Raw genomic sequence first — 70,915 nt, 5'->3', positions numbered from 1 at the left:
GGTGAGAAAACAGGCTTGCAAGAGTTGGCTGCGGGTTCAAACCAAGACCCACATGCCTTGGCTTGTCCAAAGTATTTACAGCAGGCAATCTGTCAGCATTTACCCTTGATCATGGACTCCTTGTTCTCCCCTTGCCAGAACCCAAGTTTCTATCAGAAAGAACACCTGGCATTCATTACCAGGGAACTGCAAATCAAAGCCACAATGAGATAGCACCTCACACCTGTTGGAAAGGTTATGCTCAGAAAAGACGAGAGATAACGAGTGTTGGCCCGGATGTGGAGAAAAGGGAGCCCTTGTGCGCTGTTGGTGGGAACATAAATCGGTGCAGCCACCGTGGGAAGCAGAACGAATGTTTCTCAAAAAATTAAAAGAATTACTACATGACCCATCAATTCCCCTTCTGGGTATTCATCTAAAGGAAACAAAAATACTAATTCAAAAAGATCAGCACCACCATGTTCATGGCAGCATTGTTTATAGTAGCCAAGACATGGAGAGAGCTTAGAGCCTAGGTGTCCATCGATGGATGAATGGATGGAGAAAATGCAGGTGTATATATGATGGAATATTCCTCAGCCACAAAAAAAGAACAGTATCTTGCCTTTGCAACAACATGGATGGACTTTGGGGACATTATGCTAGATGAAATAAGTCAAACAGAAAGACAAATACCATATGATCCCATTTATATATGGAATCCAAACAGATAAGCCAACAAACAAATGAAAACAATAAACTCATAGAGGCAGAGGACAGATTGATGGTTGCCAGAGGCGGGAAGTGGGCAGAATGGCTCGCAGGGGTCAAAAGATACTAATGTCCAGTTATAAAATAAGTTCTGGGGATGTCATGTGCCGCTTGGCCACTAGACTTAAGAATACAGGATCGTGGAGCACCTGGGTGGCTCAGTGCCTTCGGTTCGGGTCATGATCTCAGGGTCCTGGGATCAAGCCCTGCATCAGGCTGTCTGCTCAGCAGGGAGCCTGCTTCCCTCTCTCTCTGCCCGCCTCTCTGCCTACTTGTGATCTCTGTCTGTCAAATAAATAAATAAATAAAATCTTTAAAAAAAAAAAAAGAACACAGGATAGCATATGTGAAAGTTGCTCGGAGAGTAGGTATTTCTTTTCTTTTCTTTTTTTTTCTTTCCTTTCTTTCTTTTTGTGCGCGCGCGCGCGCGCGCGCGCGCGCGTGTGTGTGTATGTGTGTGTGTAAAGCGATAGAAGTTTATTAAGCAAGGATACAGTAAAAAGCTCTCAGGAATGAGAGGGATCCCAACAGGGTTGTCCCTGAGGGCCTTTAGGGTTGGTCTTTTCTAGAAAGCTAACCAGGGAACTTAAATCCTTTTAACCTCTCTATCACCGTTGAGCAGGACTAATGACTAGCCATGGACTAGCCATACCTTCGATGGCTTACTTGTTTATTAAGGTCTGGTTATTTTTGTTGGTCACAAGTGATTATCTTAAAAAAAGACACCCACCCCACATGCTCAGGGCAGGGTGGTCTGGCTTCTTCCCTTACCTCTGGTTTCCCCACACCCCCTCATTTTGGGGATTTCTGTGAGTCTGATCACATAGCCCCCTATCTAATTTCTCCCTAACTAGCCCTGCCTGTCCCTTACTCATTCCTCCTCCTGGAATAGTAACCCTTACTGCCATCAGGGAATGGGACGATGGCCACTCTGGCTGCTTCCGGCTGAAATGAGGCGGTGGGCTGTGTGACAGTTAGAACCTATCCAGGGTTTGGTCCGGGGGCCCGCGGTATGGCTCCCAGGGGTCCTGATGGGCAGCAATTGGTACATGCATCAGCACATGAAAAAGGATGAACATAAAATAAGAATTAGGCCCAGAATTTTTATCACATCCCTTAGCTAAGATCCCCAATTACCAATTTTGTCATAAATGAGTGGATATCTTGATCTTATTTAATGGATCACAAATATCCCCTATCAATTCCTTGCAGGAATTAACTGAAATATTAAAACAACATGTGAGGAAATTCCTTGTACCCCAAATGGTGTAGCAATAGCAGGCAGTTAATAGTGGCACGGTTCTGGAAAAGTCCCTCTCTGACTTCACTTAATGCTTGGCTGAGTGTATCAGCGCCTGGCAAGTCTCACTTGGAGTCCTGGTGAGCAAGTATAATGTTTTGCTTATTTTATTTATTTTTTTTAAAGATTTTATTTATTTATTTGACAGAGAAATCACAAGTAGATGGAGAGGCAGGCAGAGAGAGAGAGAAGCAGGCTCCCTGCTGAGCAGAGAGCCCGATGTGGGACTCGATCCCAGGACCCTGAGATCATGACCTGAGCTGAAGGCAGCGGCTTAACCCACTGAGCCACCCAGGCGCCCCATGTTTTGCTTATTTTATATTGCAGTCCTATGTAAGTCCTGGAAGTCCCATAGTGAGTTTTGAGGCTCTTTTTCCCAGGAGGACTGTCGTATGTTGTATGTTTGGCTAAATAAAGCCTTCGTTTGCAATTGTATGTCAACAGAGGTGGTTTCTAGGATAAACGACTATGAGATAAAACCATCAAGAAGGGGGGCGCCTGGGTGGCTCAGTGGGTTAAAGCCTCTGCCTTCGGCTCAGGTCATGATCCCAGAGTCCTGGGATCGAGCCCCGCATCGGGCTCTCTGCTCAGCAGGTAGCCTGCTTCCTCCTCTCTCTGCCTGCCTCTCTGCCTACTTGTGATCTCTCTCTCTGTCAAATAAATAAATAAAATCTTTTAAATAAAAAAAAAAACATCAAGAAGTTCTTTTTGTTCAAGGTCTAGACTTAACTATATCCTAATTACAAGGAATCCCTGGCAAATGGGAGAAGGCTTGTCACAGGAGATAAGAGCATCCCCAAGTACATTATCCAATCAAGTCATCAAGAAAGTGGGATCACCCAGGGGTTCCTGGGTGGCTCAGTGGGTTAAGCCTCTGCCTTCAGCTCAGGTCATGATCTCAGGGTCTTGGGATCAAGTCCCGCATCAGGCTCTCTGCTAGGCAGAGAGCCAGCTTCCTCCTCTCTCTCTCTCTCTCGACTGCCTCTCCACCTAGTTGTGATCTCTCTCTGTCAAATAAATAAAAAATCTTAAAAAAAAAAGTGGCATCACCCATTGTCTCTGCAAGCCGATAGTTAACCCCATGTAGTGGGGTACACTCTGGCTTTAAAAGAGCAATTTTTGTTACCCCAGCCACGTAGAATTGGTCAACGTGCTGGCAGAGTTACATAATCACTGGGGAATCACATCCTTTTTTTTTTTTTTTTTTTTTGCTGTTTAAATAATCATATACCCATGGGGTCCTGTTATTACCCCCGCAGAATAACAAGAAAGATTGCTGATACATGAGCTATTGTGGCAATTTCTCTGAAGTTTACCAGAAGTCAGGGAGTAGATCTTAAAAGTTCTCATCACAATAACCAAGACATTGTATGTACTACGCGTGGTGACGGACGCCGATGAGACTTCTTCGGTGATCATCTCACTGTACATGCAAATACGGAATCATCACGTCATGCATCGGAAACAAAGACAATGTTATATGTCATTTACACCTCAATTTCAAAAGGCAAAAGCAATGGAATATGCTCTTGAAACTTTAGAAAAGAGACCAGATTGTGACCTGTGTTATCAGTATGTGCAACGAGATCCTGTTAACGAGCGCGTATATGCGTGTGTAGGACACGTGCACCAGCAGGAAAAGGCACAGGGGAAGCACATACAGAAGTGGGACCAGTTGTTCCTTCCTCGTGACACGAGGTAATGTTAACTTTCTTCTCGTTTCTTCAGTGGCCACAGATTATTTTTGTATTGGAAAAATGATCAAGCCTATTCTTAGAAAGACGTGTTACTCTGGAAAGGCTGTCTAGTCCTGACATTACTCAAGATTTACCTCCAGAAGACTAACGGGAGTAGATGACTTATCTAAGAGTTTTACACTCTTAATTCTGTTCATTTGGTTATTTATTTTTTTTATTTTTTTACTGAGGCGAAATTCCTATCACATTAACCTTTTCCAAGCACACAGATCAGTGGCAGTGGTCTGTGACTACCTCCTCTACTGAGTTCAAAATCATTTCATCACCCCTCAAAAAAAACCATAGCCTCTACGCCATCGTCCCCTCACGCCCCCTCCTCTCAGCCCCTAGACACCACTGGTCTGCTTTCTGTCTCTATTTCCTACTTTGGACATTCCGTATACATGGATTCCCACAACCTAAGACCTTTGACATCTGGCTTTTTTTAACTTAGAGTGATGTCCTTGAGGGCCATCCACGTGGCAGCGTGTCTTGGAGCTTCATTTCATTGTATGGCTGACCAGTGTCCCACTGTGTGGACAGAACATGTCTTGTTCATCCATTCACCTGTCACCTGGCATTTGGGTTGTTGTGACTAAAGCCACTGTCTACATTCACATGCAAAAAGAAATGACACCTGACAGGTGGTGCTGACTCATTCATTCAGTTACTTGCTCACTAAGAAACCATCGATGGAAGACCACCATAGGCTTGGCACTGGGCAACACACAAATAGCACCAGGTCCCTGTCCGTACGGGATTTGTAATAGGATTTTCAAATGTGAGGCACAGATCAGGAGTGAGGAAGACAATTCACAAGATGTCCCTCTTCCCGTCTCATCATCACCCCAACCCCAGCACACACACGTGCCCAGAGCTCTCTTCCTAGAGGAAGAAATGGAACTTCAGGGCAAGGAGGACTTAGAGAGACTTGCAGAGGGAAGGTGACATTTCCGACTTGCTCCCAAGGGAGGAAGGACCAGGACTGCCTGGGCCAGAGCGAGCCAGTGGTGGGCATCTGGTGCCTGGGGTGGGTGGCTGAGAAGCTCTGTGCTCGGCATGGTTACGATCCTCCCTAGGAATGCAATGGAAGCATAGAGAGTTACAGCTTGGGCCCCATGTCCCATACTCAGCAGGGCCCTGTGCTGGGGTGGAGATGTCCTGCCCCTAGGCCGAGCCTGTCTTGGGCTCCTCCCTGGCTGGGCTGGTGGCCGGTAAAAGGAGTGGTGGAGGTGTCCCATCCATCATGCACAAGCCCTAGAGGCCAGGAGAGGGGACACCCTCTTCAACAGCAAGCACCCATGCCTCCAAAAACACTAATTATGTGGCACCTGGGTGGCTTAGTCTTTAAGCGTCTATCTTCAGCTCAAGTCATGCTCTCAGGGTCCCGGGATCGAGCTCCACGTGGGGCTCCCTGCTTAGTGGAGAACCTGCTTCTCCCTCGTTTCCTCCCCCGCTGATTGTGCTCTCTCGTGCTCTCTCTTTCTCTCAAATAAATAAAGTCTTTAAAAAAAAAAAAGCACTAATTTTGCATCCTAGTGTCCCCCCAAAGGCCATCCCTGTCCCTTAGTGAAGACTGAAGTGAAGCTTTATGGACCAGCAATGTGGCCGGTCTTCACCGCAGCAGACGCCTCCTCCCCCTGCATTTCACCTCCCTTCATTCCGCAAGTACTCGCTGAAACTGCTACTGTGCACGAGACAGCATCCTCAGTGCCGGGGAGAGAAGCAGAACAAAATCAGATCCCTTCCTCATGGAGCTTAATCCCAACTGCAGAGAAACAGATCCTCAAAGTTAAAATGTACCACCTCGGTAATAAACCTAGGTTTATTAGATAAACCTAGGGTTTATAATAAACCCTAGGTAATAAACCTAGGGTTTATTAGATCAGAATAAGTGCCACAGAGGAAAAAGAAAGCACAGAGAGTGTCGGAAGGGGGCGTGGTGTCTTCCGAGTAGGGTGGTCAGGGACAGAGTCATGGAGAAGGTGGTCTGTGAGGAAAGCCGGGAGGAAGATGAGTGACCCGCAGGGACAGCTATGGGGAGAACAGTGAGAGGGTCCCGACTAGGTGGGAGAAGGGCTGGGGGTGGGGAGTGTGGTTAGGGATCTGCAAGGAGCCAGTGGCCAGAGTAGAAGGAGGCAAGGTCAGAGGAGTAGGCAGGGCGGAACGTCCTTGTGGGCTGCAGAGCGGTGTGTGGCTTTATTTCGAGGGAGATGCATGCCCATGGAGGGACTTTCTTGCTGAATCCTTCTGGGCAGGGATCTTGGAGATGCTAAGGAATAAGGGGACTGTTCCTGGAAATACAGCCCCCAAAACAGGGTGGGGTCTTACCGACCCTCCTTGATATGCCCGAGGCATTAGCACAGTGACCCTACTCCATTCTCCACCTCTGCTCAAGGCTTTCTTCTCTCTGGCCTATCTGGAACCCTGTGCATCAGCATCTGCAGGGAACGTGGTCATAAATGCAGACTGTGGCCCCAGCCAGACAAACTTGGGTCGGGATTCTGAGGTACTCCAAGCTCTCTAGGAAATTCTCAGACCCATTGTGGTTGAGTGTCTAGTGTGTCTGCAGTCCAGGAGCCAGACTGCAGCCTAGTCTCCTGGCCCAACTGGGTACAGTTCTCTCTCCAAGCACCGACCCGAGGCCAGGTTTGGAATGTTCATGGGGGCAGGGGGCAGGGTGGGAAGGGAAGGCATCTGCACAAAACGGAGAGAGCTCAGACACACTGGATGCTGCAGGGTCACAGGGTGACCTAGAAAAGGGCTCTCTAGGATTTAATTCAGGGCCCCTCTGAGAGCTGGAGAGAGTGGGGATTCTCTAAGATGCTGACACCTTCTTCTAAGTTTCCTTCTAGGGGGCCTTCCCCAAGCACCAGATCATTCATGTTGGGAGGAACTTTATCTGCAAAGGATGGACAGATACACAGAGATACTCACTCATCCCTTACCCTACAAACTTTGGGAATGTTATCCATTCTTTCCAGCTTAAATGCTGTTAGTTTCCTTCCTCCCCAACCAAAATGCAAACTCCTGAAAGATAAAGACCTCCGTGGATCCCACCATTGCCCTAGCCCAGCGCCGGCGGGTCCCTTGTCCTAGTTACTGGTTCACTGAAGTCTGACACCTTGCCATCAAGACCCAGATCCTCCCCTAGAGGGAAGTACGTCTTGGATAATTCCCTTAATAATCAGTACCTTTGGGAACCTCATGAGAATTCACCTGACTGGTCCAGCAGGAAGATGCACCTTGATTCTGAGAACTTAACAAAAAGCAAAGCCTTGGCTCAGTTGTCACTATGCAGTTGATATTATTCCCACTTATAGATGAGCAAACTGAGACTCGGGGACACCGGCTTGTCCCAGGCTGGGTCCCTGCTGTGGAGATGGAGCTAGCTCTGTAACCCAGATCTGTTTGATGCACAAGCCCGTGTCTTTCCCCTACCACAATGGGTGTCATTTGGCCTTTCTGCATCACAGTGTTCTCAGCCAAATAGAGTTCCTTGTGAAATGTTTGGTATGGTTAGATGAATTACTCAGGGAATGCCCGAGCACAAGGCTGGACAAAGAAATGTGAGCTCCTTCCATTTTCTCTGTAATGTACTAGGGCAAATCCTTCCGATCAGACCTGAGTCTGGGGCCACCGAACCTTCTTCTTTCCCATTCTCCATGCAGTATTAAATATATTTCACACCCTGCACAAACACCATTTAATCTGGATGAAAAACTGTTAATCCTTGGGACCGGGTTCTGGAGAGCCACAAATTCCAGGTCCCCACTATTTCCTCATTCTTGGGGTGGGAGGACTCAGAAGACTCCAGGGGAAGAGTCAGGGCAGCTGGTCGTGGAGGGAGGCACCTGGGGCTCAGAACAGCTGGTCAGTTTTCAACTGGTAAAGCAGTGTTTCAGAAAGACCAAACGTCTTAGGGAAACCCACCCCTGGGGAGGAAGAAGTCCGCCTCTGAGCCTTCCACAGCGGCACATCCAACGTTCCCGGCTGGTTACAATTCCAATGCCCACCCCTTTCCACCAGGACGAGCCCATGGCCCCAGCTCTACCTGGATCCCCCTTCTCGCCCCGGGGGCCCTCTCTCCCATCCCGTCCATCACGACCGGGCAGGCCATTCTCCATGGGGCTACACATGACCAGGGTGCAGGTGCTGGCCGCTGTTCTCTGGGAATAGGTCTTCATTTCTGCTCCCAGGGAGCTCAGGGGCCGTGTGAGCAGCATCAGCACGGAGAGAGAGAGGAGAAGCATGGCCTAGGCAGATGAACAGAAAGAGAAAGGACATGCTCTTGGTCCTAGGACATAGGTTAGGGCTTGGTCCAGCTCCTGAAAGTCAGGAGAAGCACCTTTCCGCCTCCCCCCGTCCTATGGAGCTGAGAACAACAGAGCTTCCAAAGCCATGTAAGGCCCAGGTGAGCATTTGGTCTGGCCTGGGAGAGCATGAATTACCCAGACGGAACCCAGGACATGGGTTGACTGCAGTATCCACCTATCACATGCCCCATGTTGTCCTTTCTCAGGTCTTCCCTTGGACACTGCTGTTGGCACAGGGGCTAGGATGTAGAATTCCTCACTGAAGCCATATGTCCCATAGCGAAAGATTCACTGGGTAGTTCTAGAAAGGACCTTTCCCCTTGCTGGACCTCCTTCTCCCTGCCTACTATTAAGGTGGATGACTTAGCTCTGACCAGGCAAACCCATTTCCTCTCATTCGCTTTCTTGGATGGACTAGCATTTGTGTCATCGGCAGTGCTGTTCTAAAAAGGAGTCAGAGTCCTGGATTCTTAGTGATGTCTATCCTGAGCACAGGAGTGTACGTGGTTGCTTGTTTTCCAGGTGATTTGCCATCCCTGGACTAGACACTGTCTCCGTAAGGAAATTCCCATACAGAACTTGGGTGAAAGTTCTCAGAGATACTAAATTAGCAGCTGGAGAGCCCCTGGGACAAGTTGCATTCTGCTTGGGTGACCTAAGAGAATTTGAAAGAAAGGCCTCATGGTGGAAGGGGACGTGTGAGATGGGCTCAGTCTATGGAAGGCTAGTTTGGGGATAAGAAACAGCAGATGTCCCATGGGGCATCCAGTTACCCCCTGACTGGGACCTGGGGACTAAGTGAGACCTGGGCAGGTACAGGGCCTGAGTCACCTGCAGTCCTGGGCTTTTACCTCTCTCAGACAGAAACTGTAAAGTTATGAGCAGGGAAAGAGCCTGTGGGAGTAGCAGAGGCTTGGAACAAAGCCCGAGGGACATGTGCAAAGGAGGAGGGGGTCACCAGGCCTTGTGGCAGAAGCTCAGGCATGAGCGCCCAAGGACCCAGGCTGGAACAAGGGCATCGGCCGCTGGTCTGCAGATACCTCGGCTCTGGGGCTCTGCACCCCAAATCTGGGGAAGAACAAAAAGCAACAGGCGTTCTTCCCAGCTGCTCAAGATGCCACAGAAGGCTGCACAGTCCACGGTAGCAGAAAGGGGCTTCGGAGAGAGCTAACTCACGGGTTTTCAGACATACGATTCAGAAGAGGCATTTTAGCAGGGGTGACAGGGGAAGTGAGCCGAGCCACAGGCGCCTTGACCCAGAGTGTTCATGCCAAGCTTTCAGATTCAGATTTTATTGAGAAAAATGACTCCTCTGAAAATTGGTTGGAAAATTAGTGACCTAGTCCAGTAAGTCTATTTTTTTAAGTAAACATTTGAGTCTAAGAGAGAAGCATGTATGTCCATGTCCCACAGGCAGCTGGTACGTGGATGGGCTTAGAACCTAGGCCCCGGAAGGCCTGCTCTGTTTTTCTCCTCTACCACCCTTCTTCCTGAGGAAATCAGCAATGGGGTGGAACTAAGAGAAAAGTTGAAATTGCTTTTTCCACTGGGGCTTCCAGACAGTGGTGTCTGGGGTCCAACTGGATGTCAGCCAAGTGATCCACCCTCCCCCAGCCCAGAGAACTTAGGGAGCAGTGAAGAGCAGAGGAAAACCCAACACTACCCCACTCTGCCCCCAACCCATCACACCTCCTAGACCAGAACAGCATCCAAGACCCTGCCTCCACAGCCCCAGTGGGATAAAGCAGCCATATGGGCAAGGAGATATTCACCAGGCATTGGGAAAACCAAAAGGTGGCAAAGGACAGAAACACTCACAGTTGCTTCTTCTGGGCCTCCGGGGTCTCCAGGCCAACTAGGCTTTCCTTGGCAGGCACCGGCTATTTATGCCTGTCTTGTAACCTGAGCAGCCCAGCCCCATTCTGCTAAGAGCTCTTCCCACCAAGTGGGGCAATTTCTTCCTTGTTGACTCACTCTCACCTCCACCTGGGTTCTGGAAACCTGCCACTGACATTCATAACAATACACGTGTATCTCCCTAGAGTATATAGAGCACCCTCAGGCTGTGATCTCACCAGGAACCCCCTGAAGCCCCACGTGAGTGATACAGCATCATCAGTGTCTGTATTTTACAGATGTCCAAAAATCTGAGCTCCAGAGAAGACTGGCAAGTTGCACAATGTTCTACCCTCTTGCTAGTGCGACCTGCATCCGCCGATTCCAAGGTCCAAGACCTGCTGTGCCCACTTCTCTTCCTCCTTCACCTCAACATTACTGCCCAGATATTGGGAAAGAGCGGGGAGCTCCTTGGCATATCCGGGCAGGGGCGGGGCAAGTGGAGGAACTGTAGAAGCTGCAGCCTGGGGGTGGGGGGGCAGTGGCTGGGGGAACTGCCACGTGGCCGGTCGTCTTTTACTTCCTGCTTTAGATCTCAGAGAGACCCCTTCTTGCCTTTTATGGGCTGGCCTTCCCTTAACTTCCTTGCCCTCATCTCCTACCTTTTTAGCTGAAGTTTGCCCTGTGCATTGCTCAGGTGACTGGTTTGGACCCCTGAGCAGCTGATATGCCACTGCAGTCCTCCCCAAGGGGAATCTAACTTCCAATCACTGTAAGACAGTTGCCCACCCTCTTGCCTTTGCTATCAAAGGGGCCCCTGGGTGGCTCAGTGGGTTAAAGCCTCTGCCTTCAGCTCAAGTCATAATCCCAGGGTCCTGGGATGAAGCCCCACATCGGGCTCTCTGCTCAGCGGGGACCCTGCTTCCCTTCCTCTCTCTCTGCCTGCCTCTCTGCCTACTCGTGATCTCTGTCTGTCAAATAAATAAATAAAATCTTATTTTTTTAAAAAAAAGGCAATCTCTGCTTGCTTCTAGATTCTTGTGGCTTTATCTCTTGCATCTTATTCTCTGCCTAGTTCCATGTACCAGGGGACCCGTGTCTCCAAGCTTCTCCTTTGGCCACTGCATTGATGGTGCCAACTCCTAACTATACTTTGATGATCCCCTTGTATATTGTAGAATCTATAATGACTCAATTCATAGGCAAAGGTCTTCTGTTTCCCTTATGGCAATTTTTTTTTTTTTTGGAAGAAGGATCCGTAGTAGGGCCACCTGTGCCCCTAATGACAGAACTCTTTCATCATTAACACACAGCCCTCCTCATTCTAGGATGTTCACATTTCTCCTATTTCTTTCCCCAAATTTGGGAAGTTTTTCATCATTATTTCTTTAAATAGACTTTTTTCCCCTATGTCTCTTCTCCTTCTGGGATTCCCCCAACGCATATATTATTTCTTTTGATGATGTCCCATAAATCCTAGAGGCTTATTTCACTTTTTTTTCCCCCTTCTCTGACTGGCTAATTTCAAAAGCTCCACCTTCAAGTTCACTATTCATCTATTCCTCTGCTTGGTCAAGTCTTTTGTTGAATCTCTCTTGAATTTTTCAGATCGGCTAGTGTATTCTTCAGCTCTAGGATTTGGTTGTTGTTATTGTTGTGATCTGACTCCAAATCAAGGGCAACAAAAGCAAAAATCAATAATCGGAACTACATCAAATTAAAAAGCTTCTGCATAGAGAGAGAAACCTTCAATAAAATTAAGACAACTGACTGAATGGGAAAGGATATTTGTATATGATGTATCCAAATAAGGGGTTAATATCCAAAATAAATAAAGAACTCCTACAAGTCACTACCAAAAAAACCCCCAACAATCCAATTAAAAAATGGGCAGAGGATCTGAATAGACATTTTTCCAAAGATGATTGAAGTACAGATGGCCAACAAGCACATGAAAAGATGCTCAATGTCACTAATTGTTGGGAAAACGCAAATCAAAACCACAGTGAGATACCAGCTCATCCCAGTCAGAATGGTTACAATTAACAAGTTTGGAAATGATAGATGTTGCCGAGGATTTGGAGAAAGAGGAACCCTCTTACACTGTCGGTGGGAATGCAAGCTGGTGCAGCCACTCTGGAAACCAGTATGGAGGTTCCTCAAAACGTTGAAAATAGAGATACCCTATGACCCAGCAATCACACTACTGGGTATTTACCCTAAAGCTACAAATGTAGTGACCTGAAGGGGCACATGCACCCGAATGTTTATAGCAGCAATGTTCACAATAGCCAAACTATGGAAAGAGTCTAGATGTCCATTGGCAGATGAATAGATAAAGAAGATGTTGTGTACACATACAATGGAATATGACTCAGCCAAAAAAAAAAAAAGACATTTTGTCATTTGCAACAATGTTATGTTATGCTAAGTGAAATATGTCAATCAGAGAAAGACAATTACCATATAATCTCACTGATATGTGGAATTTAAGAAACAAAACATGATCATAGGGAAAGAGAGCTTAAAGTAAAACAAGATGAAATCAGAGAGAAAGAGAAGCCATAAGAGACTCTTAAGCATAGGAAACAAACTAAGGATTGCTGGAGGGAAGGTAAGTGGGAGGATGTGGAAACTGGGTGATGGACATTAAGGAGGGCACGTGACGGAATGAGCACTGGGTGTTATATAAGACCGGAATCACTGACCTCTACCTCTGAAATAAATAACATTATATGTTAATTGAATTTAAATTAAAAAAAAGAAACAAACACACAAAAAGCATTGAAAAAGAATTTACTCATATTTTTCAAAGAGGAACTGGACTCCAAATGAGAACCAAAGTAACCAATTGTTAATGACTGCAAATATTTATTCTTTGGAATTCTGTGTTTTCTCATTGTTGAAATAGGAGAATTTGTTTCTTGTTTCACAGCAACATAACTGACTCAGAAGTGAAAACCTCAAATAATCCTAAATCTACAAAGTTTAGTAATTCATCTTCAGGGCTTGTACAAGTAATCTTTTTTCTGGAATTATGTTATTACTTTACTGCTTTTTTTTTTTTATTCCTTATGTTTAATGGGTCCAGGTGTATAATTTGTCTCCTTATGTATATGCAATTTTCAGTGATGGAGCAGAGACTAAGAGTATAGTCAGTTGTCAAGACCTGGCAATATTATTCAGTCAATTTACTCAATCTCTATAAGTCTAAATTTCCTCATCTGTAATGTGAAATTAAAGATTATGCCTTCTTTGGGGCACGTGAGTGGCTCAGTTGGTTAAAGCGTTTGCCTTTGGCTCCAGGTCCTGGGATCGAGCCCCACATCAGGCTTCCTGATCGGTGGGGAGTCTGCTTCTCCCTCTCCCTCTGCCCCTCCTGCCAACTCATGCTCTCTCTTTCTCTCTCTCTCTCAAATAAATAAAATATTTTTTAAAAAACTATGCTTTCTTCTTGACATAATAAATGTAAGTCAAAATCTGGCAATATAACACTAAATCAATTTTAAACAACAATAACAACAATAATAATTTAAAAGGTAAATCCATGTGCAACTCTGTAAGTGAATATCACTGCTTTACATCCAACACCATCCAGACAATACTTAATTCCGAAAGAAAACAGCATTCTGGGATGTCTCTAGAAATTATGACATCATATTACGAAGAGTCAGATGGGTGAGAATATTATCTGTGGTCTTCTGACATGTGTCGATTAGGGAAATGCAAACATATACCATGAGCAACAGTGAGAAAGGAACAAAATTCTAAAGATCACCTTACTCAGGGGTGCCTGGGTGGCTCAGTGGGTTAAAGCCTCTGCCTTCGGCTCAGGTCATGATCCCAGAGTCCTAGAATTGAGCCCTGCATCAGACTCTCTGCCCAGCAGGGAGCCTGCCTCTCTTCCTCTCTCTGCCTGCCTCTCTGCCTACTTGTGATCTGTCTGTCAAATAAATAAATAAAATATTTATTTTTAAAAAAATCCCCTTACTCAAAAACATCTTTTGCGTCTTTGTTAGAATTAGAAACAATGCCCAGCAAAGCTCAAATACCAAGAAGCCCAGTACTGAGAAGTAGAATTAGAAATCAATTGATAAAATCATTTGGTACACAGAAAATAAAATAACACTGGAAAATTCTACTGGGGGCAAAAGAAAAAACTACCCCAGATCTTGAAACACTATATGGAACATAGTGAAATATTCTTTTTGGCATTTATGAGATTACTACAGAGACAGATTATAAAATAGAAAGAATTTCATCTGTAAGTATCACACAATTTCACTTGCTTCCTCAAGAAAGTAGGCTACAGAGAAAAGCAAAAATTCATGGTTGAAGATAGTGTTAAGTATGTTATGCTTAAAAGATAGGAGTGTCTTCAGAAGACTTATAATTGCAGAAATTTGGGAAAAAGAATTATAATGCAATGTTTTAAAATATTCATAATCATAAACATGTAGAGACAAACACACTTAGTTACACATTTGATATGCTTTACTGAGGTTTTTTACATTATAATTTTTAAAGGATTGATAATGTATACAGAATTTGGTATCATGTTTGCAACTGATAACATAACATAAGCATTTACCATGTAAGCCACAGTGTTTTGTGAGCATAATTTTAATTACCATAGTATTTAATAATATTATTTATTGTATTCTAATATTTAACAATTTCTGAAAGCATTTTCATATTTGTGGTTTTTTTAAATTTTTTTTTCCAATTTATTTATTTTCAGAAAAACAGTATTCATTATTTTTTTCACCACACCCAGTGCTCCATGCAAGCTGTGCCCTCTATAATACCCACCACCTGGTACCCCAACCTCCCACCCCCCTGCCACTTCAAACCCCTCAGATTGTTTTTCAGAGTCCATAGTCTCTCATGGTTCATCTCCCCTTCCAATTTACCCAAAAGCACATACCCTCCCCAATGTCCATAACCCTACCCCCCTTCTCCCAACCCCCCTTCCCCATTTTCATATTTGTTACTTCCACATTTTTTTTCCTAGAAATACCTCTCTGCTCTTTAGGAACAGAGCTTTATGTACAATAGGAAATAACTGCCAAATTATTTCCAGAAAAGTTATATCAAAATAAATCTTCAACTCTAACAAATTGTCATATCTAACTATCGTTAACAAAACCAGCAAAAATGTAATAATTTTAATCATCTTTACCAGTTTTGGAGAAAGAAATTAACATCACCTTGCTGTTGTAATTTTGACTTGATTAATTTTGTAATATGTTGAACATTTAAAGTAAACTTGATGATCTACCTTGCATCTTTTGTTAAGTTATTAATTCAAAGTGAGATTCTTAATGATCTGCACATGCTTCTTTTGGCTGACATTAAATTTTAGGTAGTCAGTAAATGTTTCTCAAGTTGTATGTTGACATTGAGTTGTGATCCTATGTTTTTTCTAATTTAGTGAGGAATCTAATTTACCATACACAAAATTATTTTGTCCTTTGGTGCTTCTTCTGTTTATTTTAAGATAAGAAAATTGTCCTCCAACTTTTTTTTTTAAGATTTTTTTTTTTTTACAGAGATCACAAATAGGCAGAAAGGCAAGCAGAGAGAGAGAGGAAGAAGCAGGCTCCCTGCTGAGCAAAGAGCCTGATGTGGGACTTGATCCCAGGACCCTGAGACCATGACCTGAGCCAAAGGCAGCAGCTTAACCCACTGAGCCACCCAGGTGCCCCTGTCTTCCAACTTTTAAGATTTGCTTTCAAGGGGAGCCTAGGTGGCTCAGTGGGTTAAGCCTCTGCCTTCAGCTCGGGTCACAATCTCAGGGTCCTGCGATCGAGCCCCTCATCGGGCTCTCTGCTCAGCGGGGAGTTTGTTTCCCTTCCTCTCTCTCTCTCTGCCTGCATCTCTGCCTACTTGTGATCTCTGTCAAATAAATAAAAAAAATAAAAATCTTTTAAAAAAAAAAAGGTTTGCTTTCAAGATTTTTATTAATCATTTAGTAACAACTAACTTGATTTCACCTGGAATTTATTAGTGGGTATATAGATGTATATACACATATATAACACATTTATATGTATTTTATATGTATATGTGTGTATACATGCATGTAATATATCCCACACCAAATCCAATAAAGTTATGCAACAGAAAACAAAAAACAGGAGACATAGTCAGAGATAATATTTACAATGTATACAACTGGAAATATGTTATTCATGTCTCTTATATACGTCAAAACCACAAGAGAAAGACAGGGACCCCAAAAGACATTTGGAAATTTCTGGAACAATAATTCACAGAAGGGGATACCCAATGGTTAGATAGCCTTTGAAAATACACTTGACTTCACGAGCAATTACAAAAATGCGTATCAGAGGACCAGGAAGATGCTGTACTTCACCATGATGCTGACTAAAGATATCAACCGGATCATCTCAAGGGTGAAGATGTAGGAGAATAGAAAATGCCAGACACTATTGGTGATGTGGTAAACAAGTATGTTAATGCCAGAGTATAATTTGGAAACGTTATTGAATTGAACATGCAAATGCCCTCTGACACCTCAGCTTTTTGCCTGATGATAAATAGCACAGACAGCTTTATGGGGAAACATACAAAAGTATTCACCAATTAAGATATAAGGTGGATATAAATGTGAATGAGGAAAATGAAAAAAAAATAAAGCAAAAGTTACTAAGAATCATTTAGATTTAAATCATTAACATGCAGAGATCTGAAAAAATAGCACTGGGTGCCAAGATCAGAATCAGAACAGAACATCACCCAACAATTCATGCATATTAAGCACAAACCTGTAAATGACTATGCAAGAAAGAAGAGGATTTGGGGAATGGGTTTGAGGGAACAGACTGTGTATTAAAGTGTAGATGTACACACACATTCCTAGAGTCCTGGGCTGATGAAGGCAGTGTGCTTGAAAGGAGGCATATAAGGGGCGCCTGGCTGGCCCATTTGGTAGAGCATGTGACTCTTGATCTTGGGGTTGTGAGTTTGAGCCCCATGCTGGGTGTAGAGCTTACTTAAAAATAAAATCTTAAAGAAAAAAAAAAAAGAGAGAGGGACGCCTGTGTGGTTCAGTGGGTTAAACCTCTGCCTTCGGCTCAGGTCATGATCCTGGGGTCCTGGGATCAAGCCCTGTATCAGGCTCTCTGCTCAGCAGGGGAGCCTGCTTCTCCCTCTCCCTCTCCCTGCCACTCTCTTTGCTGGTGAGCTCTTTCTCTCTCTCAAATAAATAAGTAAAATCTTTTTTTTTTTTAAAGATTTATTTATTTATTTATTTGACAGAGAGAGAGAGAGATCACAAGTAGAATAGACGCAGGCAGAGAGAGAGAGGAAGGGAAACAGGCTCCCTGCTGAGCAGAGAGCCCGATGTGGGACTCGATCCCAGGACCCTGAGATCATGACCTGAGCCGAAGGCAGCGGCTTAACCCACTGAGCCACCCAGGCGCCCCAATAAGTAAAATCTTTTGAGAGAGAGAAAGAGAGAGAGAGAGAGAAGTTTAGGGAAAAATATAGTAAATGATAAATAAGAAGAAAACATATATTTGAGGGAAATAAAAAGGCTAGAATTGGGGCACCTGGGTGGCTCAGTGGATTAAAGCCTCTGCCTTCGGCTCGGGTCATGGTCTCAGGGTCCTGGGATCGAGCCCCGCGTTGGGCTCTCTGCTCGGCGGGGAGCCTGCTTCCTTCTCTCTCTCTCTGCCTACTGTGATCTCTGTCTGTCAAATAAATAAATAAAATCTTTAAAACAAAAAAGGCTAGAATTAAGTCATACATAAACAGATTGCAAGGTAAATAAATGAGAGGAGGAGAGGAAGAAGAAAATCAAGAAAATGTAAAAAGCACTATAAAGGTATGAAAAATCAACAAAACAAAATAAGAGATGATATATCACATTATAAAATCATAAAGGGAGAAAACATCAAAGTAGAGAGTAGAAAGGAAATGTAAAAGAGAGAGAGAAATGTGAAAAACTGTGAGCTGTAAAGGTCACCAAGCCAAATGACTAGATGATGAAGAGACAGACAAGCAACAATAAAAGAAGAGGTGGTAAAGGAAACAGAATAAATGGAAAAACTAGACAAGACCGCATCCCAACGATGAATTAAATGAATGCAAAAGCCTTAAAGAAAAGAGAGGTAGGGGCACCTGGGTGGCTCAGTAGGTTGAGCCTCCGCCTTCAGCTCAGGTCACGATCTCAGGGTCCTGGGATGGAGCCCTGCATCTGCTTCTCTGCTCAGCGGGAGCCTGCTTCCTGCCCCTCCCCCCCACCGCCTGACTCTCCACCTACTTGTGATCTCTGTCTGTCAAATAAATAAATAAAATCTTTAAAAAAGAAAAGAAAAGAGAGGTAAAGAAATGAGAGAATTGAAAGGAAATTATAACTGGAAAGTTTTCTGAGCACAGGAAAAGACAGAAATGAGCTAAAGCAGCAAAACAAGTGGAAGAAGGGGCACCTGAGTGTTTGGGTTGGCTAAGCATCCCACTCTCGAACTCAGCTCTGGTCTCGATCTCAAGATTGTGAGTTCAAGCCCTGCACTGGGCTCCCTGCTGGGTGTGGAGCCTACAAAGGAAGAAAGGAAGAAAAGAAAGGAAGGAAGGAAGGAAGGAAGGAAGGAAGGAAGGAAGGAAGAAAGAAAACACAAGTGGAAACAAAGCTGTGATAATAAGACCACACAGGCTATCAACAAAGGAAAAGAGAGCCACTCATGAAAACGAAGAGCAGTGAAAGTGAGCTACAGGTAAAGGATGGAAAGCAGCGAGAATATTAATAGTAGAATATTAAATTAGTAGGCCCCTTTATGGGCCACGCAGACTCCTAAACAACTTACCTGTGATAATTCGTTGAATCTTCAAGAGAAAGTTGCTGCTTTTGTTCCCACTTTATAGGTGAGGACGTGGAAACGAAGTTGGTCCAAACATAATATCCAAGGTCATCCATCTAGTAAGGGACAGAGTTGAGATTCAGCCCAGGAAGCCCGGACTCCAGATTCAGCTCTCCTAACATTGTGCTGTGACACCTCATAAGGAGGAGCGACTGTGGGATAAAATCAGAAAAATCAAAATTTAAAAAAACCCAGAAGATGATGGAGGAATGTGGGTGAGAAAAGAAAGCATGAAAGAGATGAAGACAAGATATGCAATGTGGAAAGAAGAGAAAGCAAGGAAGAAAAAAAATGAGAGAAAAAAGAAAACCAGAAGGCAAATAAATGATGAAAAACGGAGAGGACGCATACAGGAAAGAGGAGAACATGACGGTGAGACTCAAGGAGAGATGGGAAGTCTTTTCATTCCGTGTGGGAGCCGAGATGGAAGCCACCCACCTGAGGAAGTTAGCCACCTCTCCCCCACACGCAGGTGGGATGCAAACCTTGAAAAAGGAAGAAATAAAAATATCCTCAATGAGGAGATGACTAAATTAACTGGCGTTACCCTTCCTTTTCAAACAAAAGCAGAAAACATGAGATAGAACATACGTACATCTGATAGAACAAAGTTTATTAATTCATTTAAATGCCTAACATGTCACTGATACTTGATTCTACAAAGAATTATTATGTGAGAATTTGCAAAAGGCAAATGAAAAGCGTTTTGAAGATGCCTACTTTATGGTGAATGATTACGGACCACAGTTAGCAGATCCCTTAACTCCTAAGCCTCCTTGTTTCCAGCATGACAGCACGTAAGTCACAATTCAAAGACCAGGATTTGTTCATCTTTATTTATAGACTATGATTTTTGATTGCCAGACACTCAGATCTAGTGGTGTACTGGTAAACCAGCTCTTTGAAGTAAAAAGTACTCACTGGTAGTGTTTGCTGATTTCCATGATTTTAAACTGCAAATGGTTTAACAACGGAATTGCAAAATTCCTGAATATGTTCTCAAGAGCTACTATGAGCCAACTCCCTAAAACACCGCTGCGTTAAAAAAAAAAAATAGTATCATGAATTTCCAGCTTTTTTTTTTTTTCCTTTCTGAGCTCATGGAAAAGCATTTGTGGCAGAGATGTTGTGACACCAACCACTTTAATGTACAAATATGCCCAAGGGTGACTACGTGATTATTGAATGTTTGAGTACATTTAAAAAAGAAATCATCTGACCTAAAAGCATTCTTCAAAGTTTTCATCTATGAGGGCAAAGACTTTTTCAGGCTAAGTGTATCCTACTCATATGCATGATAGCTCCAAAAATATGCACTGACTTTCACTAATGTGAGAAAAATAATGTATTAAGCGCTGGCTACTTCCTTGCGCTAGTTACCAGAAGTCGTGTGGCCTCAGCAAAGCCATTAAGCCAAGTAGCCTCCCTATAAAATTAAACTCACCTGACAAATTGTTAAGAGAATTATCCGCACCAGGTCAAGACCTCATCCTCCCTGTAGAAGATATTGAGGCCTCAAAACTTAATCCCATCTGCTCAGAACACCAGCCTCTAGTCACATAATATACACTTAAGTTTTGCCTCTCAGATAGAAAATCTTTGATCGATACTTTGATCTAACCCATCCTCCCTCACAGTTTAACCAATGAATAGGTGTCCTGATGCTTCTTCCTCTCCCTCCTCATCTATAACCTTTGGTTTTGTAAATGTCTGCATGTCTTCCCTCCACCTGTATTATCTCCTCCTGGTGATAGGATTACAAAATAGGAAGTGTGTTTTGTTCAAAGTCTTCTCTGACAAGATCTCTAGAAACTGGGAGGCAGTAAGTAATGAACAATACACCCGAAAGGACACATATTCATTCCATTTTCCCCTCTCTACATTTAGAGTCAACTCTTAACAAGGAAGCTATTGGAAACCCAATACCTAACTTTGAAACAATGGTCCACAACACAATTGTTGACAAACAATGAAACGCTATCATTGTTCCTCAATCCTGGAGTCAGTCTAGGGATGCATTTCTGGGTGTTTTCTACGGAAAATCTGATAACTCATGATAAGGCTTCCATGCTAAAGACACCAATATCTGTGGATCTGCTGTTATGTCCTGGGCATTGTGCACAAATGTACATCAGTTCTCTAGACTGATTACTGCAGATATTATCAGAAAAGAAGCTTTAAACACAAGTGGAAACTTGGAAGCAATGAATACATTGGAGAGCACCATTGCAGAGTAAATGTCATCCCACACTGGTTCCTGGACATTCTCTCCTCAACATCAGTTCAAATGAACCCAGCGCCACTCAACCCACCAATCACCACATGTTCCCACAGAATACACTTTTATTACTAGGATTTCAGTAAATGCTATCTCTGTCATCTGGAACATGAGCATAAAGAGAAAGAAATATTGTTCTTCCCTGTATGCCCTCAAACTGAGGTCCCCATAGTCAAAGGCATATTGATATTATAACATTGAATACAATATCCTGATCTCAGAATTTTCCTCTAGAAAGTTGCTTTGAGATATTCGTTGGCAGTTGGAACACAGCCTCTCTGATATAATTGTGCTTTTTCCAGGTATCTCTTTGAAAACTGGATAAATGCAGATCATTTCCACTTCCATGATGATCTTGCCATTCAAAATATTTCAGTATGGGATTTGGGCTATTTGTCCTCTGATAGCTACACCATTCTAGCAGTTCTGTCCAATCAATGCTTGGGGGCAGGTATGATGTAAACTGTGGGCTTGTCATATATGGTCTTTATTATGTTGAGGTAAATTCCTTCTTCATATAATTTGTTGAGAGTCTTTATCATGAAGTGATGTTGCATTTTTTCAAGGGTAACATATATTGTCAAAAAACCCACAAAAACAAGTATTGTCAAATTTTTGTCAAATGCATTTATTGAGATGATCATTTGATTTTTTTCTTAATTCTGTTAGTATACTACATGATACTTACTGATTTGATACGTTGAACCATCCTTGCATCCCAAGAATAAATCTCAACTGATTGTGGCATATGATCCTTTTAATATGCTGTTCAACTGGGTTTGCTGGTATTTTGTTGAGGGGCACCACAATATCATGAGACTTATCTCTGGAAGCTTGACGAAATTCTGACAATAAATATTATAGACAAATTACCTTGTGCTTCTGCCAGGAGGAGGACAAAAGAAACCATTTTTTAAATACAACAGAGTATCCTGTTTTTCTTAACAAAACTTACACTCAGGAAGAACTAGTTAATCAGACTTAGCCTGCTGAGATCCTATCAGAACTGAACCTGACCTGGTAAGAGATGAACACCTAACTTCCGCCAGCTCTAGCCCTCCATGTGAGAGAAGCCTACCCATCTTCTCCCACCTACAAGTAGACAAAAGAATCCAAGAAACAATTGTGAATCCCACAGTCCAGAGGCATAGTCTTATAAAAAGATTAAGTCCTACAACGGGGATGGAACTAGAGAATATTATGCTTAGCGAAATAAGTCAACTGGAGAAAGACAACTATCAAATGATCTCCCTGATATGAGGAAGTGGAGATGCAACGTGGGGGGCTTGGGGGATAGAAAAAGAATAAATGAAACAAGATGGGATCGGAAGGGAGACAAACCATAAGAGACTCTTGAGACAAGAGGCTCACAAAACAAACTGCGGATTGCTGGGGGTCGGGGGGTCGGAAGAGGGGGGTGGGGTTATGGACATTGGGGAGGGTATGTACTATGGTGAGTGCTGTGAAGTGTGTAAACCTGGCGATTCACAGACCTGTACCCCTGGGGCTAATAATACATTATATGTTTATTAAAATAAAATAAAATAAAAAGATTAAGTCTTAATCATAGAATGATAGAATGCTTCCCCTCGGCCCACACCTCACTACCACATACTAAAAGTCTAGTAAAGCAATTCCTTTTACCCAGCACATGATGCCTGGCTACCAAGAAAAATTTACATATTTTATGTTCTTTTTGTGGAATCTTAAAAAGATGAACTCATGGAAAGAGAGAGGAGATTGGTAGTTGCCCAGGACTGGAGTCGGTGGTGGGCTTGGGGGCAATGAGGAGATATCCATCAAAAGGAATAAATTTCAATTATAAGGTATTTTCTAGGCATCTAATATACAGCATGCTGACTACAATAATACTGTATTTTATACATGAAATTTGCTAAAACAGTATCTTAAATGTTCTCACCACAAAAAAAATGGTAATTACATGAGGTGATGGATGTGTTAACTAACTGTATTCTGATAATCGTTTCCCAATGAATATATATATATATAGAATCATCACATTGTACACTATAAATTTATACAATGTCTTATATCAATTACATCTCAATAATGCTGGGAAAAATTATAAGGCATACAACAAAAAAAAGAGAGAAAACACAATTTGAAGAGACAGAGTAAGCATCAAAACCAGACTTGACAGGGATATCGGAATATCAAACCCAGACTTTAAAACAGCTGTGATTAATATTATAAGGACTCTAACTGATATAGTAGATAGCATGCCAGAACAGATGGGTAAAGTAAACAGAGACAGGGAAAAACTAGAAAGCACCAAAAATAAATGCTACTGATGAAAAAACTTTAATGGAAATGAAGAATGCTTTTGATCAATGCTTATTGGTAGACCAAAAACAGTATCTCTGAGCTAGAGGATAATTCGAAAGCTAATAAAGGAATACTTTTAAAAAAATCTCAGCCTACGGGGCACCTGGGTGGCTCAGTCGGTTAAGCTTCTGCCTTCAACTCTCAGGTCATGATCCCAGTGTCCTGGGATCAAGCCCCACATCGGCATCTCAGCTCAGTGGGGAGCCTGCTTCTGCCTCTCCCACTCCCCTCTGCTTGTTCTCTCTCTCTCTCTCTCTCTGCCAAGTAAATAAATAAAATATTTAAAAATAAATTAAATAAATAAATATTTAGAAATAAATTAATAATTAATCCATTAACTTAGTTAATAAATTTAATTTAAAATAAAATAATTTATTAAAAATAAATTTATTAATAATTAATACATAAAATATTTAAAAATAAATTACTTAAATTTAAAAATGTAAACTCTGCCTACAAATCTGATAACCTAGATGAAGTTGACAAATTTCTTTAAAGACACCATGCGCTAAAACTCCGATAAGAAGAAATGAACCAAAAAAAGTAGAGGAGGACATTAGCAAGATAGTGAGCTAGGAAGTCTCAATGTGCATCTCTCCCTCAACAACAACAACAAAATTTTTAATAAAATAATTAACTGAGGGGCACCTGGGTGTCTCAGTGGGTTAAAGCCTCTGCCTTCTGCTCAGGTCATGATTCCAGGGCCCAAGGATCCAGCCCCACATCGGGCTCTCTGCTCAGCGGAGAGCCTGCTTCTCCCTCTCTCTCTGCCTGCCTCTCTGCCTACTTGTGATCGCTGTCTGTCAAATAAATAAATAAAATCTTAAAAAAAAAATAACTGAGATAAGTAAGTTGGAGAAAGACAAGTGCCATATGATTTCATTCATATGTGGAATTTAAGAAACAAAACAAAGGAAAAAAAGAGACAAACAAAAGACAGATTTTTAGAGATTTTTATAGAGAACAAACTGGTGGTTCCCAGACGGTTGTTGGGTGGGGGATGGGTGACATGGTTCGTAAAAGGGAACTAAGAGCACACTTATCATGATGTGCACTGAGTAATATATAAGATTATACATCTGAATGTATATTACACACCTGAAACTAATATAATTCTGTATGTTAATTATACTGGAACTAAAAGTTTTCTTTATTTTAATAAATAAAATGAGGAGAAATAAAAATAAATAAATGTCCCCAAAAATAGCTCAGAGAAAGCTCTGGACTTTAAAAAGCAGCCAAAAGCCTGGAGACCTCAAAAGTTGAAAAGAGCCACATTGAAGACTATGGGAAGTGCATTAACGTGTATCTTCCCATTCGCCAGTCAAGAGCAGCTTGGAACCACAAGGGATCCCCTAAGAGGAGTGTCACTGCAGGGGGAGAAAGAGAGCAGGAGAACCCCGGAGAGCCTCACTGCTACCCAGGTATCCCACAGTCTGCTGCAGTGCTGCTCCCAGCTGGTGGAGCGGCCTGAGTCCCCGCCACTGTGTCTACTTCCACATGCTGGGGCTGTCACTTGGGGTGAGGCTTGCTCCCAGAAGTCCCAGTTGCCACTGTGCCCCACTCTCCGGGATCAGGATACCACAGCCCCTCAGACAGGAACGGCCTCTGGCCTGCACCCCACCCACCGGATCTCAGGTTGCAGCTCTGAACTGTCATTGTGAGGACTGGCCAGCTGTTGCCCTGAGTCCTTTCCCCTGGGTCCCGGGTCATGGCTCCGACTCATCATTGCCTCTGTTCCCCTGAGCTCCATGATGCACCCAGGTTGCCGCCCTGACAGGTCATCACCCAGGAGCAATGCCACTGCCCTGAGCCTGCAGAACCCCCGGTGACGACTCTGGACCATCACTGCCCAAGAGCACTGCCAGCACTGAGCCCAACTCCCCAGGTCCCTGCTCATGGCCCTGATTCCTCATTGCTGGCTGGGGCCAGAGTCCCAGGACATGGCTCTGAACGGTCCTTGCCTTCCTGTGTGGCCACTGCTGAGTCCTACCCACGTGTCGACTCATGGTTCTGAACTGTTACTGCTCTGATTCCAGGTCCCCAAACATGGCTTTAGTGAACCACCTATACCATCAGAGCATACTGCAGCTGACTCATGACTACCCCTTGGGGCCAGATTTGAGACTTTGACCTACCATCCGCAGGCTGTGCTGCCAGGGTGCTCTGCCCCTGGGTCCAAGCCATGACTGCAGCTCATCAGGCCCGGGCCAATGCTGCTGCCTTCCCCCCAGCCACACCAGCCGGAGCCACTTCACCCTGCAGATAAAAGAAGAGCAGGAGAACCCAAGAAGCCTTCACCTCTGAGGACCCCAGCAGCATTACTTACCAAGGCCACCTGCATGACCTCTGCAATGTCAGCCCCAGGAGATTCCCGCTATCTGTCCAACAGCAAGTGCCGCTGATGAACCACCACGATGCCCTCCCAGGAGCCAGAGACGCTGCATCCCACCAGCATCCACAGAACCACCTCCGGTTGGAAGTTTTCCCCCACAGAAACCAGTCTGAAAAGGTCGAAGGACATGACTGTGCAGAGCCATCAATGCAAAACCGGCAGAGACACGAAATGCAAGGAAACACGATGCCACCACATCACCGTAATTGTCAAGTAACTGACCCCAAAGAAATGGAGAGCTTTAAGTTATCTGAAAATATTTTTTGTTCATAATTATTTTAAGAAACTCCATGAGATTCAAGAGAACACAAACAACTCAGTGAACTCAGGGAAACAATAACGTGGTTGGCGGGACCCTCGTGCACCCTTGGTGGCAATATACACTGGCCCGCCACTGCAGGGGGACAGGACAGATGGGGCGTAAGGATCCACGTCTGAAACTAATAGATGCATAAGTACTGGCGAACTAATAGAGTACAGAGACCACAGACAACACAGCTCCACTGCAAACACTCAACCTCCTAAGAGATTCCATTTCAGCTGCTCCCACCACTAGAGGAAATGCCAATGATGTGTCATGAGAGAGGTGTGAGCTAATGTGACAAGGCAGTCACACCGCAGTATCAATGTATCAACTCCAAGTGTTGTACACTTAAACTTACACAACGTTACATGTCAATTTTATCTCAATTTTTTAAATTATCCCTATTTTTCTATTTTTTCCTTCTTTTTGAAGTGATCGTTTCTAGCCTATGTTAGTGTATAACAAGGTGTGTGTGGTTCTACTTTTGTACAACAAAAATATCCTTGAAAAAATAAATATTACTTCATTGTGTTATCGAATTGCATTCTGCTCCAATGTACAACTTTTCAGCCTTTCACTTTCTCTTTTTTGCACTGGAAGGTGTTAGAATGAGGTCAGGACACACAGATCTAATTCATAGCTTGTATCTGCAAACACACCAGGGTTACACTACTACAAACAGCCATGCAGTGGATATCCTTCATGTTGTGTCTAGGTACCTATTAGACACTAAAACGCAAGGGTCAGACTATTACAACCCCAGTATTTATCATCAAAATACAACCAGCATAAGTTATTGTGCCTAATATGAACTGTACGTTCATTAATTATCTGGAAATCAAAACAGACACACGTGTGTGTGCATACATACCCACATATTAGTGGTACAAATGTGTCTGAAAAGGTTCTAATATAACATTTTGACAACATTGATATCATGCCATTAGTTTTATTTTTAAATCATTTCCCAGGATGATTCTGTTTCCCTTACGTGATTCTCAGGATTTGTCAGAGATGGGAGCTCTTAGGATCACTAGTCACCTTCCCAGATTTGCAACATACATGTAGAAGGAGTCCTACAGGTTACGAAAATGGATCTGATATTTGCCAATTGAAATAATTTAAGTTTTGTATAGAGTGTGAAACAGGTGTCTCCTTGATTCTTTTCCATGTAGATGTCTAAGGTCTTCGAATACCATTTCTTGTAAAGCCTATACTTCTTTTTTTTAATGAAACTGCCTTTGCTTTTTTTTTTTAAGATTCCATCTATTTATTTATTTGACAGAGTGAGGGAGAAAGAGAGAGAGAGAGAGAGAGAGGGAGGGAGGTAGAGAGAGAGAGAGAAAGAGAGAGAGCACAAGCTAGGTGAGGGGCAGAGGGATTTAGCAGGCTCTCCACTAAGCAGGGAGCCTGACACAGGACTTAATCCTATTCTAAGCCTTCTTTGCAGAAAATGTGAAAAACACTCACAAATAAATTGTTTACCCTCCCAAGGAGATCTGTTGCTGAACAGCAGTATGGCTGGTGGGTTCTTCCCCAGGCCTGGGGGGTGAGTCCCAACTCTCCCGCCAAACCGAAAGGATGCTCTGACCTTCTTCCCCCAAGCCTAAGACCCAGCTAGATCACTAACCGGTAAATCCAGTTCCTGCTCCAGAGGCAAAACAGTGGCTTCTGACACCCAAGTCTCCGCCCCACTTCAACAGGCGTTCACGGGAGGCACCTGACAACCCAAGGGACCTGGACCTGATCCAGAGCCAGAACTTGACACTTCTGGTCCCCAGCTCTCAGGCACAGTGGTCAGAGAGGGGCAGGACTCCCTTGTTGAGTCCACATGCTACACTCTACACACTGGCTGGATGGAGTGTTCTTGCAGAAGAAAGCCCCAGAAGCCCCAGCCTGGAGTCTGACCCCAAACTTGCACCAGCTCCTGGCTGGATGCCTTTGTCGCAAGGGCACACACATGGATGCATGCACGTGGGAGTCTGAGAAGGGCGGCAGGGACCTCAGGGGAGCAGGTGCCTTTTGACAGCCCTGCGGGGAGCAGGATCCACCTCTCAAGGCTGGTTCCTCAGAGGTTCCTCTGAGCTGGTCCACAGGGATGTCCACCCACCCAGACCCAACTCCTGGTGCCCTCCTTGGCCTGGGGAAGTCCCGTCCACAGGGAAATACAAGCTCCATACATACTACCTGGGTTTTTCCAAAACTCTGACAAAGAAGAAAAATAAAAGTACAAATTTGAACTGCAAAATGCAAAATACATTACTCTACTCTACTACTCATACTCTATATGCTCTACGCATAAAGAGGATGTTTCCAATGACTTTATGGGAATAAATTTGAAAATGCAGGTGAAATGGATATTGAGGGGAAAATTCAACTTGCCAAAAATAGCTCAAGGAGAAACTGTTGTCCTATAATCATTTAAACACATAATTAGTAGACCAAACTCTTCTGATAAAAACATCAGACCAGGGGCGCCTGGGTGGCTCAGTGGGTTAAAGCCTCTGCCTTCAGCTCAGGTCATGATCCCAGAGTTCTGGGATCGAGCCCCACATCAGGCTCTCTGCTCAGGGGGGAGCCTGCTTCCTCCTCTCTCTCTGCCTGCCTCTCTGCCTACTTGTGATCTCTGCCTGTCAAATAAATAAATAAAATCTTTAAAAAAAAAACACACACAAAAACAAACAAACAAACAAAAAAATCAGACCAAACTGATTCATTAGGAAATTCATTTAATAAAGGGATAAATTTTTACACAAGATTTTAAATGATGAGTGGTGGCCTACATAAGTCATTCCAGAGCTATCTTAACATGATCTAAACCCCTAAAGATAGTGTCACTAAAGAAAATTATTAGAGGCCTTCTCCTTCGTGAACAGATGTCATGATCTTACTAAAAATATTAGCAACCAAAAAAATTATTAGCAACTTTAATCCAGAAATACATAAGGATACCTCATAACCTAACTGGGTTATTCCAAGAACACAAACATTCTTTAATATAAGAAAAATCTATCTAAATCCCTACATGAACAGGTTACAGGATTAGAAACTATATTGTGGTAATCAATGAAAAAAGGGAATTGAAATTTTCAAAATCTGTACAGGAGGAAATAAACTGAGCCAATCAGAAGTAAATGGATTCCTTTGGCAGAAACTGATAATACAGTAAATATCATACTGAGTGTGAAATGGGAAATGTAGACAATGATGCTACCCCTGGCTGTAACTTAGTCTATATAGGCTATGCATCATAATGTAAAAGGTATTTTCTTTTCCTCCTCGCCTATTGCAACTCTCCATGATTCAGTGAATATAAACCTAGCCCATGTTTTTGTTCTTGCTGCATATATGTGTACCCAAGAATAACCAATGCTATTTATTGATGAAGCTCTTATTTCATTTTTATAAACATCATGCTATAAAAATTAGGCAACTTGATTTTTCACTGAACATTGTATACCAGAACTCTCAACTAGACAGTTCTGGTCTATTATTTTGAATTGTGCAGGATTATTACTTTATGTGATATTTATTCAGGGGCTATGTTGTGTAAGTACATGCAAGTTTCTTTAAAGGATACATCCTGTAGCAGACTTGCCAAACATCTACATCTTCAATAGGAATATTAACTAGAAATATTTCCTAGTGGTTGTGCAGTGACTATGCAAATCATACTCATCACAGCTGCTAATTCCCCACCTACTCTCAGTCTGATCTGTAGTAACAGATGGGAGATATTTGCAAAATGAAATAGATCTGCCTGTCAGATTGCCTTGAAAAAGATGTAGGAGACATGCTTTATTCTGCAATTAATAGGACAGGATTTGGGTTAAAAATCTAAAATATGTTAAAACACATTACACAGTGTAGGGGAAAGCATATGAGACTGAGACTGACAGCAAATGCTCCAAAATGTTTGAGAAATGATTCTGTACCCTAATGCTCAAAATTATGAAAAACATTTCAAAGTTGGAAGTTCACAGACACCAGGCTGGTCCTCAAAAACACTGGTTTAACAACACAGCTTTTAAATGCTCAACTGGGAACTCTCAGATCTTGTGAGATTTTGCTGGTGCCCATCCACACTCTAAATCAATTTCCAGGCAGCAGTTCTCAGCCAAGAGGACCGGTGAGGGCTGCCTGCCAGCTAGGGTACAGGATCACCCTGGGGCTCTTCAGAGCTCTGCTTCCAGTGCCTGCCTCAATTGGTCTCACCTGAGGGGCTGCCTCCTCGTTGACCAAGCTGACATTGTTGGGATGGCCTTTGCAGTCAGGGCTCCATCAAAGACATGTGGCTGCTGCCCTGCTTCTGTGAGTAGGGAGATGTGCTGCAGCACTCTTGCAGGCTAATCCAACGGCAACCTCCAGCCCGACAACCCTCCCCGCCCCAGCAAAGTGCAGGGGAGGGTTCTTTGTATCCTCATAATTCTTGAAGGCTATCTTGTCTCTGAGGTGGGGGGAGGGAACGATATCTAGGGCAGATGCTGTGTTAAGAGCCTCTTTTTTCTGAAGCCCAAACTGTTGCTCATTGACACCTGTGTTCTCCCTGTTGGCTGGTTTTCTACTCCAGCCTCTAGTCCAGCTTTTCTCCAAGGCACTATGAACTGCACAGCCAGGGGACACTGCTGCCCTACTAGGAGGACCATCAAGCTCATGGAGCTTTCCTGAACACAGGGCTTAGGCTCAGGCTCTAGAGAGGCCTTTGCCTTGGGCTGCTGTGTGGATGACCACGGGATGATGACCTATGGCTGTTCTTTTCTGAAGCTTAGAACCATTTTCTGGAGCCACATCCTTGGTCCCAGTGGTGGACCTTTGCAGACCCCTCAGCCCAAAGCTGCTGCCTTCTCCTGCTCACCCTGTGTTAGCAGAGACCTGACCACTACTGGTTTGAAAGCCTCCGCCCTGCTGTTGTGACTGAAGGGAGGGCACCTGCTGCCCAGAATCCCCAGGATTCAGATGCATAATCAGCTGATCCTGAAACACAATGTGTCTTGATTCCTCTGAAGCCGAGGCTGCTGTAGAGGATAGCAAGTAGCCATTCTGCTGCTGACCTTGATACAGTGGGTAAGGACAGCAGGCCTGCTGCTGCTGCCACTTCTCCTCTTGCTGACTATGAACTTGTGGCAGAATGGAGGCCCTCACGTTCCAGCTCTGCCCGGTGTTGGGCTCATGCTTCTCAAAATACTGCATGGAAGCAGAAGGTTGAAGACAGATCACTGATCCGTAGCTGTAAGATGAACAATTGGGATACAATCTATTCCCTGTGTCACCCGGATACTCCGAAGCACAGCTCAGTTCTTTTTTAAGGCCTGGGACCCCAGTGTCCCCCGAGCCATCCTGTTGACTGGGAACCCATTGTGTCTCAGGAGAGAAATAGTCCGTGCCTCCTAGAAAAGCCTTCAGGGTAGAGGAGCAGGTCTGCTCCAGGGCCCCGATGGGAGACTCTGCCTGGGGGTTCTGGAGGCTTCCATGTGAATGACCCTGGATAGGGAATGCGTGCAGTTTCCTAGCAGCGGATATTCTCTGTCTCTCTTTCAGTGGCAGGCGGGCTCTTCTGTTCTGGAACCAGTTCTAAAGAGAAAAGAGACTCATGATTTATCAGGTTCAGCCTCATCTCAGTGTCTCGTCAGTGACTCTCCTCCTGACCTTAAGTGAGAGGTAGGAAATAAAGGCCTTCTTTCCTGGGACTGCACTTGTGGTGATGAAGCCATGCGGCATAGTTCCAAATGCCCAACCACCTCACTCCTGTCCGTGCAAACCTTTACAAATCCTCCCCCAACCTGTTGGCAGCCTCCTCTGCCTTTAAACAGAACTCACTCCCAGCTGTTCCCCAAGCACACTGAATTTTCCCCACATCACAAGTGTTTTGGGGTTTTTTTCGGTTTTTTGGTTTTGCTTTTCAAGTAGGCTCCATGCCCAGGGGTGGAGCCCCATGTGCAACTCAAACTCTGGACTCTGAGATCAAGACCTGAGCTGAGACCAAGAGTCGAATGCTTAACCAAGCCACCCAGGTGCTGCCCCCACACAACTTACTTTTACTCAAGCTGCCACACCAGAATGAACTCATGACTCCACATGTTCTAAATCGTGTTTCGAAATTTGTTTTCTGAGGCTACACATAGGCAAGAGCTTGTCTCATAACTTGACTGTGTATGTGATGTGACCTTATGTATTCTACTTAGGACTTCCAGTCTCCCTTTTTTTTCCTCCCTAAAGTAAGTTATACACGCCAACCATCATCCCTAGGACTTTGTGGGGGTGGGTTGGAAATGATGCAATGCTTTCTGAGACAATCCATTCTAATAAGCCATGGTTGTGGTAGGTCAGTTAGTCCTGTAGCATGGGTAACAGTGTCTGAAGGGGGCCTTTGGCCATTTGCACACTCCTGGAATCCCCTCTGTCTCCAAGTTCAGGAATGCTTGAGGCCATTAGTAGCACTGAAGCTGGAAGGATCTCTGATTCACTGGTGATGATTGCTTAAAACAAAACTCTATGCGCAGTAAATCTGACACCTCCAAACACTCATTCTGACAACTGCCCAACATTGATAATTTTACAGAAAGCAGAGTTGCAAGAGTCAGTTTGTCAGATGTTATAGGGCCAATTAGAAGATCATCTCATGAAGACTCAACCAAAAAGCAAGTGTGCTCACTTCCTCTAATGTAACAGCCTCCTTGGATCCTCCCCAAGCCATGCTTGCTTCCTGATCACATCACAGGCATTTCTCTCTAAGCATGTGCATCCAACTCTAATTTGAACAGTCATGTGTGAACTTCCTATTATGAATCCTCTTATCAAACTATCCCTCGGCCAAGTATGGATAATAAAAACATTTTTAAAATAAAGATTAAAAAGCAGTTTGAGGGCACCTGGGTGGCTCAGTGGGTTAAAGCCTCTGCCTTTGGCTCAGGTCACGATCTCAGGGTCCTGGGATCGAGCCCCGCATCGGGCTCTCTGCTCTGTGGGGAGCCTCTTTCCTCCTCTCTCTCTGCCTGCCTCTCTGCCTACTTGTGATCTCTGTCTGTCAAATAAATAAATAAAATCTTTTTTTAAAAAAAAAAAAGGTAGTTTGAACTTGAGAAACCCAAGTCATGGATCCAGAAATGTAAAGAAAACACAGTATTAAAAAAAAGAAAAGAGGAAAACACAGCCTAAGAATGTTTATGTATCTGACCACCCAGTTCTTTCCTGGTTATTAACTTATTCAGATTTTCTACTTATTTGTATGGAATTACTGATTTGTATTTTCCTCACAATGTTTCTAGTTCATGAAACTTTTACAATTGAACATCATTACTCCATTATATTTGCCTGTACTTTGTATCCTTCAAAGCTACTTAGGTCTTCCTGTTGTCGAGCAACCAATCAATCAAGTGATTTATAGACAATAATGGAAGAGAAATATGATAATTGTGTGTATAAAAATATCACAATTCTAATAATTTCATACAGCTGATGATTCACCAATGGTTTCCAAAATTGTAGCTGAGATTTGGTTCATGATGGGGCACATGGCAGGCTCAGTCAGATGAGCATGTGACTCTTGATGTGGGAGTCCTGAGTTTGAGCCCCATGTTGGGTGTAGAGCCTATTTAAATAAATACAACTTATAAAGATATTGGCTCATGCAACAAATAGTTGTGAAGCAACCACTAAAGCTGTGACGTATTGTGCCAGTTGGGGGGACCCAATCGAGTCCTTTCTCCTGCACTTCAGACCTGTATGTCCCAACTGTTCACTTCCTATCTCTGTAGGTTTAATTGGCAAACCAAACATCGTGTGCCCATAGTGAAACTCCTAGTGCTTCTGTCTGTCATAAAACCTCCATTCCCAGGCCTTCCCTATATTAAATGCAACTTCAATCTTCCATTTGCTTAAGCCAACATTTTGGAGCCCTCTTTATTGCATACACTATGAGACAGAATGCAGAGCTCTCTTAGCAAACAATCATGAGTCTTTCCATCTTGTCTGTACTACAATCAATGGCCTGGTCCAAACCACCATTGTCCTCCTGATTGGAGATAATTGCAATATGTTCTTGACTAGTTTCTGCTTCCAAACTTGCCTCACCAGTGTCAGATTTTTCCAGGAAACAGAGAACATATTCATACCCACACTGAGATGAACAAGAAAAGTGACCCAAATGTCAATACTTTGTCCCATGTGATGAAATACTATTAAGCTTTTTCTTAATTTCTTGCATTCCCCACATTGTCTACAAAAACTTTGAAAATTTCACTTACATCAATCGCATATATTTGACAATACAGTTGTTCAGCCAGTTTTTTTCGAATGATAAAATCAGGGTAAGGAGTTTCTTCAAATACGTGATTAAGTAGGCACAATTCATCCTTAGTGAATTTACGTCTTGGTTTTCTGTTTACTCTTCTCCCTGTTGTTTCTTTTACTTTGTTATGATCTTCGTTCGGGAATCCTGAAAAGCCTATAAATGGAAAAACAAAAGCACTGGGGGAATACTGAGAGTATCTAGAGGGGAAAAAAAGGATCATTCACTGACTAATGATTCATAAAATAAAATTTTTAGAAAGTAAAGCCGTACCTCATACCTATTTATAAGATTGCTAATGAGTTAAATGCTTATCTTTGAGCTAGGATATGGAAGAGTTTCTTTAGCCCAAGAGTCACACACTATAGGGGAAAAGACAGATGAGAAAATGTTCAGCCTCGTTAGTAACTGAAGAAATACAAAATAAGTCAGCTCATACCCATGCAATAATGGGTGTGAAATAATAATCTACCCACAATGTAGATGTATGGGGGGGGTGGGGGAAGGAAAACAAAGATTAAATAGGAAATCTGCATTTCCATGTTGGTACACTTCGCTGAAAACTGTTCAAAGAGACACGGAAGACATCATAAAATGATAAAGGGTCAATTCACCAAGGAGCTAAAACAATTTTAAATATTTATGAACCAAACGTCAGAGCTTCCAAATATATGTAGTGAACATTGACAAAAATTGAAGGAAGAAACAGGAAACATAGTAACAACAGACTTCGATGTCCCAGTTTCAATAACGGATAAAACCACCAAACAAAAGGACAACAAAGAAACAGGGGACTTGAACACCACTGTAAGCTAGTGGGACAGGACAATCCAGAACACTCTATCTAACAGCAGAATGTACGTCCTTCTCAAGCACACAAATAGCATTCTCTGAACCACATGTCAGACCACAAAATAAGTCTTAAATTCAATAACATTGGAATCACACTCCTCCCCACTCCCGATTAATCATAATGGAATGAAACTAGAAATCAATCTCAGAACGTAAACTGGAAAACCCACAAATCTGAAAACTAATCAATAAATTCAAACAACCAAAGGGTTAAAGAAGCCACAGTGAAATTAGAAAATACCTCAAGACAAATGAAAAATGTAACACCAAAATGTATGGGATGCAATGATAGCATTGCTAAAAGAGAAATTTACAGTTCTAAACAAGCACATTTAAAAAGATCTGAAATGAACAATCTAGCTTTATACCTCAAGAGACTAGAAGAACTAAATCCAAACTCAGAAGATAAAGGATCTAATGAAGATGAGAGCAGAGATAATGAAATAGAAAAAAAAATTGAAAAGCAACAAAACAGTTGTTTTTCTTTTGAAAGGATCAACAAAGTTGATAAATGTTTCCCTAGATTAACCAAGGAAAAAAAATAAACTCAGAAATGAGGCCACTACAATCAATGTCATGAAAATAAAAATGTCTGTAAGAGAATACCATGAACAAGTGTTTACACCAACAAATTGGATAACCTAGAAGACATGGATAGACTTCTGGAAACACACAACTTACTGAGACTGAGAAACACTGCTGAAGCAAATGAAACAAGATACAACAAATAAACCGGTATATCTATGTTCATGGATTGGACACCTAACTACTGGTAAAATGTCTGTACTATCCAAAGTGATTTTTTTAAAAGATTTTATTTATTTAATTGATAGAGAACACGAGAGCACCAGCAAGGGGGAGTGGCAGAGGGAGAAGCAGGCTCCCCGCTGAACAGGGAGCCCTATTTGGGGCTCGATCCCAGGACCCTGGGAATCATGACCCAAGCTAAAGGCAGATGCTTACCCGACAGAACCTTCCAGGTGCTCCTATCCAAAGTGATTTACAGATTCAAAGCAACAACCCCTCTCCAATAGTATTTTTTTTTGTGGAAATAGAAAAACTCATTCTAAGATTCATTTGGAATCTCAGACCCTGAATAGCCAAAACAGCCTTGAAAAAGAGCAATTTGGAGATCTTACACCTTCTGATTTCAGAATTTACCACGAAGCTAGAGTAATAAGAAGTGTGGTACAGACCTAAAGATGGAGAGGTAGACCCGTGGAATCGAATAGAAAGCCCAAAAATAAACCTCACATATATGGTGAAACAGTTTTTGACAAGGGTGCCCAGACCATTCAAGGGGAGTTCTGGGATCGAGTCCCGCATCGGGCTCTCTGCTCGGCGGGGAGCCTGCTTCCTCCTCTCTCTCTGCCTGCCTCTCTGCCTACTTGTGATCTCTCTCTGTCAAATGGATAAATAAAATCTTTTTTAAAAAAAAAAAAAGGGGGGGGAAGGGATAGTCTCCTCAACAAATCGGGTTGGGAAATTGGATATCCACCTGCCAAAAAATTGAACTTGGGACTCTTACCTTACATCATATACAAACATTCAAAAACAGATCAAGCACCCCAACAGAACTAAAATAGAAAACTCCTAGGAGAAAACAGGGGCAAAATCTCATGACATTGGATTTGGCAATCATTTGTTAGGACATCAGAAGCACAGGCAACAAGAGGGAAAAAAAAATCAGACTCCATCAAAAATTTAAATTATGTATCAAAAGATAGTCAACAGATTGAAAAGATAACCTAAGGAATGGGAGGAAATATCTGCAGATCATATCTAATAAAGGGTTAATATCCAGCATACATAAATAACTCCTACAACTCAAGATTAAAACAAATGTGATTTAAAAGGGCAAAGGACTTGAATAAATATTTCTCCAAAGATACACAAATGGCTACAGGCATATGAAAAGATGTTTAATTTTACTAATCACTAGAGAAACACAAATCAAACCCTTAAAAGAAAACTTTCATCATAGTTTGTCTCTGCCCAACATGTGTCCTTCATTTTTTTAAGGATTTATTTATTTAAGAGAGAATGTGCGCGAGTGAGCAGGGGGAGGGCAGAGGGAGTGGGAGACAAGTAGACTCCCCACTGAGCAGGGAGCCCAAGGCTCCGCTGGTTCTCAGGACTCTGAGGTCATGACCTGAGCCAAACTCAAGAGCCAGAGGCTTAAACGACTGAGCCAGCCAGGCGCCCCACAATATGTGCCCTTTAAACTGTTGAGCACAGTTTCTACTTTCTACCAGACCCAGTTTATGCTTCTGAATTCCTGAACTCACCAGAAAGTTCTTTTTCTTCCTTCTCACCTTCATTGTTTCTCCTTTCCCAGGTGAAAACATGGCACATATATTTTTAAGAGCAGGGCTAATTTGCAACGACATGGATGGAACTAGAGGGTATTATGCTCAGTGAAATAAGTCAATCAGAGAAAGACAATTATCATATGATCTCCCTGATATGAGGAAGTGGAGATGCAACGTGGGGGGTTTGGGGGTAGGAAAAGAATAAATGAAACAAGATGGGATCGGGAGGGAGAAAAACCATAAAAGACTATTAATCTCACAAAACAAACTGAGGGTTGGGGGGGGCGTCGGGAGAGGGTGGTGGGATTATGGACATTGGGGAGGGTATGTGCTATGGTGAGTGCTATGAAGTGTGTAAACCTGGTGATTCACAGACCTGTACCCCTGGGGGTAATAATACATTATATGTTAATAAAATATTTTTTAAAAATTATTAAAAAAAAAAAAAAGACCAAGGCTAATTCTCAGAGAAGCCCCTGGCATTTGGGATCAATGCTTTCTGAAAAAGGGACTCCTACCCTGCCTCATGGAAGCACTGTCTCCCACCTACAAGGCTGCCAGTGGCTCCCTCTAGTCAGAGAACAAAAAACTGTCCCCACACATTTCCAAATACTTGAGGCCCTAGGGACTCAAGTCCTTCCTAACTGCTCCTGGATGAGTTACTGGACCCCTTTTGTGTCTCCATACCTCCAGGTCACAGGGCGTAAGCAGATCTATAGCATGGAGCCATGAAGAAAAAATTAGATGTACAATTCATCCAAAGCATTTTGAATAAATCCTGGCTCATATTAAGAACACCATAACTGTTGGCCCTTTTCTTCCAGAAACTCATATAGACTATAGGGGAACGGTGCGACCATGTTGAATTCCAGAACACACATAACCCAGAGCCAAAGATGTTAACTAACTGGAAGCAGGAGAGGGAGGAAGGCCACAACAGAGCATTCTGGAGGCTGATTCCTAGCCCCGAGTCTCCATCCCTATCAACACAGCAGATGTCAAAAAAGCCATCTCTAACCTGGTCTGAAATAATCCCAAAAAGGCCTACAAAGGCCACGGATGGCTTAAAGAGAAAAATTACCCTGGAATTTCCAAATCCAACCTTCTCCATTAAGAGTCCCTCCCTGCTGTGCAAGTGAAGAGACAGATGCAGAGTCTGTCTGCAGGGAGGGCATCGTCCAGGGAGAACAACTCACAGCCTGCGTGTAACAGGCAGACAGTTCCACTTGTGGGAGTGAAGACTAGAGTGGCGGCTATAGGGAAGAAAAAAAAAAAAAATCCAGGGAACAAAGCAGGTCTTGAAAACCCTATTAATGATGGTAATTTTCTTCCTGTTTCCTGTGTTTCCTCAGAAGACTATTAAAAGGAGGACAGTACGGAGTGACCCCTGCAAAACCTGGAAGCTAATGAACCCCCAGCAATGTTGTTCATTTCCTCTGTGCTGAGCCCAATCCTACAAATCAACAAAAAGGGCCAGAGGGAATCAGGGAAAGAAGCCCCCATTTCTCGTTTTTCATAAAATCCATCTCTCTGGGCCGAAACTTTCCTGGTTTTGGGTGACGATGAGCGTATCATTTCACCCCTTGAGACAGTGCTCTCCCAAGAATTATTTGCTCCCGGTGTCATAATTCCTATTTAGGATGCTAGGGAAGTTATTATGCACCTCTTTTATTTTTTTTTTATTTTTTTTTTTATAAAATATTTTATTTATTTATTTGACAGGCAGAGATCACAAGTAGGCAGAGAGGCAGGCAGAGAGAGAGGAGGAAACAGGTTCCCCGCTGAGCAGAGAGCCTGATGTGGGGCTCGATCCCAGGACTCTGGGATCATGACCTGAGCTGAAGGCAGAGGATTGAACCACTGAGCCACCCAGGCACCCCTATTAGGCACCTCTTTTACCTTGGGAAGTAACAGAAGTTGGAAGACAGTAAGGGTGTTGCCCAAGGGCATGAGCAAAAAGAGGCAGAGGCTGAAGGTTGAATCTGGCTTTCACAGCAGACACACAGGGCTGGGCTCCGCAAACCCCAGGGCCTCGGATGATAAGGAGCAGGATGGATTCCCACATTAACCCGGTCCAAGTTGGCCTAAGCCCAAAAGGCAATTTCCTTCACGGGAAATATAAACAAAATAGTTGAGCTCCGAAATTTTATTTAAATCTTTGATCCACGGCTGCTGGGAGGAAGAGGCTGGTGTAAAGTAAAAGGAAGCACTCTTTTTAAAAACACCCATCACTTTCCTACCCCACTGCCCTTGAGACGAGTCAAGGATCTCCAGTTTGAGGGCTTGTTCGGAGCTTCTAGCAGGGGAGCCCACCTACTGTGTACAGCCTTCACCGAAGAAGGGTCCTCCTCCATTGGGGAAGGCTGACCTCTCCAAAGGAATACGCAGCTTAGGGAGGGAGGCAGATGAGTGTTTAAGGGAGGAAGGGGCACAGGCCTGGCATCCAGATCAGCCAAGAATCAAGCCTGGTGATCAGTGGGTTAAGAGATGTCACAGCCGGGGGGCGCCTGGGTGGCTCAGTGGATTAAGCCGCTGCCTTCGGCTCAGGTCATGATCCCAGAGTCCTGGGATCGAGCCCCGCATCGGGCTCTCTACTCTGTGGGAAGCCTGCTTCCTCCTCTCTCTCTGCCTGCCTCTCGCCAACTTCTGATCTCTGTCTGTCAAATAAATAAATAAAATAAATCTTTAAAAAAAAAAAAAAAAAGAGATGTCACAGCCGGATCACTCTCACATCTATAATCTTCTGCCTGAGCCTCTGGTGTGAGACTCCAAGTTCTGCAGGGTTTAGGAACACACGACACTAACAAAAGACCAAGAGAGCACTCTGTTCACAGCAAAATGGTACTCAGGACCTTTGGTTAGGGAGACCATCTGGAGATGGCCAAGACTGGGAGCAGTGGATAGGGGTAGAACTGGTTTGAAGTTTGACCACATTCCCTACCCCCTGCCGCTCACCACCAATCTATATAAAGACTTCTCAGCGTCTCTGAAAGGCAAATGGGCACATTCATTAAAAAATAAAAACTCAGGGAGCACCTGGGTGGCTCAGTTGGTTAAGTGACTGCCTTCGGCTCAGGTCATGATCCCAGAGTCCGAGCCTGCTTCTCCCTCTGACCCTCTCCCCTCTCATAGTCTCTGCTCTCTCTCCTCTCTCACATAAATAAATAAAATCTTTAAAAAAAAATAAGCAAAAAATAAAAACTCAGTAAAAGTAGCAAGCAAGCAGACTTTTTTTGTATCATCACAGACCCTTAGAAGCAGGGCTCTGGAGTCCACCTACCTGTGCTCTGAGGCTGATGGCTCACAGGGCAGGGCTGAAGGCTACTGTCCTCCCAGGCCACACTCTGCATCTTTGGCTGCTCTCCTGATGCTGGGCTGAGGGCCATTTCTACAGCAGTTTCATGGAAGGCTCCACATCCTACTGGCACTGAGCCTGGGCCACCACTGCTTCAGGATCACTCTGATGCAGTTTTGCCTCTGAGACAGAGATGATGATGGGACCCGTGGACTCCTGGGTCCAGCAGTGGGTATCTGAGTGGCCTCTGACAGATGACTCACACGTCACTCACTAGAGTACCACGCAAAAGACACAAGGTGCAGCTGAACAGAACACAGAGCCTTCTCGCCTCCTGTAAGTGTTCATCTAGAAAAAGAAATCAGAGTCAAGATCCCCATATTTTCTGAAGCTACTTTCTCAAAGAACAGGAGGGTCCATCAAGTCTCTCCTACATCCCAAGCTTGCAAAGTTCCCAATGATTTCTGAACTTCACAGAATATCAAATGCTTTCTCTGTGAAGTAGGAAAAAACTAAAATCCCAGTGCCACTTCATTTCTTCCAGGATAGCTCTTTGGACTTGGGCCATTTTTTAAACTCTTTATCCCATTAACTTCTCACCATACATGAAAATTAAGAGAGAAGAGTCTGAAGAACCCGGCGACCCCGTCACTCAACTCTGCGATCTAGCAACACGGTCTATCTCATCTCACGAAACTACCCCTTCCACTCGTCTCAACAGCCCCTCCTTATTCCGAAGTGAAGCCTACACATACTGTTCCACCCTGAAATACTTCTGTACACCTAAAATATAAGAAATCTTCCTCCAAGACCAGTTCCTTATTGTCTGTTATTGATTAAGGTTGGGTCTTTTTTTCCTAAATCTCCCCCCCCAAAGTTTTGTTGAGATATAATTGACAAGACACCCCTTTTATGTGACCAAAGTTTTATCTTTAAATACCCAAGCATCTCAGAATGTCCCACACCCGAATCTAGCGCAGAGCACCACAGTCACATCGGTGACAGGTGCTGTCCCCAGCCTCTAGGCCTGCACTGTGAAAAAAGGAAATCTCAAAGCCCCACAACACACTGGAACATCAAGGAGGCTGCCTCCTCCCAGAGAAACTCACCACTGGGAGCCTCGTCCAGCTTCTAGTCGGGAGCCTTTCCGAATGATAAAGTGACTGGAGCGCGCCGGAGCCGCGCTAATAAATCCCTGACGTGCCCACCCTAGACCCACCTTACAACACAGCCCCGCCCCGGACACGCCTCTTGATCACATCCCCAAATCGGCCTTTTCAAAACCTGATTTCCATTCTTTAAAGCACCAACTGAAACTAATTTTATTTAATCCCCATAATACCCTGACAAAATAGGCCTTATTCCACCCCCACCCCACACCCCCCCCTCGCCACCCTCCCCAACCCCCCACCCCCGCTTAGACCTGAGGAACACTGGGGGCAAAGAGAAGTTTAGACCCCAGGGTGAGCCTCAGACAGTCAGGGGCAGTCTGACCTCTGACCTCTTGGTTGTCACCATCACCCGATTATGTGACAGAGTGCTGGCTACGTGAGGACAGAAGCTTCGTATGGTTCACAGATGATCCACAGTGCTTGATCTAACCCTGACGCGGCGAGATTGGAGACAGGAGACACCAAAGATCAATGCTGAATAAGGATTATGGGCGTTAGAGCATTTGCTAATTCCTCTTCATCCCCAAGACAGTCCTTTGAGATAACAGAAACCCCCATTTTACAGATGAGGAAACTGCAGGCCACTGGCATTTTCTGCATAACCATCCAACTTTCCCAAATATGTGGGAGAAAGTTTTTTATGCTCTAGGTGTGGGCAACGCAAGGTCTGTTTGACAGATATTTCAGATTCTTTTGTCAAAATTCAGAGGGGCTCCCACGGACCCCTGTCTATTTAACCAATCTGCTACAAATTTACATGGCAGGCCCAAAGAACAGATTTTTCATACATTAACTTAAATTGTAGAGCCCACTGTTTATAGATATTACTTATACCCGATACACATATGAGGAACCTGAAGCACAGAGAGGTCAAACTCTAAAAATAGGGAAATGCCTAGAGAAACATAAAGTAAATAATAGTAAGGGTTTTAATTGGGCAAATTAAGGGGAGCGCAGTTGGCTCAGTCCATAGAACATGACACTCTTGATCTTAGGGTCATGAGTTCAAGCCTCACAATCAGCAGTTCTGCTCAGAGTTTAGTTAAAAAAAAAAAAAAGGCATTAATTGGATGTGTTAATGGCTGAGGTGGAACTGGAGCCCAATGTTTCTGACTTGATCCCAAAGTAGATCATGCCTCACCACCCAAAGCAAAGAAAGCATGAGAACCAACAGACTTGAAGGGCAGATGAAATCATGGGAGGTCATGTCAGCGAGTTATGGCTGTAGATGGGTCCTCTGCTGGCTTTGATAGCTCCCCCAGTCTCTTGGGGCAGTAAGCGGGTGCTCTGAGGTGCTCGAAGGGACTATGTGGGGAGCAGGAAGGGTTGGAGGAGTCTGGAGACTAGGAGAACAGAGCAAACCAAAATAAGGTTGTACCTAAACAGATTTTTCTGGACTTTTTTTTTATTCCCAGTAATTCATCAAGTTCAGTTCCAAATTGTATTTTGTTTTGTATTTTTTCTCAGAACCTTGCATTCACAGGTGCCCCCTCCCTGAAGCTGCTTCCCAGAGCTTTTTTTTTTTTTTTAAGATTTTAGTTATTTGTTTGACAGAGAGATAGAGAGCACAAGTAGACAGATCAGCAGGTAGAGGAAAAGGGAGAAGCAGGCCCTCGGTCTAGCCCGGAGCCGGAGCCTGATATGCGGCTCAATCCCAGGACCCCAGGATCATGACTTGAGCTGAAGGCAGCCGCTTAACCGTCTTGGCCACCCAGGTGTCCCACCCCAAAAGCATTTTTACCAGACACCTCACTTCCTTATATGACTCGCCTTACATTCTTTCTCACCTCCAATCCATCTGGCCTCTGCTCCCACTCTTTTTGGATGTCACTGGCAAAGTTCAACAAGTCAACCCAATCTTATGGTTAATCTTCCTCCTTAAGTCATCAAATATTATTGACCAAACTTTTTTTTTCTTTTTGCTGAAAACTCTCTTGCTTCCAATTCTTTATAATAAGCTTCACCTCTAGGGATAGCTACTGAGTCCTTTGAACTTTTTAAAAATATTGCAAAACAATAAAAGCCCAACACACAGCAGGTGCTCTGCATGGAGGTCTATGATATGGCTGTGAACTTGCACATATCCAGTCTCTGTGCTCAGAAAACCAGCATTCAGGTGAACTTTTAGTACTTAACTCACAATTATCACCAGCAAGGCAACGTTAGAACTTACCAGAATGCCTAACAGGGAGTTTCACGACCTGGCCACTACTTCTCTAAACCTGGTCTTAAAGACTCCGTGGCCTCCTGCAAACTCTTAGCTCCAACCAAGCAAGGTCACTTCCAGCCACTGTGATACTCTCTGCCTTTCTGGCCTAGAGATCTGCCTCCCGAGCTACAAAAGTAAGTTTCAGGCAACTTTAAAAGAAAATAACCAAGGGCAAGGGCACCTGGGTGTCTTAGTTTATTGAGCATCCAACTCTTGATTTTGGCGTAAGTCATGATCTCATGGGTCTTGAGATGGAGCCCCACATCTGGCTCTCTGCTCAGGAGGGTGTCTCTTGAAAATCCCCTCTCTCGCTCTGCCCCTTCCCCTGTGTTCTTTCTCTTTCTAAAATCAATCTTTTTTTAAAAAAGTTAAACTTAAATGTCCCCAAAATATGGTGAGTCCTCAGTGTGCTTACACCAAAGATGTAAGATTTTCCCTCTACACAGATAAGTGGAACAGAGTATTTCATTCATTCATTTACTCCATACAGATTTCGGAACCCCTACCCTGTGCCACAGTCTTCTTTGCAGACATCAGCAACAATGTATTCATTATATCCAGGTCTGGGTCATTTTGTTCTTTGTTTTTAAGTTTGTTTGTTTTGTTTTGTTTTCACTTTTACAAAGACATTACATTTGCGCTTAGGTGATACTCGTTTCTTTTTCTTTCTCAATGTATGTGCTCAAAGTGAGATTATTGGGTATTTTCACTTCCTTCTATCCCCTTCCCCATACTGAAATACTGGCTGCTCACGAGAACTTGATCTCTGCAACTTGTATACAACGTGCAGCAGTATTCATAAGAAAGAGTAAAATTATTTACACAGGTGTGAGGATACCTGCAAAGGCTAACCAGCCCTGGAAATCAACACCTGGATTTGTGGAATAAAAAATAAAGGTTTGCAAGACTCCAGGGTGGCTTAGTGGGTTAAACGCCTGCCTTCAGTTCAGGTCATGATCCCCGAGTCCTGGAATGGAGTCCCGGGTCAGGTCCCCTGCTCAGCGGGGAGTCTGCTTCTCCCTCTACCCTTGCCCCTGCTTGTGATTTCTCTCTCTCTCAAATAAATAAATAAAATCTTATAAAAAAAAATAAGCTCCTTATTTAAGTATTAAAACCACAGTCCATAAACTTGGTGAATTTGGCAAACTGATGATTCAGCGAATTGGCTTTGAGCATTTTGGGTCTTGTTGACTTTATGTAAATTGCCCAATCAGTGAACTGAATTTTCTCAAACTGAGTCTTAGCCATTTGCTCTCCTCTTCCTCTCACAACCCAGCACTTAGCTGACTGATGAGTAACAACAATAAGAAGATTAACCAGGAAACATTTATTGAATTTTTACTTTATGCCACCTTTAAACTAACCACTTCCCAAGCACATATTAAAAAAAAAAAAATCAGAGTCCTTGTGATGAGCATGGGGTATTATGTAGGACTGATGAATCACTGACCTCTACTTCTGAAACCAACAATATATTACGTGTTAATTTTTTTTAAAAGATTTTATTTATTTATTTCACAGAGAGAGATCACAAGTAGGCAGAGAGGCAGGCAGAGAGAGAGGGGAGGAAGCAGGCCCCCTGCCGAGCAGAGAGCCCGATGGATGCGGGGCTGGATCTCAGGACCCTGAGATCATGACCTGAGAAGAAGGCAGAGGCTTAACCCACTGAGCCACCCAGGCGCCCCATATTACATGTTAATTAATTGAATTTATATTTAAAAAAAGAATTTAAATTTAAAAAATTTTAAATTAAAAAAATTAATTCATTCATTAATTCTAATAAATGGACCATACAGTTGTAAGATATTAATAATAAGGGAACTATGTAGGAGGGTGGGGGATGGGGGTGAATATGAAAAACTCTAAGAACTATCTGCTGGGCTCTTCTATAAACCTAAAATGGAATTTTTAAAAATAAATAAATAAAGAGATAATAAATAATAAATAAAAAATTTAAAACACCGAAAGAGTAAAAATCAAAAATAATTATTTGGAAAAAAAAAAATAGAAGACTCAGGGTCCCATAGGCCAAGATCCTGCACAAAATCTAATCAACAGCAATTAACAGCATCCTCTGAAGAGCTGTGCGCAGGTCAAACATACCCTCCTACCCCCCTTGCCTTCACCACACCCTACCTGTTAACTGCCCACTTCATTCATTTGTTAATTTCATGGCCTGAGGACTTCTCTGTTTGCCACCCCTGAATGTGGGATATCAAAGTTTAAGGCAAATGGTCAGTTGGTGTTAAAAGATTAAGTTATGCGGCCCAGAGTAAGTCTTTATTGATTTGCCTGTTGTGGGAGAACTACACCGTCCCCACAGGGACTGCATTTGTCTTGTTCACCGTTGTATCCAGGGCCTCGCACTGTGCTTGACACCAGAAGGGTCCTCAGAAATATTTACTATTTGAATGAATGATGGAACATTTTCTCCATCCCCATACTACTACTTCATCTATCTTTCAACTTCCCTGCTTCCCCTGCTTCCAATTTTACTTCCATCCAACGTATACCATTTTCACTCCACAGATTAAAATTAAAAAAAAAAAAAAAAATCTTCACTGACTCATCTTGCCGAAGGGACCAAAGTCCTCAGTTTGAAACCTAATGACATTCACGGGACCCTACCTGCCTTTCCAGCCTCCCCTTCACATTGTTCCTTCTTGCAACAACAACAAATTGCTTCTAATTCTTAGGACACACAATGCTCTATCTGATCCTGGATGTTTGTTTGGATTCCCCTCCGGATTGTGATCCTGGGGGGGTGGGGGGCCTTTATCATCCCCTGCTCACCCATCTCATCAGCACTCCCCCGGGGGTACTATTATCTCTGTACTTCATGATCCTGCAGTCATTGTATATTTGTGTAGGGAGGAGAATAGAGTTAAAAAAAAAAAAATCCCCAAATAGATCATAATTCCCCAGTCATCATAATTTAAGGACTAGTTCATTTTTTTCTTCCTTAATTTTAAATGTTACCTTTAACATAAAGTAAATGGTTTGATATATGTCAGATCTATCTCTGAAGTATCATTTTCCATTGATTTATTTGATTTGGGTTTTAAATATCAGATGTTTTAGATTATTATAGTTCTTTATAGTGTGTCTTAATACGTGGTAGGCCAGTCTTATGGGAAAAAAATAGTATCTTATTTGGGCTTCATTTTGCACATCCTACTTGCCACAAAGGTTGAGCATCTTTTCATGTTTCTTGGCCAGTGGAGTTTTGTCTTTTAAGGACATCTGATTCATGCCCTTGACTCGTTTATTGATGATATATATTGAAGCATTCCAAGTCTTTCAACTTTATGATGCCATTCATAAAAATGAAGTTTTTAATTTAGATACAGTTAAAATTTCTATCTTCCCCTTTATAGTTTTTAATTTTAATATTTTGCTAAGAAGTTTCCTTCCCCATATTTTCTTACTTATCTTCAATGTGTAGGTCCTAACCCATTCAAAGGAGAGAGAGACACTGGAAAGGGTGAGAGATTTCTTTGCTAACCCAGAGGGGATGGCAACATAGGACAAACGGAGGATGAAAACTTTAGCTACTTGTGTCTCATGTGAAGAGGGTGAATTAGAAAAGACGAAGTCCTTTCTTTTTTTTTAAAGAAATATTTGTCTTTTTCATAGTTTTTTTTTTTTTTTAAGATTTTATTTATTTATTTGACAGGCAGAGATCATAAGCAGGCAGAGAGGCAGGCGGTTGGGGGTGGGGAGCAGGCTTACTGAGCGGAGAGCCAGATGCAGGGTTCGATCCCAGGATCCTGGGATCATGACCCGAGCTGAAGGCAGAAGCTTTAACCCACTGAGCCACCCAGGCACCCAACGACAAAATCATTTTGAATCTCCAGCTGACATCTCCAGTCGACTGTGGGTTCTTTATGGATTGACATAAACAACTCACATCTGACTGCCGGTCTCCTGGTAACTTCATCTGGATTCCTTTTGTGCACATGATGGTGAGAACTGTACTTTGTAGAGAACTGTAAGTCGAATTTGATAGAAATTGCATGTGGGTAGAAGTGGTAGTGGCGTAGAAAATGGTTGGGGTCTGGAGCTGATGGCCAAGAAAGAATTTTTTTTTTTAAGATTTTATTTATTTATTTGATAGAGATCACAAGTAGGCAGAAAGGCAGGCAGAGAGGGAGAGAGGAGAAAGCAGGCTCGCTGCTGAGCAAAGAGCCGGACGCGGGGCTCGATCCCAGGACCCTGAGATCATGATCCGAGGCTGAAGGCAGCGGCTTTAACCCACTGAGCCACCCAGGCGCCCTTCAAGAAAGAATTCTTAAGACATGTTTGGTGCAAAATGCAGTTTTATTAAAGCATGGGGACAGGACCCTTGGGCAGAAAGAGCTGCAGTGGGGTCAAGAGGGCAGCTCGTTATAGACTTTCAAGCTGGGAGGTGGTCAGGGACAACACAAGCCTCCAAGGACCCTGAAGGGGCTAGTGAGTTAGGAAAAGGTTGTTTATTACTATTTAGTAAAAACTCTGTCAGGAGACCCTTCAGATGTACATCAGTGGGCCCTAAGCTTACAGGATGATTGTTAACCTGTATCTTGGGGGGCTGAGATAAAAAAGTTTCCAAAGGAACTTTTGTATGTTTAAGTAGACTCACAGAATCCTGGAGGTCGGGCTAAGATTACCTTTTGCTCTTAGTGAAGGATCAATGTGAAGGCAGCTGAGTCCCTAGAGGAATGTCACTCTGCCTGTTTCAAGCACTCGTCCATGGGTTCTAAGTAATGAGGAAATTTTATAATTTCTCTTCTGCCTTTGTTTCCCACATCAGTAGAACATAGGAGGGAATGGCCCACGGAGGGCAGAAATTAAGCTATGGTTTAATCCAAAGGATAAGAAGTGATGTTAATCAACAGAACTCTTGGCAGCTGACTAGATAATGAAGGCAACCAAAGGCGGGGGTTAGGGGGCCGGTCAAGGTTCCTGGAAGAAGGAACTCAATAGTAACATGATCAGGGGAGCCTTGGTGAGAACTGACTCTGTGGATAATAGTGGAGTTAGTGGTCTTTGGAGTGTGTGTGACACCTTGTAGAGATGACCAACAGGCAAGAAGGGAGGGATGCTAAGCCTGGAGACATTGTTTTAGTCATCCAGATGGAGGCCAAAATTGAATCTCAAAGGTTCTATAAACACAGGGAGAAGGTCATACAGAAAAGTCTGTATCAAGGGGACAAGAAGTAAAAGAAAAGCTGAGAAAGGAGAGAACCACAAAGGTGGCGTGATGGGAAGAAATTAGGACTAAAAAAAACTGTTTAGGATTGGTAACCCAAATACTGACAGGCATTGCAGTTTATCTGGGAAATGGACTGTCTCACCTATTCTGGAATTCATTCCATAAAACATAGCACCCAGCACACTCTTGTAAAAAAAATGAGGAAAGAGAACATTCCCATGTCAGTGTCTCAGTCGTTAAGCATCTGCCTTCGGCTCAGTTCATGATCTAGGGTCCTGGGATTGAGCCCCAGGTCGGGCTCCCTGCTCAGTGGGAGGCCTGCTTCTCCCTCTCCCACTCCCTCTGCTTGTGTTTCCTCTCGCTGTTTCTCTCTCTCTCTCTGTCAAATAATAAATAAAATCTTTTTTAAAAGGTTATGGAAATACTCCACACCTGATACAGCGTGGTCCTGAAGAGTGCCAGAACACTCCACTGTCACTTGATTTCCAGTATTCCACTTACGTGACTTCCGACATTTCTCTGTGCTGTTTCCTCTTCTTTCATATAAAGGGCAATAATCTACCACCTAGACTTGTTTTCATAACTAAACAAGCTAATCCTCTTTTTTTTTTAATATTTTATTTATTTATTTGACAGGCAGAGATCACAGCAGGCAGAGAAGCAGGCAGAAGCCGGGGTGGGAAGCAGTCTCCCTGCGGAGCAGAGAGCCCAATGCAGGGCTCAATCCCAGGACCCTGAGATCATGACCCAAGCCAAAGGCAGAGGCTTAACTCACTGAACCACCCAGGCGCCCTAAACGAGCTAATCCTTCTAAATACAGTACTTAGAACAAATTTTCCAGTTTAGTAAGCACTCAGTAAATACTACCTAATTTTTTTTATCAGCTATTGTTTTTACCTGCTTTTAAGGTCCAAGAGAAACAGCATTTTTTTCATGAAGCCTAATCAAAGCACACTTGGGTTTGATATGCCTCCGTGATCACATAGATGCTACAGTATTTAACACAGGAACTGAAAAGTTCAGTAATTACAACCAAAACTCAGAAAATACTATAGGCCACTTTTGTGAGTGCTTTTATTATAGGTATTGACTTGTTTAATCCACCAAAAGCGCTGAGGTAGGAACGGATGGGATATATCCCCATTTGACAGATGGAGAAACTAAGGCTCCATATCAAGACTTAATACTTAAGCGAACTGCAGTTTCATTCTCCACTCCCCTCCCCTCCCCTTATGTTACCTTTAACCAATCAAGGGAATTTCTTGGGCAACACCAGGAGGTAATCCCTCTTACCCTTTAGCTGGGCGACAGTCCCTAAAACAACGCAATCTTTGCTAATAAATTCCTTTTCTTATACCCTCTCTGCCTTTATTAAAAAACAAAACAAAACACTTTCCCTATCCGCAGCTCAGCAGAGCTCCCTTCTACTTGCTAAATGGTTGCTGCCCCATTCATGAATCCTTCTCTAAAGCCAATTCGATCTTTCAAATTACTCAGTTTAATTTTTATTAGCAGTGACTGACATGTACGCTTAGGCCCAAAATTTGTAGCAGAGCTAGGACTTAGACCCGGGTCGTCTGTCCCACAGCCGCTCCTAAGTCCTGCGCAGTGCGGTTCCACACATCTTCATTAACGGAGAGGCAGAGCATCACTTCTCGAGGACTCGCGGTTATTGGAGGCGGAAGCATCATCTATTCCAACACCTTTCTCCTAACCGCGGGAAAGTGCCACTCACAGGGGGGGCGGGGGCGATGTCTCCCAGCCCGGCCAGCCGAGCCCAGCGAGCCCCGCTGCCGGCGTTCCCGAACCCGGAGGGTTGTTAGGGTCCCGGGAAGGAGGTGGGAGGTGGGAGGTGGGAGCGGGGAGCGGGGAGGAGCGCCCGCCCGAGCCCCGCCCCGCCTGCCCCACCCCCGCGCCGCGGAGCGCCCAGTCTCGCGTTCTCGGGGATGTGCCGCAACAATGGGGACGGCGGCGGGCGGTAAGGCGTACTTCCAGAGAGGCAGTCTGTTCTGGTTCACCGTCATCACTCTCTCCTTCGGGTATTACACGGTAAGGGCAGGTCCGGCGGAGCGCAGGCCGAGAGCAGCGGGCGGTCCCGGTGGCGTGGGACCCGCGTCAGCCGGCCGAGGGGTCGCGCAGGCGCAATCCGGCTCTGCGCGCCCGGAGCCCCGGGGGAGAGGGGGCCAGGCCCAGGAAGAAGACGCCGGCGCACTTGTCCGCGCCTTCCGCCTCTTGCCGCGGTCCCGCGAAACCAGTTGTTCAGGCTTTCTCGGTAAGGGAGTGGGGGCGGGCACTGCTCCCCATTCCAAGACTCAGTAGGTCTTTCAAGATGGTGGTGACGAGGTCCGAGGTCGGCAGGCCTGCCGCCGCCTACTTCCGGCCGGCGAGACGTTTGCCTTCGCTGGTCACCGTCCTGGCCCTGGGCTATTTCGCGGTGAGGCGTGCGGCTGGGGCGGCGCATCTCTTTTGGCCCGCCGGGCCCTCGTAGGGCGAGAGGCGCCCTAGTGGCGAGGTCTTGCGCTTGCGTCAGCGCCCCCGGCGGTGGCCTAGGTGACTAGCGGGAGCGGGAGGTCGGTGGGCTCGCGGGATGGTTTTGCTCTAGTGTCCTTTCCTTTGCGTCCTCGTCCCTCCGCGGTCACGACGACTCAACCGGGAGAGAGCGGAGTTGAGCGAGGGGGAAGTCACGCAGACAGGCTGCCGTGGGCCGGGTCGGGCAGGACAGGGTTTCCGAAGCGGAGTGTCGAGGCAGTTGGGATTGTTGGGAAAACGCGGTTAGACCTGAAGGAGGGATAGGGCGTTTGTCAGTGTCCTGGCGTAGATGGGGAATGAAGACGACGGGATCTCCGCGGAGAGGAGAAGCGCCTTTTGTCCGGCTGACAGAGTTCATTTAAAGGATGCTAGGGAAGACACCTGGAAAAGTAGGTTGGGAACTAAGTTGGGAAGTGAGCTAAGAGAAGAGAGGTTCCTCTGTTTAGATCTTGACCAGGAGATCCTGGACACTGGGGCTTAGAAATGTGTTGTCGCGTCCACAGTGGTGGTTGCTGTCAGATCTGCTCTCCTTGGCTCTGATTTCCTCACACGTAAAATGGTGTTGAACTCAAGTGTTTCAGAGGTGCGTTTCTGTTCCACGATTCTGTGTTCCTGACTAGAAAATAGATGGAGTTAAGCTTTGGGGACTGCAAATTGGAATACCATGGAGCTGGCATTATTGGGATATTATGGAACTGGGTAGCTATGGAGCTGGCAGGTGCTGCCCATTCCATTCCTTTTGGTTTTGGAGGATGCAGTGGTATTTTATGCTTTCTTTAAATTTGAGATGCGTCAGACATAATGGGAGGAGTGCAGCTCTTGGCTGAGATCTGAATGGGACAATAAATTTTGGACCTGTTGGCACTTAATTCTCAGAAAAACCTCAGCTGGCAGAGATTACAATATAGAGACTAAGGGAAAGTTGCTCAGATCAGAAAAACCTAATGTGATTAAGTATTTGCTATTAGCACTTCATAAGCTTATTTTCCAACTCTGTGAAGTGGATCATTCCCAGTTTTATTTATTTATTTTTAAAAAGAGTTTTTATTTATTTATTTGACAGAGAGATCACAAGTAGGCAGAGAGACAGGGGGAAGCAGGCGCCCTGCTGAGCAGAGAGCCTGACGTGGGCCTCGATCCCAGAACCCTTAGATCATGACCTGAGCCAAAGGAAGAGGCTTAACCCACTGAACCACGCAGGCGCCCTCATTCCCAGTTTTAGATTAGAAGTGAAAGAAGGAAAAAGGATTCAAAATTAAATTGGTGTTGGGCTTGGGCGCCTGGGTGGCTCAGTGGGTTAAGCCGCTGCCTTCGGCTCGGGTCATGATCTCAGGGTCCTGGGATCGAGTCCCGCATCGGGCTCTCTGCTCAGCAGGGAGCCTGCTTCCTCCTCTCTCTTGGCCTGTCTCGCTGCCTGCTTGTGATCTCACTCTGTCAAATAAATAAATAAAATCTTTAAAAAAAAAAAATTGGTGTTTGGCTCAAGCCATAGCTTCTGCAATGAAGAAACTATCCAGGGCACAGAAACCTAAAGTTTATTAACAGTCTGTATAAAATAATATTTTGTGTGGAATTCACTAAGTATAGAAGTCATCCAGCCTGGGCACTGAGTCTGATAACCATATAGCTTTCTCCCCATAAATCTCCCCCTGGAATAGCTTTTAGAAAACAGCAGAAGTGGAGAATGGAAGCACAGATGACTTAGTTCACAGATTTTCATCTCTAGTTTCTTCTTGTAGAATCAGGATTATTGGGTGCCTGGGTGGCTCAGTGGGTTAAGCCGCTGCCTTCGGCTCAGGTCATGATCCCAGGGTCCTGGGATCGAGTCCCACATCGGGCTCTCTGCTGAGCAGAGAGCCTGCTTTCCTCTCTCTCTCTCTCTGCCTGCCTCTCTGCCTACTTGTGATCTCTCTCTGTCAAATAAATAAATAAAATCTTAAAAAAAAAAAAGAATCAGGATTATTTCATAGTCTCTCAAAAATAAACATTTGCCAATTTAAGTGACTTAATAGGTGTTTTGTGTTTCTGGTTCTCTTGCAGTGGGTTGTTTTCTGGCCCCAGAGTATCCCTTATCAGAGCCTTGGGCCCTTGGGCCTCTTCACTCAGTACTTGGTGGACCATCATCATACCTTCCTGCACAATGGGTAAGAGGGCTCTGGAAATGGGATGTGGACTCTGCAGCTCAGTCGTGCTGTAGATCTAGAAGGCTTACACTTGGCTTAAGCTATGTGAGAGTGTTGCTGGTTCACATTAAGGCACCTTTTTGAGGTTTCTGTGTTAGATTTCATCAACAGATAACCATCACCTTAAACTAGGCTGACTTTGTTTCAGGTATTGGCTTGCCTGGCTGATTCACGTGGGAGAGTCCCTGTACGCCATGGTTTTGTGCAAGTAGGTGTTTTTAATAGCTCTTTATCGTTTTTCTCTTGGTATCTAATACAAGCTGAGAGTAGCCACATTTGAATAATTCATGCGTTTGTAGGCCGAGAGCGTTCTCAGGATAGAGTTGAATCTCCACACCTAATACTGAGCCTAGCCGGGAAGGAGTACTCAGTAACTGTTTAATGAATGGATTCATTTTGTTTGTGTTAGTTAATTAACTACTTAATTTAGATTATTTTTTCCTCATTAAAAACAAAATCCTCTGTATATTCTCCACCTATTGCCTTCTAGTCTGAAAAAGAGCCAGTGTATTGACGTAGGCCAATGATTCTCAACCCTGGTTTCACAACTGACTCACCTGAGTAGGTGAGTCAGTTTTTGAAATATACATGTCTGGTGTCCAGACCCAGAGATCCTGATTGGGGAGGCCTTGCCTCTGAAATGGGAATCTGTCATTTTTTTCCCAGCTTCACAAATAACTCTGGGACGCACTGCAAGTTAGAAAAGCCTCCCAGCTCAACCCTGTTTGCAGGTGCCAATATAAGTTAATACTTTGTGAGGGTCCTAGGAAAGATTCTCTTGACATTAGTACTTCATGTAAGCCTGTGCAGACTGTCTAGAGACATGAAGAGGTGGTTATAGTAATGCCGATTACTTTGCAGTTAACTTCTGGTCAAGATGAACTGTGACCTCTGTAACAGTTTTATTGCTTCTAAAAGGGAGAGATAAGATCCTTCAGAACAGGGCACCTGGCCTGGGTGGCTCAGTTGGTTGAGCAACTACCTTTGGCTCAGGTCATGATCCCAGAGTCCTGGGATCGAGTCCTGCATTGGGCTCCCTGCTCCATGGGGAGTCTGCTTCACCCTCTGACTTCTCCCCTCTCATGCCTTCTCTCTCTCTCAAATAAATTAGATACTTCAGAACAACCATGTTTTAATAATAAAAGTAATATTTTTTTGAGTTCACACTATGCCAGACACTTGCTAAGTGCTTTTTTTTTTTTTTAAAGATTTTATTTATTTATTCGACAGAGAGAAATCACAAGTAGATGGAGAGGCAGGCAGAGAGAGAGAGAGAGGGAAGCAGGCTCCCCGCCAAGCAGAGAGCCCGATGTGGGACTCGATCCCAGGACCCTGAGATCATGACCTGAGCCGAAGGCAGCGGCCCAAACCACTGAGCCACCCAGGCGCCCTGCTAAGTGCTTTTAAGAGATGATGTTACTCTGTCTTCCCTTTATCTCCCTAGAAGAGGAGCAGAAAGCAGCTTTGCTCCCTCTCAGGCGTCTCCAGGTCCTCTCACCCTGTGGGTTGTTGTCTGCCTCCCACCCTAGCCCAGTTACTGGTATTGCCAGTCACTATTGGATACCCTCTAGTCTAGCCCAGTCTATTTATTAAAAGCATAAACTGGTATGTAAGTCACAGTGTCTTTTCTCATCCAGCTGGGACTCAGGAGCCTGCTGTGGGGAAGAGAGTATAGTTGGTAGCTTCTCTCTCGGGCCCCCTCTTTTTCCTATTCGCTAGCAACAGCAGCCTGTGGCCCGTTGGGGTGGGAGCAGTTAGGGGAAACAGGGTCAGGCAGCTGGGAGCTATGGATGTTGCATACCCAGTGGTGGCTTTTTCTTTTTCTCTAAGGGTCCTGGTGGAGTTTTGAGAAGCCAGCCATCATTAGAGATCCCCCTTCTGTAGTTCCCTTGATGGTTCCTTCAGATGCCTCCTCCAGCCTGCCATGGACTGTTTCCTCTCTGGATCTCTGATTAGGGGGAGTTTTTCCCTCCCTCCCTCCCTCTTTCCTTCCTTTCTTCCTTCCTCCCTTCCTTCCTTCCTTCCTCAGAGAGAGCAAGAGAGCACAAGCATGGGGAGCAGCAGAGGGAGAGGGGGAAGCAGGCTCCCTACTGAGCAGGAAGCCCTCTTTTTCCATGTCTGGACCAGTGAATTTACCTCATTCATTTTCTTGGTGCACAGTATTCTTTGATGCCTTAGTGCATTTCACAAATCCCCGCCCCCATAGACTTTTAGGTCTCTCATTTTTATTATTCTAAGTAATACTGCAAGAACATGAATTTCTCATACATCATGGCCCTTCCGTTGTTGCTGATTAAAGGAAAAGCTTTCAACATTTTGCCTCATGTTTTTTCTAGGGTCATGCAGACCACCTCTGTCAGAATAAGGAAGTTCCATCCTGTTTCTGATTTTGCTGAGAACTTATATTCAGAATGGAAGCATTTTTCAAATGCTTTTGCATTTATCAGGATGATCATATGATTTTTCTCCTTTAATCTGTTAGTACAGAAAATTGTATCATTTCTGCATGTGTTGTTTTTAAATTTTGTTTTAAATTAGAAGTCATCCACATGAGACTTTATATATAGATGAGACTAGCAAGCCATTCACTATAGTTGTTGGGTCATTTTCTTTTGAGCTTTGTTTTAAGTGGTTTAGCTTGAATGACTGCAACAAGGTGTTTATTATTACTACGTGCCAGCCTTTTACTAAGTACTTTGTGTATGTTATTTCATAAATCATCTCAAAACTTGCTGAGATAAATACTGACATTCCTATTTTTCTTTTTTTTTTTAAAGATTTTTGTTTATTTATTTGAAAGAGAGAGCACAAGGGGCAGGGAAGGGGAGAAGTAGACTCCCAGCCGAATGGGGAGCCTGACGAAGAACTCAATCCCAGGACTCTGGGATCATGATCTGAGCTGAAGGCAGATACTTAACTGACTGAGCACTGATACTCCTGTGTTTCAGAGGAGGAAGCAGATTCTGAGAGAGAATGAGTGACTTTCCCAGCGTTGCAGCCAGTTGTTGACAAGCTAGAACTTACATTGGCTCTACCTTCAAAACACTTCCTCTAAAGCCATCCTGGTTCTGCAGCTTTTTAACCTTCTGCTCTTCAGAATCTCATGAGAAATGGTTTAATAATATCGTGCCCTAGGCAGTTAGCCACACTGCTAAATGCACATCCTAAATGCACAAGAAAAATGAAAATAAACCGTGCAAGTTTAGAAGCTGGAGGAGAATGGCAAAATAAACCTAATGAAAGTACATAGAAAGAATACTTTCTTTTTTTTTTTTTCTTTTTTTTAATGGAAGATAGTAATTCTTATGAAACCGCAACATTAAAATTCTGGTGGCTAAGTTCCTTTTTTTTTGTCTTTTTTTAGGTCCAAAGGCATCACAGATGGTCGGGCTCAACTACTCTGGTTCCTACAAACTTTCCTCTTCGGGATAGCATCTCTCTCCATCTTGATAGCTTACAGACCAAAACGCCAGAAACAGACTTAAAGAAGATATTCAAAAGCTTTCTTTACACTTTGACGTTCAGCTTCACTGTTTTGGGGTGAGGAGGGGGATGCTGAGTTACTTATCTTCCTACTTTTCCAGAAATTTAAGACCCTCTAGTCATTCATTATTCTTTCATACGCTCTAGTCGAGCGTGACTAAATGATAGGAAAGGATTTAAACTTCCCAGTTCTGTAGACTCACCTGTTTGGCCAAGGGCTTCCAACTACCCTCTTGAGGTTCCTAGTCGTGTTCGTGCTCCTTGTGTCATCTGGTTTAAGCTTGTACTAAAACGGCTTCTTGGTATAACTTTGCTCCCACCTTCTGACCAAGACACCATACCCTTACTGCCCCATCTTAGCTCTCCTTTCTCCCAATTTTTTCCACCTTTCTGAACCAAAACAGAGTGACATTTCCACAGCACATCAATTCCACACACACTAGGCACCTGGGAAGCAGGATCTTATCCTCTCAAACTTCCATTTCTCACACACCAAGAAAGATAAGGAAGATAAGCAAGTGCGTGGAATGGGCCAGGCCCAGCAGTAACCTGGAGGCACAGAGGACACACTGGGTACCTAGAGGAGAGGATTGGAAATGCCTTCCCTGATCGAGCTAGCCAGAAGCCATCCTTCCCTCTGCATGGCCCTGAGGACACAGCACTCTGTGGTGTGCAGGGGTCTGATAGCCACTGCTAGATGACTCCTTCCAGTCAGGATCACATCTTAGCTTGATTTTTTTTTTTTCCAGCACCCGTCCCATTGCCTTACACACAGGTGTTCTGTCAGTGTTTTCTGAACCACAGACTGAAAACTGTATTAACTTTCCATTTGTTCACTATCATTCCAGTTGTTCTATGAAAACTATAGAACCTACTCAGTGTATTCTCTTCTCAAAGAAAAGCACAGGACTGCCCTTGACTGGTGCTGCCCCCTTTCTCAGGGTCCCTGGTAGGAAGCCTGTCTTTTTCACACTAGTCATTTTCTCCAATCTCTGTAGCATCTCCCTCCAGCTCCGGCTTACTCAAACACAGATGTTCCTGAGCTAGAAATTCGAACTGGAAGCTAGTGACTACCTCTCCCATTCACCTGAGTAGACCTTTTTAACTACTGACTGGTCAGGGCAGGAGGGTCACTGACTCTGTTCCCTGATCTTGGCAGAATGACTCTGTCACCTAGGAGCCACTAGGGTTGTTTCTTGGAGGACCACCTAGGCAGTCCCTAGTTCTGTAGGGACTAGACCGTATTTTCCTTCTATGATGCAGTAGGGCACATTTTCTATTTTAAGCAAACATTTATGAGAGCCCTTTCCCGCCAATAAGAGACCCCAAGTAAAAGTACAACCCTGAAACATTTCTGGACTATGAATTGCTTTTGGGGGAGATGACTTTCTACAACTAAATTTCAATTTTTCCTGCTTTTCTTGTCATGAAGGGATTGCCTTTTGGTAGAGAAAAAAAAATTTTTTTTTTTAAAGATTTTAGTTATTTGACAGAGCACAAGCAGGGGGAGTGGGAGAGGGAGAGGGAGAAGCAGGCTCCCCGCTGAGCAGGGAGCCCAATACGGGGCTTAATCCCAGGACCCTGGGATCATGACCTGAGCCAAAGGCAGACACTTAATGCACTGAGTCACCCAGGTGCCCTAAGAAGAAAATTTTTAGCCATTGAGTTAAACATCATGGAAATCCAACAGAGTTTTTAAAAGCATGGTCCTCTTGAAAAAGAAACAATAATGACAGTAATATGAATGGTGACAGCAACACTATGGCAGATTATTGAGTGAAATGAATTAACTTGAATAAATGCTGTGAATCGTCTTCTCTATTCAAATGCTTTTTTTGTATGTCCATTTTGTTACACTGTCCCTTGATTCTGCGTTTTTCCAAGTAGATTCTATTATGGAACTGTTTGTACAGTTCAAATATCAAGACGTTTTTTATTGATAAGGTAGCATGCCCTCACTGTAGAGCATGTGACCCTCGTTATGCTTAGAGAGCTGCCCCGAGCCCACTTCTGTCCGCGCACTGTCTCATGGGTGGACGTGGGTGTCTCCTTTCATTGCAGCGTTTGTCCTCCTTTCGTTTTCATTTTTATTTGTTTAGCACCTGATGAATCCATGCAGCAAGTGAGAGCAGTACTTTTGCTTTTTAAATGCCAGAAGTATAAAATCCTATCACCTCATTTGGGGTATTATCATGACTTACAGCAAAAAAGAATCTTAATGAGCAAATGGTGAGGGTTGTTTTATAGGCCCATAAACTGCATCCCATCGAGGTGAAGTAAGTCATCACACAGAGTCCAGACTCCAGCTGGAGTCCATCCTCTGCAGCCCAGGAGCGTAGACGTTAAGTCTGTGAAGCAAAAAATGAACAGAAATGGAGACGTTGTCTTCGTACTGAAGCTGTAATGGGAATGTGGAAGAAACATCCTTGTTGAGTTCAAATGAGAAAAGGCCAGAGTCATCTCAGTGGAAGCAACTCAGGAAGGCAGACAAACTGTTTTCTTACCTCCTGCCCCTACCCTGGAGATGTCAGGAGCAGGTATAGTTTGGAAGAACAAAAAAGAAAAGACCGATGGAAAAACCCATGACTAAGGACCTCAGCACTTCAACGGTAATAGGCTAGTGTGCAGTGTTTCCTTGTAAACATCCCGCTTGTTCAGGACCCCATGCGAGCCACGTCTAAACATGACTTTTAAGCCAAGGTTTTAAAACAAGGCTTGGACTTAAGAGGTCATATTCCAGATACATAAAGAGGTTCTTGAGCAAAACAACTTGCCATCTGAGAGCCCTACATATTTTTTTTAAAGATTTTATTTATTTATTTGATAGATCACAAGTAGGCAGAGAGTCAGGCAGAAAGAGAGAGGGGGAAGCAGGCTCCCTGCTGAGCAGAGAGCCCGATGCAGGGCTTGATCCCAGGACCCCAGATCATGACCTGAGCCGAAGGCAGCAGCTTAATCCACTGAGCCACCCAGGTGCCCCTGAGAGCCCTACATATTTACGTGGAGGGTCTGAAAACACAAAAGAGAAGTTGGAGAACCTGCCTTTGACAGAAATGTGTGGTCACATTTTTTATCTCTGCCTGGGCCCTTTCTGGAGCTTTGTTAATCAAAGCTCTTAGTTCAGCATAAATGTCAGTTATCTCGTTCCCTTTTTGGCACAGGCAAAAAGTTGCTTGTAGGGCAGCCCAGTAATAAATTTGTAAATGTATGAGACCTCTCTACAAGGCAGAGTATCCACATCAAATTGGGAATGTTGGGCAGTGAGAAACTGTAATTATTTCACACTTCTCTATGACGAATCTATCCTGATCCCACAGCGGATGCTTGAAGATCCTATCCAAAATACTGTATTTGAAATTTCTTCTTAATAATTTTGTCAGAGCGAGAGAGCACAAGCAAGGGGCAGCAGCAGGCAAAGGAAGAAGCAGGCTCCCTGCTGAGCAAGGAGCCTAGTGTGATACTCGATTCCAGGACCCTGGGACCATGACCTGAACTGAAGGCAGATGTGTAACAGACAGCCATCCAAGTGCCCTCCCCCGCACCGTATTTGTAATTTCTATAAACATTTTAAAGTGGCTTCTAAACTTTCTTAATAGGATTGAGTATATTCATTTGCCTCATTTTTGTTTGTAGTGAATCATGAAGGTGGATTAGGGAAAATACGTTTGGCACCCTAATGCTATTCAGGGAAATGTTCATGACAGTGTCAGGGGTGGGAGAGTCTGCATTATATGCATGGAGATTTCAGTCCTTGGATGCCCCATGAAAAGATTGACATGGGTTTCCATGCTCCAATAAAGACAACCAGTGGGATAGTAGCAAGCACAAAGCAGTTTATTACAGCCAAGTGTGCTCTCAAGGTGGGAGAGCAGGCGGGTTCCTTGAAGTTGTTTTGAAATTGGATATTACTGGCTCTATCTGGGCTGCAAAGAGCTGTGAAGGACAGTGGGGTGGTCTCTATAGGAGGCTGCTTCCAGTCTTTTGGGAAACTCCTCCCATAGTTGGGTGGGGAAGTTTTTGACCCTGCAAGCTTGGTTCCAGAATGGTCTGGGGAGGCTTTCTCCTGGGGGAGCAGGGCTGTACCCGCAATGCAAGTGTATTATAATGAGTCTAGGGGTTACCTTGGGCAGAAATGGAAGAAGAGAGCGCATGTTCTGCACCTGTGGCTCCTGATCTATCAAGCCCAAGGTCTTGGAAACCACAAAGTCAGGATATTGAACTCCCAGGCTTAAAATGTGTAGCATTTTTTTAAATCACTGTCCCTGCCTTCAGCTCTAGTCTCTATCATTCCCCTTCAAGGACTTGGGATTCAGCTTCAGGGATGTTCCTTCCACTACTCAGATCTAGCTTTTCTCTAACAAAAGGACTTTTCACTTTTTCTTTGTACAAAGCTGTTGCACGAGATGTTCCTAGTAAACAGAAATTAGTTAATGAAAATTGCCACTAAAATTTGAAATCTTGACGTTACTATAAATGAGGGTAATATCATCTATAATATAGAGAAGCATTCCCTAGGCTCAAGCAACCCCACAGCACTAGTCATGTCTACACTGTACCATGAGACCCTCCCTAAGAAGAAAAAGAGAGGCTTAGTTAGCTTTTATTTAAGGTTTCTATGCATATCAAAGGGACAGGAAAAGGACTCATAAATACAGATTACTCATAAATATACTGAAAAATACAAAAGCGTAATATATATTTATTACATTATTACTATATATCCACAAATACACTTTTTTAAGGATATTCTAAGAAAAAAGGCAACAGGGAAAATTCAGTCTTATTATTCTTTTATCTACCCTTTACCTTTTTATTTACCCTTACCCATAACAGACATCATTAATTTTGATATAGCCCTCCTGTGTGTAATTTTGCAAATGAAAGTAAATACATATTTTTATTTTGCCTTTTCCTTAGATGTCAGTTCCGCCAATAGATACCCACCTTGGAGTAGATTTTCCAGACAAAAACGGGCCAAGGCTCTTTCACAAAACACCTGACATAGGATTTGGGGGGTCCATCCCTGGGAAAGTGGTATATTGAGCTAAGAACAAAATATTGAAAAACTTTCCACTTTCTAAGCCTCTAGAGTCCTCTAAAATCTCAATGAAATGAAACTGTTCCCCTGATATAACCTCAGAAACCCCAAGTTGGATTAATTTACTTTAACTTTCTTATTACTGGGAAATGAAATCATCCCCAAAAAGACAAGATCTGATAAAGAAAATGCTCCTTGGGGCGCCTGGGTGGCTCAGTGGGTTAAAGCCTCTGCCTTTGGCTCAGGTCATGATCCCATTCTTGCAAAATGTCCATTGTTGTTTTGTGAGCAAGTATCTTTAATGTTAATGAATCATATTGTGAAATATTAGGACTTAAAGACCCAATCATGTTGCAATATGTCAATTACCACTAAAATCTGACTTCTTGAGAAGGACTTCAAGGACAGTGTGAGTTTGGTAACTTAATCTGATTTTCATTTACTGTCTTAACAATTTGCCAACAAGAGCTGAATTGCTGACATTCCACATTGCTCCCTTGGAGGGGGGGAAAACTTTCTCCAGTACAGTGTGAGAAGCAACTGGAACCTATCTGTCTGTGAATAAGACAGGTAACAACAGAAAAAGAAAGTCCAGGCTGACCAACTAGCAGAGCTCAACTTGGATGCCTCCAAAAATCTACCTTAATTTTGCTCGATGTAGAATGGCATTAAATGACACAGGATATGAGCTGAAATTATGCTTGAAGTCTACTCATAATAAGAATGCTGGAAGGAGCTGCCAAAATTTTCAGCGGGACACCCCACTCATCTCACATTAAGGAGAAACTGGGTGCTTGTGAGGCAAGGTGACCACCAGTATCAACCAGCCAATTTGAGGGCAGACCTAGGTCCCTGAATCCTCCGTATTTCACAAAGCTGCCTGCCAGCAGTGTTGGATGAAAGATCCAAAGTCTTGTCTGTGTCAGTCAGTCAGTCAACAGCATGTCAGTCAACAGCATGCCTCACCGCCCAAGTATTTTACACATATTGTCCAAGAATGGTGCATAAAGAGTGAGAATTATTTCCATCCCCATTAGCTGCCCTAAACCCCCACATCCTGCCCATGGGATGAGTGCCTGCCTTTGATACTGTCCCCATAGCAATGTACAAACACTGCAAACACTCTGCAGACCTAGGGGTTTTCTTGCCATTGATGGAAGATGCAGCAATAATATGTTGCATATGTGGAAGGAATGGGGGCATTTATAGCATTGACCAACCTTTCACATCTGCACTCTTGGCGGGCTTGCTAGGCTTAAGCTCTGGGTGTTACAGAACATTTCCTAGGAAACTGAAAATAAATATATTATGGAATTCAGTGTTTTGTGTGTCACTAGTGTTGTCCCGGTGGCCTGTCACGCCTGTTGCAAAACACACTGTTGGCTGCAGGCCTGAATTCCTTAAGGGGTCCCATGATATCCTTTGAAACTGCAGGGATCTCACAGAATGGCTTCTGTCTTGATAATAATAAGAGCAAATGTTCATTGAACTCTTCCTGTGAGCCAGGAATTATGTTTAGAGCCTTACTTGCATTCTTTCCTTTAAACCTCACTAACCCTTAGGAAGTAGGCGCTGCTCCCATTTTCCCAGTGAGAAAACTGGGACCTAATGAAATTGTGTAGCTCTCTAACAGAGCAAGAGAGTGACAGAACCGGAAATCAAGCCTGGATCCCTCCAAGTCCAAAACCTATGTTTATAATGCACGTTCATGGCCCTTTGTTTCTGGATGACATGTAAACGTAGCATAAAATCATTCCTTGGTGTTAATCTGTTCACAGTGAAGTACACGGCTCCATGAAATACATATTCAAAATGGACTCCACCATCTAATTCCTTAGCTGGAAAGTTTTCCATCTGTACTTCAAGCAAGGGATCCATTTGAAATATCTCTTTGAAATGGCATCGAGTAGGAAAGATATTTCCATCTGAACGTGAGTCTGACCAAGGACTGGCTAGAAGGCCCTGGAAGACAACCCCAAACAGGTCAGCCGTAATCAGGACACCCAGACCAGGGGGAGCAGGGAGGTAAAAGGACACTGGCCTTTGTGGCCTGTGAGCCAGAGACCAGGCATCTTCAAGCAGGATCAAGGTGGAGATTAAGAGACCACTGGGGCTAGAGGGGGCTGGGCAACCAAAAGGGTATGCCCAGGAATAGAGTGAAGCGGAATCATCCCTGTGATACTGAGGCAGGGGGAGGGGATTGTCTTGCAGAATGTAGCAAGGACAACTTGGCCTTCATGATTTAGAAGTTCCAAAATAATTCTTATCCTGGGATCAGTGAGCCTTTAATATTGCCTGGGATCCTAAGAGACCGCGCAAATAGAGAGCCTGGGGCCTCCAGGAATCGTTCTTTGGGGAGGGTGGAGGACACTGGTGGATTCGACACCAAGGCTCTCAGATGCACTAAGGAAAATGGAGTTGGTAAGACCAGAAGGCAGAAGAGGATAGCAGCTGCCAAATAACTATACTGAACAAATCATTTCACTTCTTGAACCTGGGTTTCCTCTTGAGATGATTAAACTGGATGATTTATAAGTTTCCAGCTTTAAAATTCCAGAAGCACTATTCAGTAGTGGAACGATTTGCTTGGATAAGCAGTGAGTTCCCCATCAATGGTAGTATTCAAGAAGAGTAAGAATAGCCCCTTGTCTGGTATGGCCCTAGAGAGAATTCCTACATTAGATAGGAAATTAAGATTTGACTTTGAGTAATAAAAACAATAATAATAATATTAATTATTATTGGTTAGGTAATATGTGCCCAGCACTGTTCTAAGCATTATACATATCTTATCTTGGGTATTATTAGCATTCCCATTTTGCAGAGGACACTCAGACCAGAGATCGCAAGTTGCTTCCCAGAGATCTCACATCTAGAAAGAGGCAGAGCCGAGATGGAGAAAACGCGTGGCTCTGACTCCCCCACATCTTAACCACCACCCCTCATTTTGCCTTCAGCCTCTGTGCTGCTGGGATAGGCATGCCTTCCCCAGCCTGGGTTGTGAGTGTGAGGTGATGCGGTGCCTCCCGCTGGAGTGGGGTGGAATGCGGACGGCGGGCTTGCCAACAAGGCTGCTTTCCCAGGCCTTGCTGCGTAGAGCCAGAAGGCGTGGCCATCACGCTGGGAACCTCAGATGGTCTGGGCCCCTCTCACCCACCACCTTCCTTCGCAGAGGGGAAGATAATGCCCTGACGGTGAGCTAACATCCAGACTCACACAGCAAGTAAGGTGCAGAGCTGGGAAACCAGCTGCCTTGCGTCCTGCCTTCCAGGCCAGTGCTTGACGTTTTGTTTGATTTTGTTTTTAGGGAAGCACGTTACTGTGGGGGCTCCCATACGTCACTGACAGTCCCTCTGTTCTGAGATCCAAAGAGACATATTTTCTCATGAGGGCACATGGATCAACCACAGCAACCTGGGGATTCACCAGCCTGGTAATTATTTAAAGTTCAGTTTCTGCCTATTCTAAAAATTCTTGCCTAATCTTGCTCCCTTACAACCAAATTTACCTCTCTTACTGAGCCTGAATCATCATTTCTGCTTTGAGGCAAATCTCCTTACTAAGAATGACCCACAATGACATATTCCTGCCTACCATGCTTTGGCCCCAGCCATCAGGCCACCAGAATTCTACTCCGTCCTTATCTGCTGGGGCTGGGACTTCCTGCCATTCCTGGGGACAGCCATTGCTGGAACACTAAGTCTACAAACTACATTTATACCTCATTTGGAAACCTGTGACCCACTCTCCCATTTAAGCTTCACAACACACAAATTTCCCAATATATTTTAGGCTCATAAGGGAATAAAAATTTCATAAAGGTTCATAAAAAAATTTATGAATTTTAAAATTCTCCACTCATCTACCCTTTCAGTTCTAGGGAACTGAGTTAAAAGCAGAATTATTCCAGGGCAAAGATACTTGCCTATACTCTTTTCCCTTCTTTTTTCCCTCCCTCCTTCTCTTCTTCCCTCCCTCCCTTCCTTTCGTCCTTCCTTCCCTCCTTCCTTCCTTTTTATGTTCTCTTAGTTCAGTGGTTTTCAAATTTGGGGTACAAAATTCTCAATTTCATTATGATTTAAAGAGTGCCCAAGGCCTGTGTAACTTTAGGTCACAAGCTGGCTTAAGGACCAGCCCTTTAGTAAGTGCCCTTCAGGAGCCTGGAGCACATCCACAGTCAAAAGCAGGCTTTGCATTCCATGGAGACCTTGGGCAGGTTTTTTATCCCTTCTTAATCCCATTTGTAAAATGGGGATGATGACGGGGCTCCCTCACGGGAAATGTTTGGTGAAGGGGGCATTAGTAGGTCTGGGCGTCTGTGCCCTGGTCTCTGGCACCTGCTGCATGTCCCTCCTCACCCTCAGATGAACTTAGAGACTTTGTCAGCATCACCCCCAACTGGTGTCATGGCCACCTCCACCTGCCCTTCAAGCCCAGGGACTGTGCCCAGTGCCACAAAGCCAGGGCCTGAAGCCCTGTTCTCCATTGCTCTGTGGACCAGGGAACTCTCAGAGTTTAGGGAGACAGGGCTCAGTCCCCCATTTGCTCTCCCAGGATGCTTTCTTTTTGCAACAGTAAGTCTTGGACGTGATTCCATGCTGGCATGTGTAGATAGAGTTCATTCATTGAAACATTTCCTTAGAATACCATATACAATTTTTGGACGTTCGTTTCATTGTCTAAGGACTAGATTCCTGGAAGTAGAATTGTAGAGTCAATGTGCACATTTAACATTGTTGTAGACATTGGCACATGGACCTCCACGAATGTACAAATCTACATTCCTACCAACAGAATATGAGACTTACAATCTGATGTAAAGGCAGAGCCATCGGGAGAACTAAATCTGAGCAATGGGTCAGTACTAGACCCATCTGAGCTGGAAAGGATGAGACTTCTGCCCAGAAGGTGGGAGGAAAGGCTCCCTCCATCAGTCTGAGGATGGGCAGAATGGGAGCATCCCCCCAGCAACTCATGGTGACATAGAATGGATTACTTAGGAACCTAGGGTTGGAGGATGCTTCCCACTGTTGCAAAGGGAGAACAAAAACCTTTATCTCAATTCTGCAGCAAGGGGATCACAGCCTTTGGTTCTCAGTCCCTTTTGGATCGAGGACCCCTTTTAGGATTTGATAAAAGCATGGAAGCTGTGCCCTGAGTACAAACACATTCCCACCCGTACATGTACATGCAACTTTGCATATAATTTCAAAGAGCTAATCCAAAATCTCAATGTGCATGAGACACTATGCAGAAAGCCCAAATTGACCTTCTGAAGGCTATTCTAATCCTCCCAAACAAGGCCATCATCACTTGCTAGTGCCAGCTGTCCCACAGCAGCTCACAGGTTCGTAAGTTAGCCCACCTGAGCTCAGCAGAGACCAGCGGAAGAACCACTCAGCTGAGCCCAGCCTACACTGGTAAACAGCAGAATCATGAGCTCAAGAATATTTGATGTTTAAAACCATCATTAAGTGTGGAGATGGTTTATTATAAAGCGAAAGCTAACTGATGCAGTCTCCCTGAAGAACACTTGGGAATGCTATGGGGGACACAAAAGAAGACTGGAACAAATGCAGAGATGTTCTATGCTCTTGAGTAAGAAGAATCAAGATCCTGGATATGTCAATTTTCCCTAAATTATTCTATAAATTTAATAAGCTACAAAGGAAACACAAATGGGAACTTTTTTTAAAAAAAGATTTTATTTATTTATTTGACAGACAGAGATCACAAGTAGGCAGAGAGGCAGGCAGAGAGAGAGAGAGGAGGAAGCAGGCTCCCCACTGAGCAGAGAGCCAGATGCGGGGTTCGATCCCAGGACCCTGGGATCATGACCCGAGCCGAAGGCAGAGGCTTTAACCCTCTGAGCCACCCAGGCGCCCCCAAATGGGAACTTTTTTTTTTTTAAGTGTGTATGTTGTATTAAACATTTTTTCAATATTGTTTTCATTCTTCTTTGAATACCTAATTCTTTTTTTTTTTTTCCAAATGGGAACTTTTGATAATCAGAAGAGCTGATTCTAAAGTTCCTATAGGAAAATAAAGTCAAGAAAATCAGGGGAAAATCTAGAAGAGAAGAGGAAGAGTAACTATCCCTATCAGATATTACAACACATTACAAAGTTTCAGTAATGAAAAGCAGGCTCACAAATTAACAACATATCAGATAAACAGAATAGGAAATCCAGAAACATATCGAAGTTTATAGAGGAGTTTCATATATCCTGAAGGTGACCTTTTAAATCAGTAAAGGAAACAAGTGTTCAATTAATGTCACTGGGGAAACTAGATAGTCATCTGAAAAAATACTAGATTAGGTAATCATATTTACCTCAAGATTCCAATGTAAAAAAAAAAAAAGAAAGAAAGAAACCATGAAGAATTAGAAAAAAGAAGAATCTTTGTGCGTGTTTTTTTTAATAAAAACAACCCCACAAAATTTGCTGTCATCTGATAATAACACAAAGGTAATCAAAACAATATGAACAAGTGTTTTCGAACTGTACTTCCAACTAAGGACAACCCCAAAGAAAAACCCTGTTTGCCTTCTTGAGAATCTCTCACTTCATCCATCATTTCTAGTTAGAGATATTTTCAAGCAGGGTAGTATTACCTCTTTTAGCATGATCCGACCCAGTTGTTTCTCGACTTTGTTTTTGGAATGACTCTCTTCTGCATCATCTAATACGAAGTTCATATATTCATCAAAACCAATGGTATGGTCCTCTATCTGAACATTTACTTGCTTGTAAAGCCACACCTGAATCCGAGATCTATTTTGCAAGTATCTGAAGATGAGGTTGATGGGCTGCACCTCACCTTCCACCCTTTATGGGCCCAGCCATGGTATGCCATGGGGAAACCTGACAAAGAGCACACTCCTGTGTAGTTTTTTAAAGGCTTAGAGTGGGAAAGGTTTGTCTAACTATGATATAAAACACAAAAGTCAGGCGCCTGGGCAGCTCAGTGGGTTAAAGCCTCTGCCTTCAGCTCAGGTCATGATCCCAGCATCCTGGGATCGAGCCCCGAAACAGGCTTTCTCCTCCTCTCTCTCTGCCTGCCTCTCTGCCTACTTGTGATCTCTGTCTGTCAAATAAATATATGGGAACTTTAAAAAAAAAAGCACAAAAGTCATAAAAAGATATTAAATAGAAATAGTGGTAAATTGTATTATGTAGAATTTCTAAATTCTATGTTAAAATTACCATAAGCAGACTGAAAAAACAATCATGAAACTGGGATAAACATGTGCAGTTCATATCATAGACAAAGGTGAACTTCCTTAATATATAAAGAACTCCCACAATTCAATAAGAAAAAGCTTTACAACACAATAGAAAAAGGAGTAAATGATATAGCTACCTAGGTCATAGAAAAGGAAATACAAATGGCTCTGGATTTTTTTTTAAAGGACTATTTATTTATTTGAGACAGAGAAAGAAAGAGATCATGCATGGGTTGGGGGAGAAGCAGAGGGAAAGGGACAAGCAAACTCTGCACTGAGCTGGGAGCCCGCCGTGGATCTTGATCTCTGGACCCTGAGATCCTGACCTGAGCCAAAACCAAGAGTCAGATGTTCAACCAACTGAGCCACCCAAGCACTACAGTTCTAGATATTTTAAAAGATACTCAACCTCACTCATAATAAAAGAAATTCAGGTTAAATTTATCCTCAGAAAATAGTTTCCCATCTATGATATTGAGGAAGATATCTAAGAGTTTTATAATATACTCATGGGAGCTTGTGTGAGGAAAAAGGCACTTTTACACACTGCTGATGTGAGTGTATGCTGGAGTCACTTCTGTAAATCAATTTGGCATTATCAAACAAAATGGCAATGCGTATAGTCTCAGAAACCCGAAATACAGATATATTCTGATGCATGCAAATAATGCGTGGACACGGTTTTTCACTGCAACATTATTTGTGATAGGATATAATAAAATCTTATGCAGCTGTAAAAGAAAAAAGTTCTTTTATGTGCTGAAATAGATCTCTAAAAAGTAAGTGGAGATAAATAAAGTGTACAAATATGCTAACATTGGTAATGAAACAATGTATGCATGTTTATTTGCTTATATATGAATAAAAAATAACTCTTGATATGTATACAGGAGCATGCATTTTTATTCTGCTTGTGTGTGTTTTTTCTTAAACTTACATATATTTACTCATCAAATAAGCTAGCACTGTCTTACATGTTTAAATTCG

The 70,915-nt window shown here is 43.6% G+C and overlaps 3 protein-coding genes and 1 long non-coding RNA gene across 8 annotated transcripts in view; 1 reads left to right on the top strand and 3 right to left on the bottom strand.

Moving 5' to 3' along the window:
- The window catches only part of SFTPD (surfactant protein D), a 15,104-nt gene extending 5,090 nt beyond the window's left edge, over window positions 1-10,014 (bottom strand). For both annotated transcript variants that reach the window (XM_044239933.1, XM_044239934.1), the window contains exons 1-2: window positions 9,921-10,014; window positions 7,841-8,042 (exon numbers count right to left, since the gene is read on the bottom strand). In XM_044239933.1, the coding sequence (XP_044095868.1) occupies window positions 7,841-8,039 (199 nt within the window). In that variant the 5' untranslated portion in view covers window positions 8,040-8,042; window positions 9,921-10,014. The remainder of the gene's footprint in view (window positions 1-7,840; window positions 8,043-9,920) is intronic.
- An 18,844-nt stretch (window positions 10,015-28,858) lies between these two features.
- Window positions 28,859-42,034, bottom strand: CPHXL (cytoplasmic polyadenylated homeobox like). Of its 2 annotated transcripts, XM_044236581.1 has the most exons (5): window positions 42,002-42,034; window positions 40,878-41,240; window positions 34,390-34,589; window positions 31,198-31,717; window positions 28,859-30,455 (listed from the first exon to the last, which is right to left on the bottom strand). In XM_044236581.1, the coding sequence occupies exons 2-5, from the start codon at window positions 40,981-40,983 to the stop codon at window positions 30,358-30,360; spliced, it is 924 nt and encodes a 307-aa protein (XP_044092516.1). In that variant the 5' UTR covers window positions 40,984-41,240; window positions 42,002-42,034; the 3' UTR covers window positions 28,859-30,357. The 2 variants fall into 2 exon arrangements, with proteins under 2 accessions (XP_044092516.1, XP_044092515.1); XM_044236580.1 differs by having other exon boundaries at window positions 28,859-31,717.
- An 8,911-nt stretch (window positions 42,035-50,945) lies between these two features.
- On the bottom strand, window positions 50,946-51,545 carry LOC122900837. The gene is made up of 2 exons (XR_006383313.1): window positions 51,457-51,545; window positions 50,946-51,177 (listed from the first exon to the last, which is right to left on the bottom strand). It is a non-coding gene; the product is annotated as an uncharacterized LOC122900837 (long non-coding RNA).
- TMEM254 (transmembrane protein 254) lies at window positions 51,381-59,182 on the top strand. Of its 3 annotated transcripts, XM_044239930.1 has the most exons (5): window positions 52,026-52,385; window positions 52,500-52,579; window positions 54,037-54,140; window positions 54,328-54,387; window positions 57,544-59,182. In XM_044239930.1, exons 1-5 carry the CDS (start codon window positions 52,286-52,288, stop codon window positions 57,662-57,664), a joined length of 465 nt encoding a protein of 154 aa, XP_044095865.1. In that variant the 5' UTR covers window positions 52,026-52,285; the 3' UTR covers window positions 57,665-59,182. The 3 variants fall into 3 exon arrangements, with proteins under 3 accessions (XP_044095867.1, XP_044095866.1, XP_044095865.1); XM_044239932.1 differs by lacking the exons at window positions 52,026-52,385; window positions 52,500-52,579 and adding an exon at window positions 51,381-51,516; XM_044239931.1 differs by lacking the exons at window positions 52,026-52,385; window positions 52,500-52,579 and adding an exon at window positions 51,768-51,901.
- Window positions 59,183-70,915: the final 11,733 nt, after the last annotated feature.

The sequence above is a fragment of the Neovison vison genome, chromosome 2 (assembly GCF_020171115.1).
Source record: "Neovison vison isolate M4711 chromosome 2, ASM_NN_V1, whole genome shotgun sequence".
Taxonomy (NCBI): Eukaryota; Metazoa; Chordata; class Mammalia; order Carnivora; family Mustelidae; genus Neogale; species Neogale vison.
This window is presented reverse-complemented; position numbering and strand designations above follow the sequence as displayed.

Bases quoted from the DNA above. Each gene is read 5' to 3' on its own strand.
- CPHXL (XM_044236580.1), bottom strand. From the start codon at position 40,983: ATGGCCCTCAGCCCAGCATCAGGAGAGCAGCCAAAGATGCAGAGTGTG. The intron at 34,590-40,877 runs GTAGGTGGACTC...TTCCATTTATAG, and splicing joins CCATCAGCCTCAGAGCACAG to GCTTTTCAGGATTCCCGAAC. The intron at 31,718-34,389 runs GTAAGTGAAATT...TTTTCTCTTTAG, and splicing joins GTCAAATATATGCGATTGAT to AACTGGTTCCAGAACAGAAG.
- TMEM254 (XM_044239930.1), top strand. From the start codon at position 52,286: ATGGGGAATGAAGACGACGGGATCTCCGCGGAGAGGAGAAGCGCCTTT. The intron at 52,386-52,499 runs GTAGGTTGGGAA...TCGCGTCCACAG, and splicing joins TAGGGAAGACACCTGGAAAA to TGGTGGTTGCTGTCAGATCT. The intron at 54,388-57,543 runs GTAGGTGTTTTT...GTCTTTTTTTAG, and splicing joins TACGCCATGGTTTTGTGCAA to GTCCAAAGGCATCACAGATG.